The sequence below is a fragment of the Medicago truncatula genome, chromosome 7, assembly GCF_003473485.1.
Source record: "Medicago truncatula cultivar Jemalong A17 chromosome 7, MtrunA17r5.0-ANR, whole genome shotgun sequence".
Classification (NCBI taxonomy): Eukaryota; Viridiplantae; Streptophyta; class Magnoliopsida; order Fabales; family Fabaceae; genus Medicago; species Medicago truncatula.
In genome coordinates this window covers 3008512-3076538 of record NC_053048.1, presented here as the reverse complement: position 1 = coordinate 3076538, position 68027 = coordinate 3008512, and the positions used below count along the sequence as shown (strand labels likewise).

Genomic DNA, 68027 nt, shown 5'->3' with positions numbered 1-68027 from the left:
AATCATAAATTTAAGAGACATAACATTGTTGTACATGACACTTTAAACTCTACGTATAGAGTCAACGGCCTCTACATTTTGTTTAAATTTGTGTTTTTGACAAACCACCGTAATATGTGATACATGCACTAGCACTATATCAGATAACTCCAACACAATAACCTTCAATCACCATATGCAACAGGTTTCTGAATTGCAGGTATACACTCTGTAGTGACTGTTCGTAGCTCCATTAATTGTTACCGACATCAAAATACAACAATTTCAACATGAACAGAAACCATTTGACTCTTGACTGTATATCACACAGTCACAACCAACACAATTGCATCATCTTCATGTAAGCAATTTTATTTGTTTCATAGTAGTATTAAATGCAAACTATTGTCGGTAACGAGTTGGGTAGCATGCAAAATCTTTTCTAAATTTATGCAGCCTGTGATAATCTTTTCTAAATTAAATTTTGAATATTTTCTAATAATCACAATTGTTTTTTCTCATTTTCATGTATTAAACATGACTCTTGGAATCATGTATATCAATAACCAAAAACCGACTAACTACATGTATGACAATGACACAGCCAATAAATAGTGAATTTTAAACTTTTTTTTTTAATATTAAAGAATCATACATATTTGTTTTTTTTATCATTATCATTTATTAAATATGAATATTAAAGTCATGCATATCAATCACACCAACACCACCAACAAACTAAATTCATAACACGACCAATATATTTTTAAAAGAATCAATTATCTCTAATTCTTCTTGTAATTAAAACTCTTGGAGTCATGCATCTATGTGATAATAGATATTATATATACTAGACATAGAAAATAATTGTAGAGTTGAACCTCTATTACATTTATTTATTATATATCTATTATTTATCAAATAACTTTTTGTTTTAATAATCAAATAAAATTTTGTAACCTTCAATTATTTTTTGAAGAAATTAGAAATTCCAACATACTTTAAACTTATACAAGAAACATCCTAAACATTATTAATGTCTTGCATCTCTTATTTCTCTTAATATATTCCTTTGGATTTTTCTCTTTTCCTTTCTTTCATCTTTTGCACAAATGTATAAAAATAAAAGATACTTGGACAAATTCACAAGTATCTTGATAGAACAAAAATAAAAATCAGTATATATCTAATTATTTACATACACTATTAAAAAAATGTCATACTTTTATATTATTTTAATTTATCTTACAAAATTATTAGTGAGAGGTATTTTCAATGAGATAATAATAATAATAATAATAATAATAATAATAATATGAACAACAACAACAATAACAACAACAACACCTCAATATGAGTTGTATAACCACTTCAAAATGGCTTCATAATATCACATTATTGATTAATATCCTTAAACAATTCGTCAAAGTTTTTCTTCAATAATGAAAAACAAATGACCGTTATTAAGCAACTCACATTTATTCACTTTTTTGTTCATTTTAGATGAGATTAATTTTTTCTTTGTTTATATAATAAGAAAATTTTATTTTTGTTGTTAAAATAAGGTGCGTCGATTAATTCTAAGTAATCATAAGCAACATAATTGATCTCCAATGCAAAAAAAAAAATTGTTTATATTTAAAATCTACTAGACAACTATCTATATAGTCGTAATTTTGTCAAAAAGAAAAACTGTAAAGTCATAAAAATTAAATTGATCATAGTAACAAATTTATTGATAATTAACGTTATTTGGAAAATCAGAAATCATTCGACTCAATTGTCCTCATTACACATTTTCTAAGTTGTTCAAATCATTTTACATTTGTAGAAAGTTAACAATTACCCAAATAAATTATTCAATTTTGATCTCATCTACTTCGGTCATAACTTATTTTTGTTTGAGTATGTGTTTGGTTATGCGGTGACGAAAATTGATTATGATTGAATTGATTTTGATAGAATAGATTTTTATGAAAAGTGAGTTGAACTAAATTGATTTATGTTTGGATTCATTAAGTCAAAAGTGATTCTTGTTAATTTAAATTGTTTGGATACTTTGAGTCAAAATTATTTTTGAATGTATAATTACCAAAATGGTTTTAATATGTGTGTTTTTATTTTCAGTTTTGTAACACAAAAGGAAACTTGTTGCAAGCTTGACGCAAAAAAAAAATTATGGAAACAACTTATGAGTTAAAAGTAAACAGTGAAAATAAGAGGAAATGCACCAAGAGATGAGAGATTGAAACGAGTTGTATGAGTCAAAATCAAAATTAGGAACGATACAAAATTGAGGAAAAGATAAAAGGATGGAAATGAGGGCAAACACGAAATAAAATGAGTCAACAAATCAAAATTGATTTGAGTCTCATCGCATAAGCTAGGTTTTTGTAGCTTATTGTATTGTTGATTTTTGAAGGTTGAGTTGATTTTTTAAGGTTGAATTGATTTTTGAAAAGATATGCAAACAAAGTGAAAAAACCAAATTTAAGGAGAGAAGACGTAGATTTAGTAGTGGAAAAAGCAACCAAATAGACACTTTGAAGAAATGTCAACAACTTTCTTGTATGATGATTATTAAGAATAAATGTATATTTTATCTTAAATTGTGTTAGTTAGTTCTAGCGGTTTCGGCTCAATATCACCCTTTCATCTTTTATCTTTTTATATATTTGGATCATTTAATTTATAACCAACCATCATATTTTGAGACCTAAATTTAGAGTTACATATTCATAAAACTGACAAATCATAAATATGATTGTATGATTGTGGTATAAAAACTATTGAATTTTTAGCTCAAAAAAGAGCATTACTTTGAAATATGAGTCTAATCCTAAGAAACAATGGTTGACCGAATATGACTATTTGATGATAGTAAAAAGAAGAAGTAAGATAAATATGGAGGAAATAAATATGGATTTGAAAGCAAGTTATAAGTACTAAAAGTTATTTGAAATTGTGTTGCAAAGAAAAGACACAAAGGTTCCCCCGAGTGGTAGTTTAAATGATTGGAGGAGGTTCTAAAAAATTAAATTAGATTATAATAAAAGAATTATTATTATTATTATAATTATTATTATTTTTATGAACTTTCTTCGTAATCTTTTTTGTATTCCCCTTCTTCTGCTCATCACCCACTTATTTGTCATGAACAAAAAACATAAGTGTCATATGGAGTCTAAGTGAAAAACAATACTCCAAAGGTCTCTAGGATGGAGTACTTGTTAACTCTGTCTTACGAGCTTAAGGGCTTTCCAAAGATCTAGGATCATCACTATTACATTTTCCTTAAAAAAAACTAAGTGGATGATGGTGGAAAGAATGATGGGGGAGACAAAAAGATTAAAAAGAAAGTTCGTTTTTATTAATCATGATTTTGCTTTTATGTTATCTTTATATTTTACATTTTGTATTCTTACGATAATAGCACTTTAGCATATTATTAATGTATGGTTTTACATTTTACACCCCACCTGTCACCTCCATCTTTGCAATTTTAAGCTTGATAAATATTGTAGGATTTTCATATTTATAATTTAGGGAAGAAGGTACACAAATATTTAAATAGTCATCAGCAAGAAAGAGTCATTTCGTAGTAAAAATAAGGGGAATGAAACATTTCAAGTTATCATGGAGGTGGAGACAACATTGTATCTTATGGATATGCTAGTTGATGCATCACTTTTTTGATGTGGAGTTTCATTTTGTAAGGGACTCTTTAGAGACGTTTTTGAATGTCATTCCACTTCTCCAACACTTAGAAAAATAATCATCAACCTCTTCTCCAAATACATGTAACCTTTGCCAATGAGGATATATGTCATCCAAACGAATAGACAATTTTTGTTTGATCTTCATGGCAAGAATACATGCACAAGGCAACCCGTACAATGTCTTATGCACACAACCGCAATCTAGATTAGCAAAGTCGAATGTCCTTCTAGATACGGAACCTCAAAGATAAAACACCATGTGATTCTAGATACACAACCATCCAACTCAGTGTACAAAAAGTTGCATTTGTATATGTGTTCTAAGACGATACGGATCCTCCCAAAACTTGCTTGTAACTCACCAAGTTAGATAGCCAACATTTTGTCTATTTCATCCCAACATGATGCCAAATCTCTCACACTACTCCTCAAATATTTTTTTTCAACTTTCCATGAGTTGATTCAACAATGTTGGTGGTTCTGCACCCTAGATACAAGACTTTATATGTCCATGCCTTCAAATTTTTCCTTAACGGTGCTCAATTTTGTGGTTTCAACATATTCAAGGAACTTTGGAAACGTTTTGCACTTGCATATGAATCCTCTGTAAGGAGGGGCTGTTTGGTTGAGAGAGAGAGAGAGAGAGAGAGAGAGAGAGAGAGAGAGAGAGAGAGAGAGAGAGAGAGAGAGAGAGAGAGATTAAAAACTGAGCCCCACATCAAGATTCTTTCTCTTCATGGGTGTGAAGAAACGGGAGGAGCTGTTGTTATTTTGGGAATTTCTCAATTATACCCTTGCTTACATATTAGTAACATAGACCATCTTATTATTTTTTAAAGATTGAAATAACACTATTTTTTTTATGACCAAATAACAACGATAAAACGGGTGAAATTAAATAGTGTGATCATCTAGTCATTTTTTTTTTTAATAAAACTAGTTTAATGAATTGATTTAATTAACCGACTATGTTAAAATATTTTAAAGAATTAATTAAAAAGTAATTTAATTACTATGTAAAAATACTCAATTTAATTTTTTAATTAAATTAAATAAAAAAACTGCATTAACTTATATATGAGATCCTCTTAAAAAAAATTATATATGAAATTAAATTACTAAGATGATAAATTGTATTAGTTTTTTTAATATAGGGATATTTTAATCTTTTCTAAAATTAAACACACTTCTTTCTCCTCTATTTCTCTCTTTCTTCTCTTGCACCAAACAATATATCAAATCCACTCTATTTCTCTCTTTTCAAACTCTTTCTCACATTTATCTCTCTTCACTCTTTCTTTTCACAACCAAACACACCCTAAGAGAGTCATCCAAATCTTTCCGAGCACTCATGATTTTGTCAACAACTCACCTGTCTTCTCCTCCTTCACTTCTTTCCCATCAACTGTTATATCTTTCGGCTCCGCTTTGACTCTGCAATCCGTGATGCAATTAGCTCTTACATTCTTCCAAGTATGAAAATAATAAAGTAAAGCGGAAGAATTAGGGAGAACTTTGACAACAACATCCATCAGAGCATTGTCCCTTTCAATGACAACCACCTTATGCATGTTGAGTTTTGAGGACAAAAGATCAACCAACATCCCAAAGTCCCCAAGTAAAGTTATCCTCTTTTTGAAAGACAAGAAAGATAAAACCAACAGAATATGTCATGTTGGTAGATGTGACACCAACAATATCAAATAATGGCATTATGTACAAATTGATTTTGTAAGTGGAGCCCATGACCAAAACGGTTGGAAAAGTGTTAAACATATGAATTGACTGACTCTCTATGAGCAAAAAATATGTCTTCAAGAGTGGTTTCCTCATCATTTGTTCTTGTGAAATAGACGTGTTTATGCTCTTCCAACTTCTCAACCAAGTATTGCATCTTCGTCTTGTCATCTGATCTTATAGACTTTAGCCATTTGGTTCGTGCATTGTACACTTGTTTTATATTCGTCACACTTTCTTTGTTTTTTTTTCCTTCAAACCCGTGAGAATATTCCTTGGAAACTCCAAGTTCTTTGTCATGTCAACAACTCTCTTATACTCCTCTTTTATTCTACCCGCAAGAAGGTGACCGCCTAACTTTGACTCCAACTCATGGTTGTGAATTCCACTAAGCATGGACAACCACCAAAAAATTGTATTCTTCTCAAAGTAACCACGCAACCTAAACGAACAATCACATTTCCTTGAGCTTATGCCTTCAAGATTCAATTTCTTCCTCCTCTTCGGTGGTTTGAATACACCACTCCTTTCACATTGCGACGTCACCATTGGATTTTTTTTTATACTAGATTTAACTATATATATAGTAAATCCCACCCTTGTCGCTTGTCGACGAACATAACCAAGCAAATCATCTCGCTCTCGCCATCTATCATTTGTTCAAAAAAAGAAAGAGGTGGTGTTTACTTCATAATCGCGAAGCTTGGAAACACAAGTATGTTTAAGTTTTTCTTCAATGTGAGATTGAAAGGGAATTTTTACATTAACCTTAACTTCAACGGTAGATTTAACATCAATAGTAGCTTCAACTTCAATTATGACCGGTTTTGACTCAAAACCATCATCCACCACATTTTCAACCATCACTATGTCAATTGAATAAAAAAAATAACAAGGAAAAAATATAAATAACTTATACAACAAGCTAAGAAAGAAAAAAATGGTGGAAAAATTCATATCATCCTAGGCACCTACGTGACTTAAGTCACGTTGCCCTTACACCTACACGAGTTAACTCACGTTGAGCTCCAACGTGACTTAACTGATGCCCATACATGCTTCCCAAACTGACAAACTAAGCTAAAAAATCAGCAAAATCAAAAGAGGTTAGATGATACATTACCTGATTTTTGACGTTTGATGAGCGTAGAAACTTGCTTCATGACATTGTCCCAAAACAGTACTGCATCGCTACGTGACTTAACTCACGTTGATATAGATAAATGTGACTTAAGTCACGTTGAGGTCTTTTGGTCAGTTTGTATGAGAATGAGCATATTTGTTTGTGAGAAAAGCAATTTTCTTATGATTAATGCTCCTTATGATCTGAAATCATGTCTTCAATACGAAGGGTTCTTCATCCTTGATATTAGAAGCAAGCTTGGTAAGCTCTACCGACTCACCGAGTTTGGGTATGCTCCATTTAGGCTAAGTTCCATTTATTCCATTTAGGGTTTGGATACAAAACATGTGGCAAAATAATATGTAACAGTTGAGATTTTAAATTAAAAAAAATATTTGTTTAATAAAAATACATAATAATAACAAACAAATCATGTTTCCTTCTTCTCTCATATCACAACAACCTTTTATTGTTTTTTAATTTAAAATCTCAACTGTAACACCCCGTTTTTCCCGACTTAAAAATTTCATAAACATTTATCAGAGTATTCACATAAACGGAATGTCACATTCTTTTCTTAAAATCATAAATTGAATAAATAACTATTTATCCTTTAAAATTCAATAACAAAATCTTTAATACTTCGCTGCAGAATTTATTCAATAACTAAAACAGTCTTTGGCACTAAGGCCTCTTTATAAATGTCTCATAAAAATCCAATCTAAAAACATAGTCATAAATCTTCAAAAACAATACGTAAGGAATAGAAAAGTAATAACAAAGTTCTCATCCCGTTACGTATCAGAGCACGTAAGACACTTGAGCCACCACTCCTACTAATCATTAATACCTGCAAGTTACTCATACGAAGAGCAACATTTTCAAGCAGAAAGGGTGAGATTTCACAAAACAATAATATCAAGCATATAATTCAATAATTATATTTAACAACATATCTAACTTCATCTATTAGTAATAATAATTCTTCATGTAATAACTCTTAATAGTTCAACCAAGTTCTAATTATCATTTACTCCATATTCATCACATTATAAACATCATCATATAACACATATTAACCAAATCGTAACAAACGTAGATCATCACATCACAGTCATAGTTCATATACAACATAACAACATCTTAATCCTAATTCATATACAACATAACAACATCATTAATTCATAATAATAATTATTCATTGAACATCTCATTATCATTTCATGAATAAAAGACAACTTATCAACTTAACATAAACATCATCAAGTACACTTAACAACTCATAGATATCATCATGTAATCATCATCACTAATAACTTTAAAACAACACAATGTAATCAACATCTCACTATAATAATAATCATATACGATACAACATAATCATCATCTTATAATGATATGAACAACACATATTAATCATCTTATAATAATATAACAACAACATATACATCATCTCGCCATAATATAATAGTATAACAACAACATATACATCATCTCGTCATAATATAATAGTATAACAACAACATATTCATCTTCTTATAATAATATAACAACAACGTATTCATCATCTTATAAAATATAACAACAACATATTCATCATCTTATAAAAATATAACAACAACATAACATAATATTCACTTAATAATAATTAATCATATATAGTACAACATAATCATCACTTAATAATAACAATTATATACATCACAACATATAGCATCATAATAACATCATATAATCAACATCGTAAACAACATCATAACATTATAATCAGTATCATATACAACATCATAACAACATAACGATATCATAATCAATATTTTAAACAACATAGCAACATCTTAGTCAACATCATATAATTCACATCATAAACATCGTATAATCTTCATAGGTACTTCTTTAACAACACATAGGTAGAAGACAACTCGACAACTCATAGATGATAATTCATCAACAACTTAACAAATCATGGATGATAATTCATCAACAACGACTTTGACTTGACAAATGCGACAATGCAACTTAGACACTCTTTATGCATGTGGTACCAATCTTCATCATAGTATTAATATACTTTAATCGTGTGGAGGACAAGGCTCCTATCGTGTGGAGGACAAGGCTCCGATCGTGGTGAGGACAAAGCTCAATGTATGCTAATGTATAGACTCTATCAACAAAACATCTTAATCATCAAATCTCTTATAAATCCAATAATTTGGAGTTCATCATCATCTTAATCATCTTATATAGACTCATGCAACTTAGTTAAATAACAATAGCAGCATAATCAGATCCCATCAACAATATAACTTTATAATATCAATTCATTTCAACAACATCTTGATCATTCAATAATATTTCAAGTAATGCATTTAATCATTAATTCACATTATAATATTCTCTCATTAATCATCAAGTAAATCATATTCATCATAACAACAAAACAGCATCATTCAATAATAATAATCATCATATATAACAACTACAAATGCATGTCATCAACATTTCAATCATCAAACATAATTCATGCAATATATATCTAATTATATAACAACTTCACAAATCATCATTAATATCATATATATTCCTCATTACTATCCCAAGGTTCAACTCATAACAACTCGTGCGACAAGGATCACATTTAACCTAAACAAGACATTCTGTAATACTAGTGCTCGCGAGGCGAGAGCCTCTGCTCGCCATGGTGAGTTCAGTCAGATTCTCCAAAGTTCATTCTAAGTCTTTCTAGGTTCAATCTCATCCTACATTCTTTCCTAATCAATATTAGACATGTTCAGGCACTCAAAGGCATCTAAGGTTCAACTCAAAAGTCAAAATCACGAAATCTTGCATGCTCTCTGGTCAAGCTCGCGAGGCGAGGAAAGGTTGCTCGCGTGGCGAGCGATGAAGTTCATCACTCGCCGTGGCGAGGATCATAGCTCGGGAGGCGAGCGATGAATGTTGCTACGGGCAGAAGTGCAGTTTTGCCTAAAAATCATCAACTCTCATGGTTTTAATCCTAATTTCGATTCCAAAATTCATCCTAATCATAATCTAAGGTCAAAGGACAGTTTCTACATCAATTTAATCAATCTTCACCGTTTAATCATTAGTTCTTCAATTTTAACCTACTTTTCGATTTCTCTAAAACTCATTCTACTTCATGTTAAACCTAACCATTGATTCACATACTTAATAGAATTGCAAAGTTAGTCTCACCCTTACCTTAAAGAATGAAATCGCAGCTTTCCTAGGTCTTCTCCCTCTTCTCTTGACTTTTTCTCCCTTTTCTCCAAAAACAGTCGTACGTACAATGTTTTTCTAAAACTAGGTCTTCTCCTATTTATATCCCCTCCTATCTATTTTATCTTATTCCACTTACACCACTAAACTCTCTGAATTCACGAAACAGCCCTTAACTAAATATTTTATTTTATTTTCAAATCTTATTTTATTAAACAATATAATAAGCTACCTAATAAATCATATAAACAAACAACATATATATCTCTATAACATAAATATATTTCTACAACAAATAACATATATTTCTACAACAAATTATATATATTTCTATAACAGGTCATATATATTTCTATAACAAATCATATATATTTCTACAACAAATAACATTTATATTTCTAAACCAAATAACATTTATATTTCTAAATCAAATAACATATATATATATATATATATATATATATATATATTTCTAAATCAAATAGCATATATATTATATTAATAAATACCAACATATATCATAACAAAATATCACTCATCAAAATAAATCATATAAATCACACAAATCATATAAGTATATTCTAAATTCATTAAAATAATCAAATAATTAAAGAGGGCGTTACATCAACCGTTACATATTTTTTTTGCCACATATTTCACATCCAAACCCTAAATGGAGCTTAACCTAAATGAAGCATACCCGAACTTCGACTCACCATGGTCCATGTCTACATTCCATCATTTGTGTTCTTGACCTAAGTAAGGATTTTTCCTTTTGTCTCAATGATGTAATTATATTCCTATTAATGACTCTTATATAGTTTGTCAATCATTACTTTGAAGATACACATCATGTTGTGTCCAAAAGGAGATTTGAAAACATAACTATGTGCCTATGGTTGCTTGTGCACTTGCTCTATCTTCCTTAGTAAAAATTGAACTTGCATGTGTCCTCAGCATTCAATTTTAAAATAGTTCCTAGAATTAAATAAGTTGTATTATGTGTGTCTAGACAAATCGTTAGTTATGAAAAAGTGTGTCATGTGCTAAAATTGACTTATAAAGTAGTCCATAACTTCTCTTTGCTTTACAAAAATAACTGTATTGTTTAATTTGTGTGTCATGTGCTAAATTAACTTATATTTTTGGGTGGAGGGAGCATATGCTTGTATGCAAATGAAACTGCATAAGTTAGGCATATCATTTTATATATGGAAGAACTTGTATTGTTTTATGTAGTAAGTAAAGTTTTTTCAAAGGCATGTTAGACTCTATATCATATTTGGATACTATTAGCTAGTGTATTTGAAAGAACTGGAAACATGAAAAATAATACTCTACTAGCAGCGGCGAAGCTAGCAATAATTCTATGAGGTGGTCACATATAAAGTTTTTTTTTTAAATTAAACTAACCCAGTAGGCAACAAAAATTCACAATAAATATTACTTATATAAAACGTTCTTCATAAAATATACACTTGATTCTACAAGAACGGATTATACCAAAAAATACGGCAATAAACTATTTTGTACCAAAAAAGCCACAATAGAATAGCGGATTGTACCAAAAAAGCTACAACAAAAGAAATAAAAACTAATAGTAGCTATTTTTTAAAAATGAACTCGTCGGCCCTTCAAAGACTCAAATTCATCCATAATTGCATCTGAGCTAAATTGACTTGCAATGTCCTTTTCAATATAGATAACCAAGCTGTTTGAAAGAAAATCATCACTCATTTTGTTTCTTTGTTTTGTCTTGAGATTTTTCATTGATGAGAAAGCTCTCTCTATCGTTGTTGTCGAGACTGGGAGTGTCAAAACAAGACGAATCAATCTATCAATTAAATGTTAGCGCTTTGATTTCTAAGATTCTACTAATTTTTTGCACAACTCAGAGAGTGTTGTTATATTTTGAAAAGACTGAGGTATATCAACAATGTAATGACTTAATTGCAACTTAAGATGAAGTCTTTCTTGCTCAGTGAAATCATTAGAATAGTAAGTCTCTGCTAACCTACAAATATAATTAATGTAACATATTAGTAAATACAATGAACTCTTTGTAGACAATGAAGTTAAGACAATAAAAACTACATGCTAACCTGCAAATATTATCAATGTTGAATTCCTTGTAATTGTTGCTAGGATCCAAAGTTGTACTTAAACGTAGAAGTTCCACGTTTTGTTCATTAAATCTCAAATTTAATTCCTTCATCTGAGAATCTATCACAACCAAGAAAATATCAATCCTATAGTGATGCACCATAGTTACATTTGTTTGACGGGATTGACCTCTTCCCAAGACATATTGTGCACTCATGTCAGGAATCTCTATCTCATGTTTTAGACAAAACAATTTCACATTTTCTAACAAATCAGACCATCCATCATTTCTTAGTTGTTGAAGAAGTACTTTTGAAGTAGAAACAAGATGCATTGCATTTAAAATGTCTTGAGAGCGTGATTGCAATGCTTGACAAAGAATATTAGTGATTCCCATGATCTTAAACATCAAGTGTAGTATGAAAATAAATTCAAATGATGATAGCATTTTACTAGCAGCAGAAGCATCACCTCTTTGAGAATAAGTAGCCCCTTCATCAATAACAGTGCAGGCTGCATCATACATTTTCATTAAGCTACAAATGGATTGAAAATGAGAGCTCCAGCTCTCCGGATTGTACCCACTTGATTTGCACCTTTACCCGTTTGAAGTTCATCATTAGCAATCATATTTGTGATGTTAATTTCTTGAGCGGCTTGCAATTGATCATGCCTTTTAGAAGAAGCAGTAACAATATTTACAACAAGTGTGAGTTGCATAAAAAATTCATGAATATGAACTACTTCTCTTGATGCCGCAACCAATGCCAATTGCAATCTATGAGCATAACAATGCACATAATAAGCATAAGGACAATCTCTAAGAATCAAAGCTTGCAAGCCATTCCATTCACCGCGCATATTACTAGCACCATCATATCCTTGACCTAGGATATTTTCAACTTCAAGGTTGAAACGAGAAAGAACAGATACCAATTCATTTTTCAAGGTCATTGCACTAGTATCTCTAACATGGACAACATCAAAGAATCGTTCTTGAACTAAACCATCACCATCTACAAACCTCAAGATGACCGCCATTTGCTCCTTTTTTGACTCATCTCGAGCTTCATCAATAAGGATACAAAATTTTGCATTTCCTATCTCCTTCCTGATTGAGTTTCTCACCATGTTGGCCAATATTTTCAGAATCTCTTTTTGAACATCACTTGAAGTATATCTAGCATAAGATGGAGCATTCTGTAAGATAACTCTATCCACTTTAGGATTGGCATTTCCTAGAAATCTCAACAGCTCAATGAAATTTCCTCTATTATTAGAGGTTGTATCTTCATTATGACCTCTAAATGTACAAGCTTGAAAAGTCAACCATCTTACACAATCAATGCTAGTTTTGAGTCTAAGTCGATTCTTCTCAATCACTTCTGGACGTTGTCTTACAATATGTCGTTCAATATGTTGTGAATGTGACAACAAAGCCTCACAAGATTGGACACAAATATTATGTGGAGTTTGGTTTGTTTCCAACATGATTTAAAAGTGGACAATTTTCCCCGCTATTTACCTTCTTCCAAGTATTAAATCCTTTTTCAACGAAAGAGTTAGAACCTGGACGGTTAGATGCCTCTCTACCAAAAAGGTAGCACGGGAAACAAAAGATAGCATCTTTTTCATGAGAGTACTCTAACCAAGAAGGAAATAATTGAAACCAAGAAGCTTTAAAACGACGAGGATGATCATCATTTGATAAAGGATACATTATAAGAATAGGTTGGCATGGCCCACGTCTAAGATAGGCACGACGAATTTCATCTCTTTGATTTATAGGAAAGTCCCAAATCATCGGTCGCAATCCTGGATCTACTTCAATTTGAGAACAACTCATTTCTTCATGACGAAGCCTTTGGCGTTTTGGATGAGATTGTTCTTGTTCTTGTTCTTGAGGTGAAACATTGAGGTTGGATGCTTCAATTGGAGAGGAACCACTTGTAGCATTTGTATCCACTCTTTTATAGAATGTGTCAATAATTTTCATTTTACTCATACCTAAAATAATAAATCAAATAAACATAAGAATTTTTGTTGTTTAAGTCAAATGTTACACAAAAAAGAAAAAGAACTAGAACTATACGGTATTATGGTTAACCTAATTTGTTTTTCCTAACCCAATTCCAAAACTAATTTTTTATGAAATTGCTTAACTAAAACATAAAAAGGTATAAAAACCTAACTATAAAAATATAGTAACCATAAAAACTAACCAAAATTTTACCAGCTTGTGGTGTTATCTCATATATGCTAAATTCTAAAGCAAAACATTAAAAATTGGTTTCAAATTAAATGAGATTAGTGTGATTTGAGATCAAACCTGTGTGAATTGAGATCAATCGAATCTAATTATGTTGCTACTTGTTTGATGTTAGTTGTTGTTGTGTAGGTCACCATGTTGTTTGTGGCTCTTCTCTTCTATTCCATTGTACTCTGTAATTGTATTGTGATCGTGAAAAGTGAAAGGTTAAAGCCATCATTGTTTTATTAATTGTGTGGTGCTGGTGGGTTGAGAGTGTGTAGGCCTACAATTGTATTATTTTATTTGTTAAATAAATCAAATAATTTGAATTTTGACCGGAAGGTAATTAAAGATAGAAAAAATTATTTCACTTACAATTAAACTTGGAGTAGCTAAATATATATTATTAGAGATAGCTAAATATAAAAATATACCTAATCGCTCAAAAAAAAAAAAAATTTTGGGGTAGCAAGGGCTACCCCTCCCTTATACAACCATCCACCCCTGTCTACTAGTTTTTCCTCGTTGAAAGGGACTCACAAACGTTTGAAGTTAAAGTAAATTCATGCTTCTCATAAAGAAAAAAAATTAGGTGTATTTTTTTAGGTGGTTTTGGTATGATTCTTAATTAAACTATCAATGATTTTCTTAAATACACGATTTTCTCAAAGTCTATTATAACAAAAAAATATATGTATTTTTAGTTAAAAATTATATGAAAAGCATCTAAGACTTTGTTTGCGAGTTTGGAGGAGAATGGAGGGGAAGGCTTGGGGAAAAAGGAATGAACAAGTGGAAGAAATAGAGGAAAATGGGAGATGTAGGCTTTAGGAGCTAACTTTTCTTCATAATACTAAACCCTCCTCATTTGGGGGAACTAAAAAATTGTATTGGAGGAGGGTTTTGGGGGATTTTGGAAGCTTTATATGAATTCTTCAAATTTAATCAATGTTGTTATATTATTTTTAAAATGAAAAATATAGTAATCATATGCATTAACTTATCATTCACGAAAAACTACTCTTTTAAATTTTTTGAAAGATTTCTCCATTTTTTCTCATATTTTCCACCCTTCAAAGCTTTCCCTTCCCCTCCCCTCCAAATTTGCAATCAAGCCTAAGGTAATCCACATAAGTTTTGTCCTTCTCACGTAATGTCGTAAAATGTGAGTCTAATCATGTAAAGACTTGTCCAATCGCACTATAAATATTTTTTTTTAGGGGAACACATTATAAATTATTGACGAGTAATTCTTCTATAGTCACATTATTTAATAAAAAAAAAAACGCACATTATTTAATCATTTCAATAAATAACAATAAAATTGATCTTTTCTTATTCTACCTTTTTCCATTTATATGTGTGTGGCTAAATAGTTTTAATTTGTGTTGTTACCACATAAGTCTTGCTCATCCTTGACTCAGTTAGATGCTAATTTATATATGTATGATATATGATAAACATGAATTCCCAATAATTTTCTTAATTAAAATCACATTAGAAACCATTGAGAAACAATAAAATGAAATACAGCTCCATTTTACATTAAAAGTCCCATTTTCAACAAGGATAATACTAGATAGAATTAGACACTAATTCTTATTTCAATTGGAACTTGTTACTCTAGTTTAATATGTGGTTCATTGGAGTACAAAAGGGAACAAAAAAAATAATCAGCATGGTACGTAATGCTTATCTCTTTAATCAGTTTTCTTTCATGTTCTTATATCAGAAGGAAGAAAAAAAAAAAAAAAAAAAAAAAGAGAGTAGTAGGAAAAGAGAGGAGTATACTTTTAGGTTATGTTTGGATAAACAGATTATTTTGGCGTTTCTTATATAAGTGCTTATGTATAACCTCTTTCTTTAACAAAATAACTATAAACTATAAGTTGTTTTCACAAGCTATCCTAGAGAACTTATGGAAATAAGCTGAAAATAACTTATGAACATAAGATGGTTTCATAAGTTCTTCCAAAGAGTCTCACAAGTGCTTATATAAGTAGATAAGCTCAAATAAATCAATCAAAATAGTTTAAAAACAAAAAAGCAGCAAAGAAATTCCATAGAGAAAACTATGCATTTACATTTTCATCTCTGTACATATTTAAGATTAAGAAATTAAACACTGATGCTACAACCAGCCATTAAAGTTTCAACTAAATAAGTTGCATTATGAAAGAAAGAAGCCAGGAAAGTACAAATTGAACCCCTCATTGTTATTCTTATCCTTATTTATATACATCTAAGAGGTCTTGGAAAACAAACTCACTATGTCTCACTATGTCATATAAACTTATATATACATGAACTAACAGGCGCAAGAATGCTCCATTAATGTGGTTCTTGTTGAAAATGCAGTAAGAACCAATCTTTTTCTCCTATTCGGTTGGCATTCAACAAGAACTGCAACAAATTAACAAGACTGCGGAACAAAACTGACTTTATAGTTTGTGATTTTCTCGTGAAAAGGTTGAACACGGCCAAATCAGTTTGACACAACCAAAAACACAATTACCAAAATATATAAGTGGTTACGAAGTCTCGTGAAAGTGAAGCGACCTAGACAATGCCGCTGGATTGGCTTGCAAGACTGAAGACACTTGTACCAAGTGATTTTTCTCGTCACACTTTGAAGGGAATGCCTGAAAGAGTCTTCTCGGAGGAACTGAGTCGGCGTTGTTGTTCTTAATCCCAAGTGTTGTCCAGAAAGAGCTTTTTTCTGCTTCCTCAGAGTCATCAATCCTCAAAGTTTTAGGAAACCACAAGCTCTTTTCTTCGCTTATTTCTTTCTTACCATCTCCTTCACTTGATTTTAGCATGTTGTCCTCCCTTGAATGTTTACCTAAGGTTGGAGAGTTTGGAGTAGAGTCATGGTTTGCACCATTCGGTGATGATGGTTGTGCTTGCCGTGGAATGTTCCATGCACTTGGCATGGTACAACCCCAATAAGTTGTTGCAGGATAGAATGGCATGGAAAATCCTGGTGGACAGAAGGCCGGAGGTGGAATCGGTGAGCTCATTTGCACTGGATTCCATGGTAAATGCCAAGGAGTTCCATGAGGAAAGTAGCCACCTTGTGGTGGGAAGCTATGGTCATTCCACATAGCTTGTTCTTGAGATACATTGGTGGTTGCACCTTCCGTCGACTTTGTGGAGGTAACTGACGATTTATTTGACTGATCCTCGCCTTGTTCTTCACTGGTATGAGGAACACAAATTCTTAGTTCTTCATGTTTATGATATCCATTTCTTGTGTAATTTTGCATTGTTTTATCAGCATGTTTCAAAACAGATGCCATTGATTCACATACAGGTGAATTAGATCCAAATGTAAGGATTGTACCGTTGCATTTCACGGAAGGGTGTATCCGAGAATTCTGGAGTGTCGCTTCTGAGACAGTTATCTGGCGATAGTGAGAAGAAGAGCTCTTGTTTTTTCTACGACCGGCACCTACCGGTACGTTTCTCATGGTTCCACCGGCAGTCCAATATCTCTGGCAGTTCTTGCAGAAATGACGGGGTTGGTTGACATTGTAATTATTATAGTAGCAGAACTTCGTGTCCATGCTATTACAGCGAGGACAAGGAACTATTTTGTCCGGTTTTTTGAGGATCTTATCTTGTGAATTACTCGTCTCGTCCTGTTCTTCTTCGGTCTTTGAGGTTTTCAATGTAGCAGCCTTCCTTTCAGTGGATACAGTAATAGATTCTTCATCAGTTCTAGAGGCTGCATCTGGATTGGTGAATTCCTCTGTTGATTGTATAGGGATTCCATCTTCATTCTTTTCATCCGATGGTTTTTCTCCCAATGTGTTCTGGATTCATGAAAACCAAAGCTTAATATTTATTCACGCACTAAATTTTTAGTATACGCACCACATTTATATCATGAACAGACTATCCCAATTATAAATTGAACTAAATATTTGACATTTATGTATTCTGGATGCATAAATACCTTCCTAAGTCAAACAAAATAAACATTAAAAGACATTGATTTCATCAGAAGAAAAAATACTTGAAAGAATGCACCATGAAATACTTGAAAGAATACACCATGAAATACTCTATTGTTGCATATAACATAATCCTTCAAAAAAAAAAAAAACATAATCCTTGTTTTTGTATCAGTTGTGTAGAATCTGTTGGGAAACATCAAATGATAAAATCCAATTTTGATGTGTTAATCCTCTATGAAGCACCGACGCAAACACTAGACATTAGTCAGACATTGACACATCCGGTAATAATTTGATAAAACAAAGGCTATTGAATGTAACTACAGTCTACATCCGCCAGTATCAGACGCCGGAAATGCATTTAATCTAAAACATCAGTGCTACATAGGCTCATCCACAAATGTGTTGAGTCAATTTTCATAAAAAAGTTTGATCTGAGACTGGAAATATATTACCATCAAACACTAGCATACTTGTTGTGGCTCAAACCAAGGGAATTGAGTAAAACTGAAATTCATCAAAGTGGAAATTTGTACAGAACAGAGCATATGAATCAGGAATCTGCTCAAAGATGTTAGGGCAGTTTTTAAAATTCGACTGTTTCTGGATTTGGTAAAATCCATATAAAACTCAAAAGTCAAACAAGAAAAAAGCATAAGAAGAGAATTAAATCATTTTAGTTTATGTTCGGAATCACGTTGAGTTTCACGAAATCACAATAAAACCGTGATTGTGATTTTGTTGAAGCTCGAAAGCGTGGCTTTTACCGAAATTACACTACCAAAATCACTTTCAATAGCTTTCTAATTATAGCATCAGCAAGGTTTTGAAATCTGAACTGAGAGCTACAAGAGTTGGAAAACTATAAGCAAATTTCTCAAACTTCCCTCACAAAACTTTTGATTATAATCAATTTATTTCATACACCAAAATCCAAATAAGCTAATTTAAATACAAGCTAATTCTTTCAATCCATAAAAAAACATAAAACTTCACCAAAGTCAAATATAACTTCAAAAACTTAAACCACATGGTATAATTTGGAAACTTGCATTAGAATCATCAATTAACTCTCCCAGATTGAAAAAAAATCCAAAATCAAACATTGAAACTCCATGAAAAGTGAAAAAATTATTACAAAAAATACAATAATGATAATAATTCATGCCACCAAAGCAAGTCAAATGAATTTTCATAATTAAGCAAAACTAACAACAACCAATTAAATATTCTTCCATTTCAAATAAAGGGTCATAATCAAAATTAAAAATTTATGAACATGAAAAAAAAATCAAAATTCTCATTATATACATACCTTCTCAATCTCTTGGTCTTGTTCATCCTTATTATTCCGAGACTCATTTGAAGAGTTTGTAGAAAAATGATGATGATCATCATCAATACTCTCAACAACAACATCTCCAACACGAACCTCCAAAATTGGAATTGTTTTTCCAAACAGTTTGATCGCAGAGTCTTTTGTTTCCAACATTTTTGTTGCTAAAAACAGATGAAAACTTTTTCTGTTGTTGTAGTAGAAAGAGAAAAAAAGATGTTGTAAAAGGTTGTTGTAGAGAGAGAGAAAAGAAAAGTGACACGTTGTGAAAGAGTGAGAAAGTGTTGATCCGTTGAGAAAGGTTTGAAGTGCCACATCAGAAGTGAAGATGAATTTGAGCCACATAAACATTTTGTGGCCTTTAAAAGATCTTTTTCTTTCTTCCTTTTTCAGGTTGCTTTTTCTATCCACCTGTGTGTTGTGTACTTTGTCTTTGCGGTTTGTCATTTCGCACACATTTTCATACTATCTTCTTGCATATAAAACTCTCTAATTAACAACGTTTTTTCTCTAATTATTTAGCACTTTTAGATTTTTCATTTTTAATAAGTCAAAATGATATATTAAGAAAAGAATGTGGCTCCTAATCAACATAAGTTGTGTCAAAAAGATCACAAAAGTATACAAGGAAACAAATCATAATGGAACCAAAACAAAATGAATTTAGTCGATGCATGTTCAAGCAAATAAATGGGTCCGACCACCACATATGAAAGTTTAGTCTAACATTAATTTTTTTTTAATCCATCGAAAAGAATGTAGCTTTACTTTCTCTAACAATTGATAATCAGTACTTTCTTTGTTCTTGAATATTCTATTATTTCTTTCATTCCATAACCCCCACTCGCAGCAAAGGTAAACAAGCTGCATAAAGTTACGTCAAACTCGCAAACTTCCTGAAGAATATACAAACTGAACGAAGTGGTCCTGTAAATGAAATGGATCAGCCGCTGATGTACTAAGCCATGCCCTAACTAAGCCCCGCAAAGAACCGAAGCAAGGGCAAGAAATAATCAAGTGTTGCACGGTCTTGGTACCGCCACAACCAGTCACACAATGTTGAGTCTTGAGGGAATAATTCTGCGTGAAACCAAATTATCCTTTGATGGCAACCAATTTCGAAGAAGTCTTCAAACAAAAATAGAAACCTTCAATGGGATGTGTTTATGCCAATTAAGATCGGTAGTAACATCATTAATGTGCAACTCCTGAGAAGTAAGTAATTGATACACATCCTGAACCGAATAACCACCACTAGGAGCAGTCTTCCACTACCAATGGTCTGTAAAATTATGCTGCAAAGAAATGTCATGAAATAAAGATTTACACTCCCCTAACATCTCCTCCAACCAAAGTCACGCATCACCGCAACTGTAACCAACTTATTCTCTTCCAAATCTAACAAACACCTAAACCTCCTACACAAAGGCTTCCCACCTAACCACGAATCCGTCCAAAAAAAAGTATCCCTCCCATCACCTACCTTCCTCTAAATACTCTCCTCAAACCACCCGCCACCGTCCCCACCTTCCCCATCACGAATTTTCGCTACCTCCCTCCACCAAGAAGAAACACTTTGTCCCACAACCTCCAACCTCTCATTCACCTCACCATAACAAGATTCCAACACCCTATACCACAAACCCCTCTATCCAGTAACATCCGCCAACATCACTTCCCTAACAAAGTAAGATTAAACTCCCTCTTACGTCGAACTCTTAAACCACTGTTATCTTTTCTCAAACAAATATTATTTAAACCTATCCAAGAAATTTTCCTACTATCCTCACTTCCATCCCAAAAAAAAAACTTAATCATACAGATTCAATAGAAGAGATTATACCTGACGGGGCTTTGAAGAAGGAAAGAACATAGACAAACAAGGAAGACAAGACAGATTTTAGGAGAATCAGACGGCCATCAAAGATAGAATTTACTTTTCTACCCAGACAATCTAGATTTATTGCGAAACAAAACAGACTCCAAAAACACCAAGCGACGCAGATCACCACCAATAGGAAGGCCAAAATACATGAAAGGGACTTTGCCCACTTTGCAACTCAAAACAGTGATCACTTCAGTTAACCACGATTATGAGATATTGACCCCCACCAACATACTCTTATGAAAGTTAACATTTAAAAGACTTTAGATTAAAACCTAAGTTTGAACTTTAACCCTGTATATATTATTTAATGTCTTTATCAGTTGAATTATAAGTTCATGATCACTCTTATTTTAGGTTTTTGGCATGATATTAAAAACAACAATGATAAATAGATATCGTTTATTTTGTTATATATATATTCAACACTTTATTGTATCTTTATCTCTTTCTTTTATCACATCATCAAATTATCACATATATCACCTTTTTTAAGGTTTATCACTTTCAAGGGTGTACACAAGACATTTTTTTTACTAAAAATTGTGGATTACGTTTATATAAGTATGAGGAATGATATTTTGACAACCAATTTTCAACAATTTTTAGTGACAACCTTTTTCCTCTCTTTTTATTGGACAATAACAATAGAGACAGAAAAACGAAGATAGAGAATAAAAGTACAATGAGAATATGAGAGAGATGGTTGTCATAAAAGTTGTTAAAAAATGGATGTTCAAATATCATTATTCGATAAGTATACTATTACATTTAATTATAAATAAGAGAATTATTTGATGATATAATAAGAGGGAGGATCAAATTGGCGTTTCTAAAATATATATTTAATAGATGTATGTTTGTAAACATTTCAATGATAAATGTGAAAGTTTGAATTAGTGTCTTGTAATAAATGATTATAAATATGAACTCTAAAAGTTCTCTAAAAAAAATCTAAATGATTGATTTAGTGATAAAAAGATATTAGATGCGAAAATATCTTGTCAGAACTTCGGTAATATATTTGATGAGCATATATTTTAATTTATTTGTAAGTATTTTTTTTTTTGGACTTAAGATCTTTACTCTTCTCGGCCTTAGATTAGAGACATCATCGTCCCCGTGAGCTTACCTCTGTTTGGTAGGGACAATGTATATTTTATGTAGAGGTCGGGTTCGAACTCCAGATATCCCATTTCTTCACATGTAATTGTGTGAGCTTTAACCATTAAACTATTTGATAAAAAAAAAAGATTAGAGCATCATCGTTTCACTCTTGATTTTTTATTAACAAACAAAAAGATCATAAATATGAAAAGCAAGTTTTATAATTAGAGACGAAGGGATATTAAGACAACATTTATTAAAAAACATATGATCTAACAGTTCCTCACTTTTTTTTATAAGCTCAATATTTATTGAAGAGAAAAAGGAAACAAACAAACAAGAGGAACATAAAACCAACCCAAAAAAGAAAAATACATAAAAATAAAACGCTCTCATATCACATAGATCTCTACCTTTGAGTGGATATTATTAAGCTTTTTTTTTTTTTTTTTTTTTTTTTTTTGCTTTAGAAAACACTTCAATAAAAGGCTCTCCAATAGAGGTATAATATTTTTTTTGTCAAGTAGTCCAGTAGTTAGAGTCACACATTTTAAATGTGAAGAATTGTGATGTTCGGGGTTCGAACTCCGACTCTTGCATATAATATAAAATATTCTTATCAACTGAGTTGAACTCACGCGTATATAACGATATAACATTCTACAAATATTTAATAAGTGTACTCTCTATTCCTCATATGTATATATCTTATGTTTGTTTCTCTATGATCTTTAATTTTTAAATTATGCAATATCTCCAAGTCATGAGCAATATTAGGATGCATTTTTTTTTTTTACGAAGCTAAAATAAATTATATTACCACGAAAAAGGCTTTCCTAACACAAGATATCCAATCGAATTTTACTCACATCCCGATCAAATCCTAAATTACTAACCCCCTTCCCTAAAAATGAAGAGCCACACATAAAAAGCCAATAAATTTTAAATAAAAAGTTATACATTGTTTTGTTGGTCAAAAGCATAACAAACAAAATGCATTACAAACGTGTTTGTGTGTGCAACGACTACCAAACAACATAAAAAAAATTGTTATAACTCAATTACTTATCACATACTTCCATGTCAATCTTATTCTTGAATGTCAAGCACACCCTTAATTTGATTCCTAAATTTACAACATCCTTTTACTTTTAATTCAATTATTATAAGTATATTCTTAAAAATTGTAATGTTGTTTGGATGAATATTTTTATAATTTAATTTCTTACAAAGTTTTCTACCATTATATTACTTGACCACAATTTAATTCAAAATTTGGATGAACATGTATTTTTCTATTAATTTCTCTATAAAATTGGACTCCCTCTCCAATCATATTTTACATAATTATCATATGACCAGTTTGATTTTATAAAAAGGACATATATTAGAAAGAGAAGAAAGTATCACAAACAAAGGAGTTTTTTTCATTTTCATAAAACAAGAACATGCATTCTGGCTTAATTGGCTTGTTTGCCACAAACCACACGTAATTAGACATGTCTAAGGTCCATTCCAAATTTACTAAAACACTGAGTATGCTTTTACTTTTTCCATCAATTCGGATAATAAAATCCGAATAATTAGGTAGTTCAAAGTTTATAATCCAAACACAGCAAATAGCTGAGCCAGGTCCTTTTTTTTTTTTTTTTGTTTTTTCTTTCTTTCTTAAATTATAAAATCTGAACTGCCTTTGTAAACTACTCTTGTGTCAAGAATTTAGAAAAAAAAAAAAGGTTCGGAATATATAATTTGAATTGTATCAGCACAAATACTAAAGTTGTTTGTGACATAAATAGTTAGTATAAAAACCATTCTAACCCCAATCGTTTTGTTTTAGATCATTGTTAGTTGTTCCTGTAATGTCTAAGTCGAAAATTCGATTTTCAGTCTATTTGATTGGATTGTTCCAAAACTTGTCTAGGAAATCAAGAAAGAAAATTAATGAACAAGACTCTCCTAAAAGGGACTTCTTACGGGACTCGACCCCTTAAAATCTAAAATTCTACCGATTAGATCAATTTTTCATTTTCTAAAGTTTTTCATAAACTCAAAAAAATTCCTAAAAAAATTGCATTAGCATGATTTTATTTTTAAAAAAATTGTGGTTTTTTTATATTTTTCTTATTTCATTTGATAGGTTTTATTTTACTTTGTTTGTTTTTAAAACAAAATTCAAAACCTTATTAAAAAAAATAAAATTCAAAACTACTGAAATTGAAGAGATTCTAAATGTTGTTTATATATAAGCATATTTCAGATTATAAAATTTGAAATCCCTAAAAAGCGCTTGGATTATACAATCTGAACAAAACATATTTAAAAAAAATAGGGCGCGTGAAAAACACATAAGGTGGGAAAAGTTATACTCACATGAGTGTAATAGAAGAAGTGAAATTTTTTCACATAATGTTTCCAAATTATCTTACACGTGCTAAAAACATGTTTGCTTCTTTCTTTTCAAATAACTCATACACAACTCAGCCAAATAATTTTCAAAGTCAAACGAACCATCTTAGAATAGCCACCTAAACAACAAAAATGATATGTAATAGCACTCGAATGCATTGTAACAAAGCCTAGCCAATTTGTAGTCAATGACCAAACTCTGTAAAAAAAAAAGTCACATATGACAAACAAGTGTTACATGTCTTCATTCATGTCATAACCTCCCATACAACTTTGGTCGTTGTTCTGAAGCACCCTCATGATAACCAAATTATCTTTAGTTGGAATCCAGTTGAGAAGCAGACGCTAATCAAAGAGATTTACTTTGAGAGGAGCCACTGGAATCCAAAGAGTGTGAGAATTAACTGGAAAGTTATTATTGTTCGCTAATATAAAAAATTGATTGATAAGAATCGTTTACGGTGTAGGATTTTGACGGATTTAATTTCCACAACCACATCCAAACCATCATGCAAAACTATAGAAGTTAAGATTTTAGAACACTCACCCACTTGTTCTTCCTCCCAAGCAAGCAACATCCTCCTCCAATTCCACACCTCACCTCCCATCCCCCAACATAACAAGAACATCCCCGCCACAATCACTAATTTATTGGTAGTTAACTCATACAACCTTCCAAACCTAACATTAAGCGAGCCTTCTTCCATCCAACGATACCTCCAAAAATATAGTAGAAGACCATTTTTCACCACAAATCCTATGTTATCAACCAACCAGCTTTCCACCCCCAATCAGACGCCCTCTCGAATCGAATCATATTGGGTGGACCCAAGAATGGGGAATTTAGAAACAAAAAATAAACATTTGAAAGTCAATTACAAGTCTATGATTCGAGTTTACAAGTCTATTTCGCATAGATAAAATGTGTTTACTTAAAATCTTGATTTTGACAACATTGCTTCCTCGCTTCCACAATTGTCATTTGTGCGTATTTCACATAGATTTAAATAAAAATTAGATGAAATAAAAAAATGTAAAGTTTACTATATCAATTATGAATGTATTCATTATCTAAACTGGTATGATCTCAAAACACTTTGTGTTTTCACGAGTCTTACTTAATGCAAGTATATACATTGTCTTATGTAACAATATAAAAAGATCGAATTCACAAGGACTTGGGCGTTATAGCTTGATGTTGCTTGTTTGCATAAAATTAAAATAAATCATTTGTGTCAATCTAATAAAAATAAATTTTAAGAGCAATAACAATTTAGGGAAACAACTAAAAAAACTTAGAAGATCTCAAGAATAAAAGTTTGGTTTAAGACAAGAATCAGTTATGGCATGGTTTTGCAAAGATATAGAGAAGTATAATTGTATACAACTTTATGGCGACCAGGTGGCCTTAGGGGTTTTTCCCCCTCAACCATCTTGTTAAACACGGGACAACACATCTTCCGGCATTCACTCACAATATTTAACAAGCAACATTACTGGGTTAGGTCTCAGTAGCAATTCTCATGGAGAGGTCGAGCGTTTTTTCTATGACAAGAAATCTAAACAGATTTTGAAACTTCTATGTTCCAAAATCTATGTTTATATCAAGCAATCTTTCAAGTTCCCATCTCATTTTGGTCTCATGGTCGTAACTTATATTAAAGAAACGGTTACATTCCTATCTCCTTCTAATCTCTCAGAATTTAACAAAAAAAATGAAAAAATGATGAAGTTTTTATTTTATTTTAAGATTATCATTAAAATAGTTTGTTTAAAAGAAGCTTGAAGTTGTAACTCTCTAATCTTATGCAAATATAATCATAACGTCATCATGTCTAAATCATTAAAGGGGTTTCGCTTATGATGAGCTTAACCACAAAAACAAAAAGTAAAAAAGAAATAGATGAAAACATAATAAGCTATATTAATAGAGAAATATAGAGTTAGCAAGATATTACATTCCTTAATGGAAAATGCGAGGTCTTTGCGTCACATAAGTAATTCGAACTCTAACTCACTAAGAACTAGCGCTCATGCTCATCTATAGCAGAGATGAAATAAAGTGATAATGCTAGTGGCTGCTAACCATAGCTAGACCTTGGCTGCTCAATTCAAAACAACAAATTTTGGACTCTTGACATCAACATGCGGTTGTCCTTTTATAGTACAAGTCCAACCACTACAAGTTGTGTCCTTTGGTAATTTCTCCTATCATACGTTATTGTCTTGTTCTCTTGGGACTAAACACATTATTCTATTCCTCGCACTACAATCATTAGAGACAACTTATCGAACTTCTTCCGCAAGCAACGATAGTCTAGGGACCCAAGAGTTCATACAACGCATATTGGACGCCCTAGAACGATACAACTTTAGACTCCTCCGTAGCACTGCATCTTTCTACATCGTCAACATCCTTCTTAGTGCTATATCTTGTATCACCACACCATACATTCCACCTGTTCCAGAAAATTAACCATAGCAAGAATTACTAGTTCAAACTAATTAAATTCGCAAATAGTTTCTGATTAGATGTAATATGTCATACAATCACTCAACATCTCATAAAACATGAGGGAAAATTAAGGTAATAACCAACATTTTGTTGGTTATGGAAACCATTATATCAATAAATCTAATGTTAAGTACAATTAATGATTTATTTACATTGGTCCGACCTTTCTAATTTGATTCAACACCATAATTTAAGGAACTAAAAAACTAATTACAATTTGAGTCAAGTTTTTTCGAAACAAATATTTTCTAAATTCAAATTTGAGTTAAAAACATAAAACACGAATATCTAAACCAGAATTTAGATAAGTTTAGATCATATTTTATAAGATATTAACTTAAGAGTGATACACATAATATTAGTTATATATACAACTGGGAAGAAAAAATAAAACCCCTTTTTCTTCACAAATTATAAGCGAAGTTTGGAAAGAAAGTTGTGCCTAAATATAACAATATTTTTTTTAAGGAAAACAATATTCTTTTTAAAGTCTAAAAATCTTTTAGGTTGTCAAAAAAAATAATCTTTTAATTTATTTTTATAAGAAAAATGTTTGGTGAGTTAGATCCTGGAGTTAACCTAGGTCAGAGTACACACAACCAACGTTGATAAATGTATTTATAGATCATCAATCAAAGATATCCTCACGCTCACGTCAAGTCAAAACAATTTAATAATCTCTTTTTATGTAAACTATTTAATGAGCGTTAGAATATATAAAGTCTCAATACTTGTAAAAAAAGAAAAATATAAAGTCTCAATATTATACAACAAACTTTGACCACTTTTTGTTAATTTTATAAATTTTAAAATTAAATATAAGCTCTAATATTTTTTTTAAGGAAGCTCTAAAACTATTTTATCACTTTTTTTTTGGTAAAATATCAAAATTTATTTTATCGCTTTATATTTATTGTTTGACCACTTTTTGACCACTTATTGTTTTTAAAGAATCTTTTTTTTTTATTATAATTAAGTGTATTTTAAAAAAAAAAAGTGTAATTTTTTTACAATAGAAAAAAAAAAGTGTAATTTTAAAAGTTAATGTTGTAAATGAATTTCTGTAATAATAATATATCATTTATAAGATGAAGATGCGATGATAACAAAACAATGAAGCAGTGATGCTTCTTCTGCTTATGCTTTCTTCCACACCCTTCAACCTGTTCTAACCTAAACCCACTTCCAATTTCACTATTTCTTTTCTTCAATTCTCTCTCAATTTCAATCCAAAATCCCTAAAAAAAATCACCCCTTTTCAATTTAATCCATTGATTTTGAACAATTCCTCAATCCAATTTCATTGATCACTCAAAATTTCCAATCTTCTCAGGTTTAATTGAACTGGGTCAATCCAATTTTAGGGTTTCCGTGTTTTGATCCAATTTTAGTGTTTCTTTGATTGATGATTGATTAAGAACACCCCACAACAATTCCTCTATTGAATCTTATTGATCACTTCAAATTTTCAATCTTTTCAGGTTTAATCGAACTGGGTCAATCCAATTCGATTGTTTTGATCCAATTTTAGGGTTCTGTGATTGAAATGGTAAATTTCCATAGTTTGATCTCATCCGTTGACCAATCATCATCATCCATGGCGAATTCCATCGATTTAGCTAAATCGAGGAACCGTAAGACACTTAATTCTCTTCAGATTCCGCAGTGCGAGCGATCTAGATCCGCTGTTGTTGATGTGGTTATATTTATAGCTGTTGTTATTGCTTTAGGGTTCTTGGTTTTTCCATATATTCAATTTGTGATGAGTGAAAGTTTCAAACTTTGTGGTTTGTTTATGGATTTGGTGAAAGAAGAAGTTGCTGTTGCTCCTGTGATTTATGTATCCCTTGGAGTTAGTGTTTCTTGTGCTGTTGTTGCTACATGGTTTTTTATAGCTTATACATCAAGGAAATGTAGTAATCCTAATTGTAAGGGATTGAAGAATGCTGCTGAGTTTGATATTCAGTTAGAGACGGAAGATTGTGTGAAGAATTCGCCGTCGTTGGGTAAAGATGGTGGTGGAATTAAAAAGGGTCTATTTAAGATTCCTTGTGATCATCATCGCGAACTTGAAGCCGAGCTTAAGAAGATGGCACCTGTTAATGGAAGAGCTGTTCTAGTTCTTAGAGGAAAGTGTGGTTGTTCTGTTGGTAGGTTAGAAGTTCCGGGTCCAAAGAAGAATAGAAAGATCAAGAAATAGGATACAGAAATATAAGACTCTTAACTCATAGAAACGAGAAAATAATAATTGAATATTGTGGGAAGAGGAGTTGGTTATAGTTATATAATCATGTTCATCTATGTAGCACCAATACGAACACGACACCAAAACATAATTGGTTGTGTTTGATGTTCATGTTTGTCTGAGTGTTTCATAGATGGTCAGATTTAGGTTGTCTTTAAATAAGCCTGTCTTGGCAATAAGTTGTAAGGAACTTTGGATCATACACAGTTTGGTTATTTATACCTTGGAATATCAGAATACTTTAATCTTATTTACTTTACTAATTTGCAATTTTGTCTTTGTTCGTTTGAATTTGGTGTTTCTGAGTTTCTATTATTTACCATGGTCATAGAATATGTAGCATTGCCACTTCAAACTGATGGCGTGTTCAATGTCTGACTTGTGTCACAATCCGACATGATACGTCACTGATATATGTGGTTGGTTACATTCAATTACTTTTATTTTCTTAAATTATTACAGGTGTTTGTGTCTGTTGCTATATCAATGCCTTGTTCTGCATGCGGCAGTGCTTTGTAGGTTACAAATTCAAAGTAATTTCAGTTTTTGTTATAAATATCCAAGGATTGAAATTGCCGATCATTTTGTAGGGTGCAGTGCAGGGTTACAAATGGAGTAAGTTGTTATGATTTTATGAACATACAGATGAACCTTGTTATGTTTTGATCTTAGATGTGTTGTTTAACACTGAAACTGATTTGCTGGATTTTGATATTTTTTTGTCATACTTGATTCTTCAACTTATGTTTGACAGTAATGTGCATTTACTTCATGGACTATGTAAATTGTTTATCACATTGATTGCCATTGTAGGCTGATTTTTCTAAGAGAGGTTGCCTGGTATGAACCATGGAGTGCACTACTCAAGTGTAAGACATATTTTCTACAAGTATTTGTGAACTCTGTTTTTCATTTGAATTCACTTATCAGAAAATTGAATTTAGGCAAAATTGATCCAGGGTCCTTTTTATAATTTGTTGTCTCAATAGTCTTTATCTTTTTCTGGTGTCAAGTTAGTCATTTACGTTTAAAAACATTTGCACCATTGGACCGATCTTCATTCGCCATCCACTTTTGTTATAGATTTGTGTATGTGACCAATAAGTAAATGGTTTGCTACAAAAATTGTTTCACCAATCAACTTCACTATTAGTCTCAACTCTCGAGTTGACAACAAAGAGACCACACTTTTAGGTAAAGTATGAAATAGACCATGTTAATTTTGATGTATGAAGGATTGTAACTGTTATCTTGATGAATTGAGGATACAGTTTACAAAATGGTCTTGTAAGATTTTTGGTAACATATATGGATGAAAAACGATGTTGAGTCCAACATTGTTGACATTATTAAACACAAAATACCAACTTGATATGAAAAAAAGATTAAAGACTGTATTGATACACAAAATTAAGATAAATGATTCCTAGTGCAATTTTTTCTTCAAATTTCCATATGAAGTAAATCATTTTAAAGTAGTAACTTGAAGCTTATTTTCTTGTCCATGTCTCATTTTGTTGTAATTGGTTGGATCTGATATTTGTCCATGTTTACTGAACTTTTATGTATCCTGCTGCATCTGTTGTCATGAAGTTAAAATGTATCTCTTACCCTTTGCCCTCCTTTCATCTGAAATATGCTTATTTATACACTTAACTAAGTGCTTTTCATACAAGTGTTTATGTATAAGCTATTCCTGTAAATGAAGATAAAAAAACCAAACTGTTCTCATATAAACTATCATAAAGAAACTACGCAAATAAGATGAAAACAAGACATGTCATAAGCTGTCATAAGCTGTTTTCATAAACTCTCCAAAATAGTTTGACAAGTCTTACGTCACGATATAATAAACTCAAATAAGTCAATCAAAAGTAGGCTCCCATTGATTTCATAGTTATTGCTATGCTTGCTTGAATTGATTTGGCTTCCAATATTTCCACATATTGATGGTAAATTTATTTGAAATATACACAAGGTAAATGTTATGTTTGACCTTAAACTCAGGTTATTGGTTTTTCCAATATCCCTTGGTTTTCAAATGCTACGTGTATGAATGTATTCTTTGTGGGTGGATTAGACGGTTCTGACTCAACCGACGAGTTTATAGAAGAAGGGTACCAATTTATTATCGAGTGAAGACAATTTGGCCAAATTAGCTCTTTGACTTTTGCAAATTTATACGAGAAAATAGGTAAATAGGTACAAGATTTTAAAAGTGAAACTGGTTTGCTGGATTTTGATATTTTTCTGTCATACTTGAAGTCTAAGAGGAAACGTCAGATAAATATGACTCTTGATAAGAGTTTATAATCGAGTGAAGACAAGTTTTTATGTCATTCCAATACAAGATTTTAATATAAAGTCCAACGTCAGATAGATATGATTTTTAATAAGAGTTTATAAAGAGGAAACCTCCTCACTTAAAAATCAGTTTTTTAGACATAAATTTTCACTATGTTGTATCAATGGATAATGTTGAATGTTCGGTTAACATATATCATGTTGTATCCTCTTGGTCAAAATTAACGGAAGGACTATTTTAATAGCTTATTTCTCGATGGCCTCTTTATCGGCCTTTGCCACATGAAGGATTCTAGTGGCCAACCAAACTTTGAAATGGGAAATTGCTCATATGGCCACACAAATTTTAATTCAGAGAGGAAGATTATTTTTCTTAACCTTTCTATTTCTAGTACAACATAAACTTAGTTCAAGGGTGTTTACATAAACTTAGTTTAAGTAGATTTACACAATCTGATTTCAAGTACAATATGTACACTATAGGTTTCTAAAACTTACTCAAATTAAGATCAATAAGTACATTACCTAAACTCAATTCAAGTACACTTACACAATCTCATTTCAAGCAGGTTTACACACAAACTGAGTTCAAATACAACTTCGAGATTTTAGATCTTACTCAAAATTAATTTAAATAAGTACATAACATAAAAACTAAATTCAAGTACGTTTACACAAACCCAATTAAGTATGTTTACGGAAACTGAGTTCAAATACAACATGTATATTATGAATTTTGCCAAAACCTTTTTTCTTACGATAATATTTTTTGAGTTTAACGGATATGTTATGTCACCATAAATTAATTTTACAAGGACATCCAATATAAATCAACTACTTCTCTATGTCATACCATTAAATTGAACTGTAATATGATGATTTGACGGAATACACAACTTGTATTAGATATAAGTTAAAATAATATTTTTCAATATAATTTTCCAAAGTCATATTTATATTTATGATTTAATTTGTTTATATTGATAATGTAAACTTTTTAATTTACACATATCATCAATCAAATCACGTCAGATATATATTTTTGTTTAGATAGGCGAAACAACAAATAACCATCAAAACTCACACAAACAAACGTAAGAGTCGGAGTTCCAACTCTGATCGTGATGTTCGACATAGTAATTTCAGTGTTTTTGTCGATTGAACTGCATATAATTTTTTTTTATATGCAGTTCAAGTACATTTACGCAAACTTAGTTCAAGTTCGTTTATTTAAACTCGGTTCAAGTATTCATGTATGTAGATCTCACACAAACTCAAGTTTACATAATCTTAGTTCAAGTGTGTTCACATAAACTTAATTTAAGTACATTTACATAATATGAGTTCAAGTACATCATGTGCATTATAGATTTCTAGATCTTACTCAAGTATAATAGTTCAAGTACATTACCCAAGTACAACATATTAGTTAGTTCAGTATGCTTACACAAACTCATTTCAAGTATGTTTACACACAAACTTAATTCAAGTACAACTTGTACATTATGAGTTTTTAGATCTTACTCAAATTTAGTTCAAATAAGTACATAACATAAACTAAATTCAAGTACGCTTACACAAACCCAATTAAGTTTGTTTACTTAAACTCAGTTCAAGTACAACATGTACATTATAGATTTTGTCATAAACATTTTTTTATTTCAAAAATAGATTTTTAAGTTTAATGGATAAACTATGTCATCATAAATTAATTTTACAACGACATCCAATATAAATCAACTACTTCATTATGTCATACTATTAAAGTGGAATGCTTGACAGAATACACAACTAGTATTGCATATTAATCAAAATAATTTTTTTTCATAATAATTTGCCAAAGTCATCTATATTTATTTATTTTTGAATAAAAAGTCATCTATATTTATATTTATGATTTTTTGTAGATAGAGGAAACAACAAATCCCTTTTAAAAACTCACACAAACAAATAGGTAAATGGAAGTTCGAATCTCGATGATAATGTTCAACCAAGTAATTTCAGCATATGTGTTTATTGAAAAACATATAAATTTAAATATTTTCTCTCAATTTTTTTTTTAAAATATTTTATTTAGGGAGGGATACTTGAACAACCAACTAACTATAAAAGTGTATTTAAAAAAAAAAAAAAAAAACTAACTATAAAAGTGACATAATAATTGATTTGATTAACAAAAACTTTACTTATGGCACCGAATTATAAATGTAAAATTTGAAATTAAAAATAATCAATTTTGTTACATTTTGCGTTTCTTTTCAATCTCATCATCATCTGCATCCTCCTCTCTCTACTTGCTCTAACAACTTCGAGGGCAAGCTTCTCCATGGATGCATCTCTCTGCGATATTTTCAACATTTACCGAAGATTTTGTGGTAACAATTTTTCTTTCTTCCAATTCTTTAATTTATCATGCACCAATTCTTGTTTTTCTTTTGGATCGTTTAATTCAACTTTGTTTTTCTTAGTTTTATGATATTATATTGTTTAATTTTAATATCATGTTATTATGAATATGATTAATTTGTTTAACTTGAAGGTTGAAGCAATAATTTATGTTTTTTAGTAATGTTTATAAATTATTTTGTTATTTGTGTTGTTATTTAGGATTAATTATGTTTAACTTAATGCATGTAGTTTATAGTTTTCAGTGATTGAAATCTGGATACAGGAAACCAAGTGATTGGACTCGGTGGTTAATGAGCTCGATTTCTGGTTGGAACAATTTAACTTATCTTCTGACCGAACTCTGAATTATCTGGGTCGGTCCCTTTCGTAAGGACCAATTGTTCGGTAGAACACGAGTTCATTTCCTGGTTACCTCCCGATCGAACTTTAGGTTATCAGGGTTCCTTTCCCCCGGAACCTGGAGGGTTAACACAAAAATTAAAATCTGGATACAAGACCTAGAAAAAATTTAAATTTTATTGGATTAAAATTATATTTAACCCTGATATCAATGTATTTATTGTTTATTATTTTGAGTTTGTTTGTGCAGATATAAAATCAGGACATGCATTTGTTGTTGGTGAAGAAGGGTATAGACAAGACAGTGATTTTCAGAAGGCTAAGTTCTCAAGGGAGGCATTGACACAGTTGTCGAAATTGGTGGAGTCTAGAGTTTGTACAGGGTATGTTTCTCTCTTTGAGATGTTTTTTGGATAGTTTTGAAGCCAAGTTGTTCAGCTTAGAGTTTTAAACAGCGGTCACAGTAATGGTTGCTGTCGTCTTGTGACCATTGATATTGCCGAGATTCGTTGTTAAATGCAGCTGATACACCACAATTGCGGTCTCGCTGTGGTTTTAGAAACGACAAAAAGTGTTATGTTTCGGAAACAACGTAAACTTTATGTTGCGTTAACGGTTGTTGTCGTCTTGTGAGTCACGGTTTTGTTGTTTCAGAAACAACGTAAACCTTATGTTGCGTTCTAGATCACGGTTTTGGACCTTTTATTTAAAGTCCCATAATATGATTTATTTTGCTGTTTGTGATTCTTTGATAATCTAGGAAGGTTATTGATCTAAGGTTTTGATACTAATTTATTGTTTTCTGTTAGTGAGTTTTATGAATTATGAGTACTATGCTGCTAGGTGCTGCTTTAATTGTCTATTGTTGTGTACCATGCTGCATTCTTTGTACATTGTATATTCTAGAAGCTAAAAGATACATTGTCATATATCTTTGGTGCTACCATCATATGTGATCAATCCGTACTCAAGCATTTAATTTTTTAGCAAGTAATGAAGTGCTTTTAAATGAGGCTTCGGATGTGGGGTCGAATCCCACCAGCATACGTTTTAATTTTTTAGCAAATTATATCAGTTTTTTTTTTTCTAGATTAATTACTACAAAATTATTGCAGCGTATAAGTGGGCTCACCAATGTCACTTGCTGAAAAATCGGTAAAGTAGCGCATTGAATTTTAATTACTATCTGTCAACAATAGAAGTTAATTAATAATTACCAATATCATTGAAAAGCTTCGCCTTGAATTGCTAGTAAGTTGTGTCAGATATTGAAAGGCGAGAGTACCAGTTTTCATTTGAATCAAAATTAGCTGATTTTGACTAGTTCAACCTGTCATGACCGGTTTAGTGGCAGAAAAAATCCAAATGCATGACTGGACCTGATATGGGTCCAGTCCCCAGTTAATCTAACACTGTCTTCTTCTATCAGATTTTTAGTTTCTTTAATCATTTCAAGCAATGCTTTTTCCCTTATGTGATGATTATCAACTGTGTTTGTTACTATTTCTGTGTGATTTTTTACAATTTGAGGTTTCGGTATATCGGAAAAATGAAGGCATGCTTGAGCTGAATCCTGGCAGTTTTTTTGGTAGTCATGATTGGATCTTTTGTGCTGTACATTTTCTATCTGCGTTAAAGTTATGCTTCTAAAGAAACACATTTGTTTTTCTACTTCCACCTTATTGTTGTTGTCTTTGTCATGTATATCTCAATGTTACGTTTGTATCATGTATAGATTCATGAAGTTTAAATGTTCACAAAATCGCATGATTGTACTAAGTGGGCATCTTTCTTCTCTAACTTAAAATTTCACTTGTCAAATTTTCAGGGCAACAATTTTTGATGAACTGTCAATACTCATGTCACGGCTTGGTTTGATGGTCAGTTCCGTTTTTTTTTACCACCTTCAGTCATGCATTGCATATGTTTATCCAAAATAACATTTTCTGTCTACAAGCACACATGCAGGTTTAAGCCTTTTCTTTTCCCAAACAAAAAAGAAATTCTTTATTTGCTATCATTTGCAGTAGTTAGATACACAGAACCGAGTCACCAAAAGTGAAATTTTGAGAGGTTGTGCATTCTCTATATTATGAGAGAGACGAAAAAATATCTAGCATGATACAGAGAGTTATTGCATTCATTTTTTTTGTTTCCTCTCACTTATGTACTTCCTGTGTTTCTCTTTCCTAGGCAACCTTTTCAGAGTTTTCTCGGTTCTATGAATTTGTTTTCTTCATGTGTCGTGAAAATGGTCAAAAGAACATCAGTAAGTATCTCAGATAAATTATTTATGTACTTTGTTCTATTCAATCCTTTTAATGGCGAAGTAGAATGTATAACCACTGCTTATCCTTTGTTTTTCAAAATTCGATAATTTACAGCTGTAAGCAAGGCACTAACTGCTTGGAAATTAGTTCTTAATGGTCGGTTTCCACTGCTTCAGCCATGGTGTGACTTTGTTGAGGTACAATAATGCTTGCAATAATACAACTCGTCATCCTTGTTGAATTCGAAGTACTTAAATCTCATGAGTCAAAGATGGTGCTATTACCGGAATGTTATAAGAGATGTGTGGTAAATTTCAAATGATAATGTGCCCACTTCAATTTTTGCCTTTTTTAATGAAACATTATATTGTTGTGAAGTTATGAAATAAATAAACCCGTAGGTCTCTCAAGTCTCAGCTAGGTAAAAAGACCTGAGCCCATGTGCGATTCTTTTTAACCCTGATACAGGGTCAGGATTACTTATTTTCTCATGTCTCAGCTGATTTAAATTTGTCTAAAAGGCCCATTTTATATAACCCGTGGACCAATCCATCTATACAATCTAGTAGGGTCTTGTTATTTTCATTTAATTTCTATTGGAAACTAACCGATTACTATTTGTTTAGAAAAATCAACGATACAACATATCTGAGGATACGTGGCAACAGGTTCTATCTTTCAGCATATGTACTCGTGATAGTCTAGATGCCTATGATCCTGAAGGTATTGTTCCCATCATTTACTTTTTACAATTAGCTACATAGATGCAGAAATTTGTACTTAAATACCTCTCTTGTCATTTCTGCTCCTCACCCTGCATCTGCATCTCTGTTTGGATTAGAAGTTTCTTGAATATGATTACTTGAGGAGTCTGCATTGGAAGCAACACCAGGGTAGTCATGATGTTTTTACTAATTGATGCAATGATTTTATTTTTTTGTGCTTGTAGGTGCTTGGCCTGTTTTGATAGATGATTTTGTCGAGCATATGTACAGGTTAGGTTTCTTTATGGCCAAACAAGGCATCTTGAGTTCTTATAGTGATTTTGAATTTTGATGATAAAATTATTTATTGTTGGATTTGCTCAAAACTTAGTTTTTGATAGAGCCTGATGGCATCGGTTGATAGATATAGTCCTATAAGATGCCAAATGGTGGATTAATTAATATTTTCTTGGTCTCGGTTGATGCATGTATACTACGTAGGGAGAGTATAATATTCAGTTAATTAATTTCATGAAAAAGTGTAAACCAGTTCTCATATGTTGTCTTTATACATTTAAGATTGTTTTTCGGTGTTGATTAGTATGATTTAGGATTGTTGTTGCCTTTTTATGGACAAGTAAGCAAATTTCAAGGGGTTCTGTAGAATGTATTTCATCATATTTTGGACAAGGTCATGCAGAAAATGTTGTCCCATAAGATTAATAAATAGGTCGGTCAGTGTAATGGTGGCCTGTATTTGTTTGACTTTTTGGAACTTCTAGATGGGTTGAAGATTTGTTTGAAAGATATCTTGAATTTTGCATGCTAGTGGACTGATTAATGAATACCAGATCCTGAAATCTATAATTGCTACAGATTTAGGCATGTCCCAGTTCTAGATGTTAATGACTTGAGATTTAGCTTAGAATGTTCATTAAAATAGAGTGAGTTATGGCATGGTTGTTTGATTGCATGATTGAGGAGTGGTGCAACAATATTGACATTAAATTTGTAGACTGATTCTGATGACAAAATTTTGCAATTACTTGACCTTTCATTCCACTGTTCAGTACACTTTGTGCTAAGTTTCCTTCCTGAATTCCGTCAATCGTGTGGATTTTAGATATCCTAGATGAAATAAGAATTATAGAAATTGTTTCAATTCAGACAGAAAGAACAGGGAGCTCCCAGATCACTCACATAGGTTAGTGATGAGAGCCTTGCTGATGAAGAAGATAAGTGACCTACAATTTGGAGATGTTAGATACCTAGAGATATAAAGCATTTAGGATAGTTGGTCTTCAATATGATATTAGAACATCTTTGATCTAGTTTTTTGGAATTCAATCCGTGCCATTCCTATCTTTTAATAATCTTTTGGAGTTCAGCATAAAGAGCTGATTTGTGCAATGTTCACTCATGACTGAAGGGCCACTCATGACTGAAGGGCCATGCTAGTGATGTAAGATAATTATGAGCCTAGGCACTTGTTCTCTGATGAATTTGTATATGGTTTCCATTCCAGCTGGGGTCTTGCAAGTTTTAAAGTTTCGCAACCTAATTTTAGGCACTCGTTATTTGATAAATGTTGAACTCACTGGATTTTATTATATCAGCATACCTCCTGACCTTTGTTTAGTTTATTGTTCTGCAGGCAACCAGGATCGTACTATGAAAATTCCAACATCCACTGTAACTGTGGTGATCCTGAATCTCTGTCAATTCCTGGTCAGTTAATTGAAGTTCTACTTGCAACCACTCACTGATATAAGGAAATAGATTCTTTCCGATTTACTAGAATTCGTTTGGATTGGCTTATTTGAACCTGTCTACTAGCATAAACACTTGTATTGGGTTAGTTTATAGAAACAGTTTATGACATGTCCATTAACTGCTTTTAACTTATTTTCACAAGTTTTCCAAATAACTTATATTAAAACAATAATAGCTTATACATAAGCATGTATATGATAAACACTTAATTAAGCTGTTAATCCAAACTGCGCCTAAATGTGTAGCTGGTTTTGGTTTTCATACAGGACTGAAAAGTTTTGCTGGTCTAAAGAGGAAGTTAGCCGAGGAAGCAAGAAAAGACGATATGGAGTACTCTTATTCATCTGAAGAGATGAATACCGCAAACTGTAAAAAGAGTAGAGCTTATGGTGTAGTAGATTGTGAGGACAATCCACAAGGAAATGCAGCAGAGGAATGTATGGAAACTAGTAGACAAAGTAGCCCTTTGTGTTCATCCAAGTCCCAATGTTCAGTTGAAGGTTCTTTATCAAAGGGATTTGCAGGACTACTCTCAACTAGTTCCTATCTGCGGTTTGGTAGAGAGAGGAGAGGCTTCATTTAGATGAAGCCCCTTTTATAGTTTAAGTATATACAAATTCCTTTTGCTAGTCGAATGTATTTTTATTTTATATGAGCAATAATTATGCAACTGCACTTTTTCATTATTTCTATGGTAGTTGACTATTTACTTAATTTTTTTCTTATGTAATTAGAGTATATACAAATTGGTTTTGCTAGCTGGTGTATTTTATGTTGTATAAGAAATAATTATGTAATTGCACTTTCTCATTATTTATGGTAGTTGACTATTTATTTCATTTCGTATGTAGGAATAATTTGAAGTTTAGTTTGTGTATATTTTGAAAATTACAAGCACAATTAAGTTGCTGAACATTTTGTCTGATCCTTTAAACATGGCAAAATGTCCAATTGTATTGTCGCATAATCTCTTTAGCACAAAAATTTGGTCTTCACATATGTTGGTGTTAAATAGACTTGTGTCGGACACATCAAAGCCTTCAATATGACATATCGATGCTATAGTAGATGGAGCAAATTCCACGAATTTGCCATTGGTATTTGGAAGCAAGAAGCACCTCCTCGTACTGTTGAGCAGCATTGTCGCAACTACGATCTCGAGTCACCCCTCTATGTTGAAACCCTCAGTTCTTCTTATGCTCCTTATAGATTAATAAGCTTTTCTATAATGCATGCATTAGCTTACCAGAATCTGCACTATCAAGAGTCCAAGCAAGACCTGATTCATCAAGAGGCTGCACAGTATCTCTCAAGTTCACAACCAAGATGTATAACATGAACTGTCCCATAATTCATTGCACAGAGCTGGTTCAATCCACTTGGCTCAAATCGTGATGGCATAAACAATATGTCTACATCTGCAGTTATCCTACTCTGCAAGGAAAGTGTGTCAACGTTCCTTCTAAGTTTAAGGGAAAAAAAGGCAAATTAGGATCCAAATATTAAGGAAATGGAAAACATCTTCATTGATCTGGTTCCACTTGAAGTTGTTTCTCATTCAAGGTAAGAGGTTTTGTTGGATAAATAAAGTTTTTTTTTTTTTCTCATTCATAGTTATATTGCCAAATCTTTCTTTTGTCAAAATCCTTCTTGTTCTGATTGTTATCAGAGCCACCTCCTCTTTTAGAGAATTTAGCCTTTTTATCTGCCTTTGACCAGTTTCTTTTCTTAAACTTTCCTTTACCTTTCTTCTTTGAATACTTCTCATATCCATCTTTCTTGGTAAATTAAGCTTGCAATGATTGTTGTGAATTGTGATGTTCTTTCTGAACCTCTTTCAATCACTAGCATCTCATGTGCTTAGATGATTGAAGTTCTTCAATTTTCATTGTCTTGACATCTTTGGCTTCTCGTCTAGCTAAAACAATGAAATCAAACTTTGAAGTTAAAGATCTCATGATCTTACCCGCTACTTGTTAATCAATAACATCTTCACCGCATGCCTTCACACATAACAGTTTCGAGAAATAATCATTGATTCTTTGTTCTTCTTCCATCAACATCAATTCATATTTCCTTCTTAGTGATTGAAGCTTCACTTGCTTCACATTGTCACTGTCTTCATAGTATTTGACTAAGATATCCCATGCTTCTTTTGATCTTGTTATCTTTGAGATCTTCTCAAAAATGATTTTAATCAACATTTTGTTGAACATAGAACATATCGTTGCAATCTTTCTTCTTCAATTCCTTGAAAGTTGTTCTCTGCGCTTCAGTAGGATTGGCACCAAGATCATCGTAACCATTCTGCACCAATTCAAGAACTTCTTGTGCACCAAATAGTGACTTCATCAATGCACTCCATCTTTTCCAACTGTTTCTATATATCTAGGGTTAACAAATTTGAAGGAACAAAACCTCCATTCATATCCATGATTGTTCAGCAAGAAATTATGAAATCACACAGATTTCACTCGTGTTTCCCAGAGATTTAAACCCTCACAAATCTCTCATGTTTCCCAGAATCAGAACAAGGCTCATGATGCCAATTGGTAGCGCAGCTACATCGTTTCTTGCAATTCGAGCAATCGAGATAATGGATGAAATTTAGAAGAAGAAGAAGAAGAGAATGTGTAGAAGGTGGTTAGAGAGAGAGAAGAGAATTTGTTGCAAGGTTGTTATTTCATTGATTAATGAAAATAGAACAATACAATCAATTTATATACACTTAACTTGTAATGCAAGTTATTAGGTAACTAACTAACTTTTCAAAAGTAAAATCAAACTAATGCAACTAATTTCACTTATGATTATGATTATGGATTAATCATCTAATACTTTGAAAGTATCTTTGGCACTTGTAGCCAACAACTTTGAGTATTGAGAGTTAAAGTAGGAGACGATTATTTTAGTTTTAGGTACTAACTCCCTCCGTTTTTTTCTTAAATGTCGTTTTGAAATATTAACACCAAATTAGTGAAGTGTATTTTTGCATCTTTACTTCCTATTATACCCTTATTCTAATCCACCAATATATTTCTATTTTTTTGCACACACTTTCTCTTTCTAATAAATTTAATATGTTATCTTTCGCTCGTAACAAACAATTTTTAATTACTATATTTTTCTCCAACAAATTCCTATTTTTTTGCACACTCTTTCTCTCTCATAACAAACAATTGTCAATTTTAAGATTACAAGAAACAAACTTTGATTTTAAAAAAAAAACTTTGTTTAAAAATACAAACTTTAGTTTTTCAAATATATAGCATTAATTAGTTTTATTGAAAAAGATAAGAGTAATTGACAGAGGTATAATCGACAAATCATACCCTTAAAATACTAAAATGACATTTAAATAGGAACATTTTCGCACTCAAACGACACTTAAAAATGAAAGGAGTAAATAAAATAGATTGTTCAAACGTAATGTGAAGAATCATGGGATGCGTCGGCCACACATGATTCATACTCATAAGAGAGGTAGATATATTAACTACTATATTCATGATGTAAAAACTCATTAGGAAGCATATTGACTAAGAAAAGATTGAAAATTATGTACACAATGGTCTCTATTTATAGAACCCAATTACACTAACTAATTGAGTAATTGATAAGTGTTCAAAAATAACATATTTTATGTGTTAATCTAGGCAATTTAGTGACTTGTTCTGCAAGTTATCTAAGGAAAAACAATCATTTGAGTGTATTTATACCATTTATGCTTTACATACCTGATTCTATCCAATTTATGCAGGAAATGACAAGCAAGGACCAAAAGAAGGAAGCTCCTGAGTCAAGGTCAGTTCGCTTAAGCGAACAAGTTCCAGAGAGCACCAGAATGCTTCGCTTACTGGGCGCTTTCAGTTCGCTCATGAAGAAAAGATTTGTTCGCTTAAGCGACCTCATGTTCACTTAAGTGAACCAGTTCCAGAGAGCTCCAGAAAGGTTTGCTTCCTATACGCTTACAGTTCGCTTGAGCGAAGTTCATAAATCTTTAGAAGATAAGGACCACGTGGCAGCTCCTCAATGGCCAATGGAAGATCCTCTGGATGTTCGCTTAAGCGAACGCTGCTTCGCTTAAACGAAGGAGTACGAATTTGACCCATATAAATAGTTTTCTCTTCTCTTTTCAACCATTCCATTACTGTTTTATTTACATTTTTCTGGTTTTTAGAGAGAGATTAGGGCTTTTTTAGAGAGAAACACAAAACAAGGTAGTTAGGAGTAGATTCAACCCAAGATTCATTGAGACATCATGAATCTTGTCATGGAATCTTCATCTTTTCTTCATCCTTTGCAAAGCTATCATAGACATATGTAGCTACATCTACCCTTGTGGGTTTTGAGGTATTCAAACAAGCTATTATGTAATTTTTTGATCATTTAATATATGGTTCTAGCTATTTATTCAATATTGTTGTTATTCTTGCTTTTATTGTTTTATTGAGATTTAAAATGATATGGACACATACTTTTGAATCTAGAAATAGAATAACAATCTATCTTAAGTTATCACTCTAGACATGGATGTTAATATTTGATAATCACTTTTAATCTAGAACTTAATGCTTTTGGGTAATTTAATCGGTTGGGAAATCGTCGATTAAACTATCCAATCGACTTTGTGGTCGTTTAAATGTTTGGGAAATCGATGTTTAAACGATCCCTTAGAAATAACGATATCATTTGGACACGAATGATATTGTCGAGTGATTGTGATAATATCGTTTAAAAAGCTAGAATTCGTTAATCGATCGAGAGATTGCAGCTGTTACGCTTGGTTGATGTCTCTGACCGCAAGCGAAATAACCCTATCTCTTCTCGTTTTACTTTTATGTCAAATAGGAAAATAGTTTTACACAAACAAACAATTTATACCCAAACACTTAATGTGACAAATATTGTGAAAATGCTTTTGAAATACGCAACTCCATGCGGAAACGATCCTATTATACTTACGTGTAAATAGTTTTATGACATGTATCGGTAACTAACTTCTAACTAATTCTTAATTGTCTAACTAATACTAACAAACTCACACTAAAAAGATAATAAAAATATTGCAGCAGGAAGCAGCATTAGTTCAAAAAGCTTCTACTCACTATGCAATATAACAAAAATAAATTTAGCACTTCCAAAAAGGAAAGTATTAATATATACACAAGATTAAATTTCTTAAATGTCGTACACTCCATGCCTTCTTTTTTAGCATGAGTGGCTGATACCAAAAGCAGCCCTTATATATTATAGGCATTTAGCACAAACTTCTTTGTTATCTTGTAGAATTCAATCCATTTTCCTCTCCGGATAACTTCGGAGTTCACCATGGTTAACTTTGTCCTTCCTGGATGGTTGAAAACAAGACAAAAAATACAATAACAATTAACACCGAGGAGAATCAAACCTGAGACCTTGAATTTTCTGGACTTGGAAACTTAGAAACTTCAGTTGAGATATAGAGAAACTAACTTTAAACTACTAAATTACTACAAAGGGTTTGAGAGGTGGAATCTTCTTCACCTAAATGCTAATCATTGTCACAAGGGATACAAAATAGGATACACATACCCTCTAGAGGAGCCATAAGTTCTCTGAACTGTGAAATTGATTAGCTGTTCTAGCCATCCAAAGGTTTAGATAGGATCCGACTCCTCTAAAACGAGCAAACCACTTTAATTAGAGTGTAAGTGAGTAATATTAATAGACAAACTAATGAAATTGTAAATGTACATGTATTATGTATAACATATCATTATTGAAATATTAACACTCTTGATTTCTTGCTTTACACTTTACTCACTTTAGAGGAATCAAATATGTCTAAACATTTGTTCAGTTTTTGTGTCGACATACTCTTTCCTATTATCAGAAAAGAAAATATATTGAATGACTCCTTGCGGAATTGTTTATAAAATTGTTATAAGTGAAAATGGACATAATGTAGAAAGACTTGATGGCAAAAAAGAGATTGATTTCACTTAGAAACTATAGCAGAGAAACAAATATTAAATCATAAAATTCGTGCAACGGTAAATCACTTACTGCTCTCTTTTCGCTATTCAACCTTCGGATTGATGGAGCTCGTGCCATTGGGGAAGCGGTTGTTACAGGTATTCTGCAGAATAAAATTTATAACATCAAAATTCCGATTTGCAGAAGTTTTATCCATATTAGAACCATATTTTTTTAAATTTTGTATTCTGATATTCTCCGTTACCTCTTATGAACGTCAACAAATTCATCTGTCTCGTCCACAATTTCTACCTGCATCGAGAAGCAATTACATTCAGTTTTATACGTGAAAAAATATAAACAATTGGGGGATGCACATATCTAAGACAAAAATTTACTTGTAGAAGTTCTTCCAATACATCTTCCAAAGTGATAATACCAATCACTTCAGCATGTTCAACATTTTCGGAAGGAGCGTTTAACTGCGAACCAGTTTGCTCATCAATGCTAGGAAGATTTGAAGGATTGTCAATGTCAATAACAACATTTTTTGATTTTGCATACATCTTTTCTAGCAATGGAGTAGTTATCTGTGAATCGCCTCCAACACTTTTCTTTGCATCAAATTTCTCTTCATCAATTATTTCTAGAGTTTCTTTGCCTTTTCCCTTTGTCTTGATTACAGCAGCCATATGACTACTTCCCTTTTGAAACTGATTCAGTATTTCGTATAGAGGCATATCAGATGGAACCCTGTAAATATATACCATTACAAAAATTAGGGCTATCTCTCAGTTTGTTCGAAAGACCGCAAACAAGAGAATAAATTTATTCAAACACACCGTGGAATGCTCGGGGAACATACATCACTGACAGGGGTCTCCATTTCAGATCGTACCCTGAGAAGGTCTTTGACCTAGTTATAAAAAGATAAAACAAACATGTGAGAATGAAAGAACCTAAAAGAAATGAGATAATGTAAATAAAATTCAAAATATGAAAAAAAATACACACCAGTAGAAGCCCTATAAGATTCTTGGGATTTTCATTATAGACAGGAATTCGGCTGTGCCCTCGATCAATAATTTGTCCCATTGCCTCCCTGATTAAGATTTACAGGATAAAATAAGTTTTATGCAAATTTAAACTGTAAAAGTGTGGAGAGAAATCATGATTATACTCTATACATATGCTTTGCATATATATTACAAGCAAAGGTAGATTCTATACTAGTTTGTGGGAAACAAGAACGAATTTTTCACATGCACTAGTAATTTATACAGTTGAAAAGAAATCTTCATCAACAATAATAGATAAGAAAGAGGAAATAGATGAAATCTTTGTGAAAGAGAAAATTTATTTCCAAAACTAATTCAGTTTTGCAAACCTAATCTACTGAAAATAATGACAAAGATATTAAGAAAGATTACCAGTCCAATTTTGAATTTACATCTAATGAAAATGTTGATTCAATAGGTGTCATAGCCTTCTCAACAGTCTGTTCAAAAACACAAGTTAAAAAGCAGAAGTCATAAGAAATTTTAATAACAAGATGGAAACATAAAGCATATATGCTCGTATAGAAGCCAAGAGCTGACAACATAAGAATGTATACTATGGAACGGTGAGTTTTTGAATATCGTGGCGTGGTTAACTGACAAATCTTTTAGTAAACCCTATTACTATTACATTTCCTCCATCACCAATGTATATCAAAACTGAACATAGGCAAGAAACTTCATATCTGTGTTGAGTATCATACGTTGAAAAATAGTGTTTTTTGGACATGAAATGGAATACTAACAAATAAGTTGATATTGAATGTGGAAGGTGAATTGCAGAACTTACCTTTTGGGTCAAGTCAAGTGCTCCATTGATAATTGTCGTCTCATCAAGTGTAAGCTCGCCCCCTATCCCAGCCTAAAAATCAAGCAGGTTCAACGCTTATGATTCAAACACGGAAAAAAAAAATAGTTGAGTAGTTTCACCAAATTTGAAATTAAAAGACTTGTTCTGATTTATACCTCCTTGCCATGAATGGAAACAAAAGTTTTTATCTGAGCACGCCCAAATAAAGCTTTATCATGCCCTAATAGGTAATCCAGAGCCTAGAAAAAAATATTCATTAGGAAAAGAAATGCTTGGAAGCATCATGACTTTAAAAAAAATACATCTTCTATAGATGAAAATAACCATGCAAAATACCTTTCCAACCGGACAAGAAATCGGATAACATATGATCATTAATATCCGCACAAGCCATGCAAAATAAGCACCGACGGCAAGACCATTTCTACTACAAATTGCTTGTGGAATAATCTGAAATCAAAGACACAAATTGTTAGGTAAAAAAGTCATAAAATTTAATGGGATAAAAATGTTGAAGAGTAAACCAGTGAGTTACAAAGAGAGAAAAAATCACGTACCTCACCGATAAAGAGAACACAAGTAACAGAGACAATGATGGCAAGAAATGGATTGGTGATTTTATATAGGAATATAGGAAGAGCCTGCAGATTGGAAGTTTGAAAGCAACGGGTGTTAAACAGTTTTTTCGGTTTAGGAATCGATATAATGTGCAAACAAAAAATAAGTATGAAACAAAATAAAACTCTCTTTTATTAAAAAACTTAAGTAAACAGCAAAAATACTAATCGTAAAAGCACTTATGTATAACTAGTTATTTCATATAATCTATATGTTGTTTTCATTATAACAACAACAACAACATAAATCGAACGACACCATAGTGTTCTATAAAAAACTGCTTGAGCTATACAATGAGTGTCGTCCAAGAAACAACCTAATCTTCACACTATTGCGTATTCTATTCATGTCATAGATATTGGACAAAGTTTTATGTTTGCTGCCCAAGCTTAACATAACCGTCTCCTTTTACCCTAGCTTGGGGCCGACAATGGAAAACAAACCTAAACATAGGCGGAATTTGTTTTCATTATAAGCTATTCTAAAAAAGGATATGAACATAAACTTTCTCACTAAGAAGTGTGTATGCCAATAGATAAACTCAAATAAATCAAACTAAACAAGCATAAATATATTCATGATTGAAATTAAATTACCTCCATGGTAAGAGCATTGAAGAGAAGCAGTGTAACAAGAAGCTGATGTGATTTTTCAACCAAAGGAATTATGATTTCTGCATGCATAATAAGGTGAATTGTTGAGTTTTCAATGGTAACAACAATAACAAACAATATTACTTAAACTATGTGTTAAAAAGAATAGTTACCAGCTTGTTTTTTCTCAGAAGAAGAACCACTTAGTTTGAGAATTTCTAAGTTAATGATTTTTTGAGACAAGAAACCAATGGTGAGACCGGACATGAGTCCGGAAAATAGAACAATAAAACAGCAGAAGACAGCGTAAGCGATCCATGTTGCCGACCCAAAAGGTATGCTTTCGTGGGCGAGAACGGATGGATCACGAGTCAATATCCGACTCACCGCCAACGCATTTATCAAGTTCATCATCGTCATATGGTAGTTCTTCTTCTTCTTCTTCTTCTTCTTCTTCAATCATTCAGTATGCTGTTCTCACTCTTCTCTATGTCTTTTTTTGGTTGTTATTAATAGTTATCGATTACAACACAACAAGTAACAAACTACATGCAACAATCTTTTTTTGTTTGTTTTTTTTTAATCCTATATTTTCTCACTTTTTTGTTATTTTTTATTTGATCTTTTGTTTTTGTTACAAAATTTGATATCGGTTTTTTAAATGCTTCTTCCCGCGTGTGTTTTCGTTTTAATCTAACTTTTACTTTATTTTATTTAAAAGAAATATAATATATATATTTTTTTAACAAACTAAAATGGAATATATAGATTATATGTGGCGCGATTCATTCCGCACAAGATGTGCAAAAGATAATCACCACCAAAAAGTACAATGTCAGATCATAGGGGCATCAACAACAAACACCAAAATAAAAAGTACCGAACAAAAAGATTACAACCTGACACCCATACATAACAAAGGGTGCAGCCACCAATCATGATAACCAAAAACAAAAATTTGCATATTTGCTTTTAGCCATTGGAAAGATAGCAGTTTAACCTTGTCAACCATAATAATAAAATTTTATTGCATTGTCAAAATTATCCTTAGATTAATTTAATATCTCAACATTATTCTTGTAACAACTTTTATTATTCCATTATATTTTTCTTGTAACAACTTTTATTTCTATTAGGATATCCTTGTAACAACTTTTATTATTATGATATATTATTATTATTTTTTTAATTAAGGTTGTATTATACTTCTAACAACTCATATTATTATTACATTATATTGTCCTTGTAACAACTTTTCGTCGGTCTATGAAATCGTAAAAACAAACATTTTCTTATATTTAATTAAGTTTAAGGGTAAAAAAGTAAATTAATTAATTTTAAAATCTCCCCCTTCCCCTTTTGGACCAAACACATTTTAATTAGAATTCCTCCCATCCCCTCCCTTATTTTGAACCAAACATATGTTTAATTAAAATATCTCCCCTCCCCTCTCTCTTCCTCCCTCCATTACAATTCATCCCATCCTCTCTGTTGAACCAAATGGACCCTAACATACTTCTTTATGCCTAATCTAAATACTTTAAATGCCATCAAGAAGGATGCACAATACGTGCGTCAGACCGAGCCTCAACCCACATCATTGATTCAATGCATGACGATCCATTAATCTATTATCCTCGCCGTTCAAGTAAAGGAATTTCTTGTGCGCTTCACGAGCACACCTCATCCAATTTGAACGGTTCATATAATCTCTAAGGGACTCCCCAAATATCTTGTCGGGTTTCACACATTTAGTTATATATATGCTCCATTGTATAAGTGTAACTCCATGAAACACAACGTACAATCAAATTTTAACCACATTTCGCACCCTTTCCCTTCCTCATTACAGACTTGAGTCTCGAAATGCTAACGAGTTTTTAAAATTCATTTTCCCTCAAATATGTTTGAATTACACTCCTTTTTCTTATTATGTTAAAATATACACTTCCCTCCCCTCTTATTCAAAATATATGAGAAAACTTTTCACTCCCTTCCCCTAAGAGAAGTTTGAATTGCATTCCCCTCCCCTCTTATGTTAAAATCCACACTTTACTCCCACAATATTTTATTTATTTATAATAATCTTGCAAAAAAATTATAATCTAACACACTTCCAAAAAAATAGTATTGCAGGTCTATTTGAATATAATAAAAAATTAAATACATATTTTTTCCTATTGAATACAATTTCATTAACATGTAGTTTTAAACTCTATTATAAAATATGAAACAACCCAAAATAAAATTAAAATATGTGAAAAATTACTACAGACAATAAAGCATGGTTATTTAAAAGTTAATTTTATACTCTAAATTATAAAATCAATAGCAAAATATTTAAATTTAATTATCATTGACATTTAAATTATAAAAATGAATTAATTTTTCTTAAATGGTGGTTCAAAATTAATATATATCATAAAAATATTTATTTTTATTAAAATAGATTAAAGTGTAGTGCATATTTAATTATTAAGGAAGGGGGTTGTAATTCAAGCATCATATAAGGGAGAAGAGTATAAATTTGAGTAGTGATATTTGAACAACTCATTTTAGACAACTTATGTGACAACTTCTTTTCTCTCTCTTTTCATTGGTCAAAAACAATGAAGTGAGAAAAAGGAAGAGAGAGAATAAGAGTATAATGTGAGTATGAGAGAGAAAGTTGTCAAAAAATTGTTACAAAGTGGTTGTACAAATATCATTTCTGTATAAATTTTATTTTTCAAGGGAGGGGAATGTATATTTTAACTTAAGAGGGGAGGGGAGTGTAATTCAAACATCTTTGAGGAGAGGAGAGTGTAATTTACTCAATAGTTATTCAATTCATAATTTGAAAAAGATTGATTGTACGAAGCTCATTTTGTGCTCTTTTACTAGCAAAAAATAATGCCTTACTTTGATACTAATTACATGGGACCATCCAAATCCATCAAAAGTGTAACCTACACTTTTCTTAAGCAGCAGCTGTTAGGGCTATAGCCTCTGCATACACCAAATCTTCATTTTTCTGGTTTTTTGCTATGAGACAAGGCTATACCTAAAGCTGGTTCTTTTAACTTCTCTAGCATTTTCTTGGTCTTAGGTATCATAATTCTATCCATCAACTCCAAGGCTTTAGTAATGGCAAAAAGTAGTAATTTCAATTATAAAAGAATAAAAATACTAAATTATTAAATAAAATATTACTAGGAAAATATGTAATTTATGGACTTATGAACCATTGCTTGTCCTCGAGCAATTAGTTTAAGTAGAAAGAATTTTCAAGACAAGAATTACATTAAGGTAAGTTCAATTACATGCATAAGGATTAGTTCTAAGTTAGTCTTAGGCTCTTAACGTTACATCTCTTAAAAATTATGAGCATTTTACTCAAAGACAAAATCCTTCAAAAAATCTTGGTTATAAACTTGTTAAATTATTATTTTACTTATGAAATATAATTAACATGAATCCAAGATACTTTTCAAAGTTTAGACAAGAAGACATAATAAAGAAATGTTATTTATTTTTCAAATGAAGATATGAGACTATGCAATCCAAATTTATAGATTAATGAACATTTTTAATTATAGGTATACGAGGATCAACCACCTTTAATAAAGTTAATCGGGAGAGGATCATTAATCTTAGCGGGTTCAATTGTCTTTTATTACATTTTTGGTTTCCTTTTACCGCCATTTGACGTTGGGAAACAACCTTAATTTTTTCTTTTTGGGTGTTTTAGGATTAAACCGTTTTTGATTGCCTATCACTTTTTTAAGATTATGTTCAAGGTTATTATTCATTATGTTGCAAAGAATCATACTTCAAAGATATCAAAACTAAAATTTCAAAGCACAATGCAAAATAGACAAGAAATGTATCTATTCATATCATACATAGTTTACAAGAAGATAATAATTTTATAAGACAACATGATATGGGGAATCATGAATCTGATATGTGTTTGCCGCTCCGGAAGAAGACAAGAAATCAAAGGATCTTGAAACTGAATTTGTGCTTTCTCAAGCAACCAAGAAATCGAAAGATTAGAGGATATCATGACATGTATTGTTTTAGTTCCGATATGTTATGGATATGTTTACGGTGTTACCTCCATATGGCCTTCCGCCTCTTGATTCTCTGTCGGAATATAGGAATAACATATTCTATTTGCACTCAACAACAAGCTTTGGCCTCTCGAACAACCAGACTTGTTTGTCGTCGCTTTCGATCCTAGAGAAGCACCTTCGATTTCATCGTGCGCTATTTGCACAATCTTTGGTAAGACTTGTTATATTTGGATTTCAAAAAGTTTTCATCCATTGAAGATATTTACTATGTTGAGGGTTGAATTACGAGTTAGGTTGCTCTCTTTAAGACATTTCGTAACATTGATCAAAATTATGCGAACAAACTATCAACTACGATATCTTAGAATAAAATAACTCAACACTGTTGTATTAGAGTCTTACTACATTGTAAAATCTGTTCTAGAAATATATTTAATTTGTGAAAATAGACTTAGCTTGTATGTCTTATTATATAGTTATAGTTAGTAGATAATGACAATCAAAATATGTTGCATGTTACAATGCAGAAAGAGAAGAAACCAAATACCTTAATTTGAAATTTCTTTGCAATGTAACCACAACTTCTCTGATCTTAACCCGATTTAAAATCTCTCAAATAACGTTTTCTTTTTCTCACGTTAATTAGATAACCGCATCTTAGTGATTGTATCACCCAATAAATATGAAAAATAAAAATAAAAATCTTGTTGCAATAAATCATAAATTAACCGTATATATATAACCGTCGAAATCTTTTTTAAGCCCAAATTAAATTTAAATGCACTATATATATAAATAGATGTAACCAACCTTCATAACCAATTCATCATTCCTTCTCTATCTCACTCACTATTTCATTCATTCATAGTCAACACTATTGTATCAATTGCATGTTCTTCATAAATAATCAAATCAAATATGGAACAAACACAACAAGAAATTGGAATCAAAATCTACAATACAACACCGCCACCACAAGAAGTCATGGGGGCCGTAACGCAGCAGCCTTCTGATCCACCGGAACATGGCAAGAAGCGTCGTGCCATAATGGCGAAAGGCGTGCAAAAAACCCTTTCAAAAACTTCCTTACTTGGTAACTTCCTTCCATCAGGAACACTCCTCACATTCGAAATGGTCCTTCCTTCGATCTATAGGAACGGCCAATGTACTCACGTACACACCATCATGATCCATTTCCTTTTAATTATATGTGCACTCTCTTGTTTCTTTTTTCACTTTACAGATAGTTTTCACGGCGCTGATGGTAATGTTTACTATGGTTTTGTTACCCCGAAAGGGTTATCCGTTTTTAAACCAGGACTTGCTGTTTTGGTTCCTAACGACGACAAATACAAGGTAGGGTTTCAAGATTTTGTTCATGCAGTTATGTCAGTTATGGTGTTTGTGGCGATCGCTTTTTCGGATTATAGGGTGAGTAATTGTTTGTTTCCTGGACATGAAAGGGAAATGGATCAAGTTATGGAGAGTTTTCCATTGATGGTTGGAATTGTTTGTAGCGGTTTGTTTCTTATTTTTCCAACTTCAAGGCGTGGAATTGGATGCATGTCTGCCTAATTTTTTAGTATATGTTTGATTTAATTTGTATATTTGTTTGTACTTTTCTTGGTCAATTATATTATCCATTGACGTTTGTATCAAAATAATCAATGTGAAGTTTATGTAATTTAATATTTTGTGATATTTTTCGTATGCGTGTTTGGAACAAATTTATGAATCATACATGAAAACTTATTTATTTGCATAAAATGTTTTGTATATCTAAAAAATAAGTCAATTCAAACGGACGGTTACTTATTTACAAAATGGATTTGATTGGAACTTGAGTGTTTGGAACAAATTTGCAATATTTTTTACGTGACAGTTTCTTAGTATCAATTTCAAAATCCTATATATTCAATGGCATTTTTTAATTTTCTAGATATTATTTTCTCGTTGGATGATATATGGAGAAATTAAGTTCAAAAGTTATGTAGGATGAATGAAGATATAGTACATGTTGAGGGTTTCCACATGAAAGTGAAACAAATAATAATTGACAACCAAACTAAACTTTCCAATAAACAACAAAATTTAACCAAAAACAAGTCAAGAACCTCATAATAGGAATCAATAAAAAGTATAGACAAACGTGACTTCTAATTGTTTCCAATGATTCTGACTGGAACACATTTAGCCAAGGAAGAGTGTCTATATAGATGATGATGGCTAGATTTTGACAAAATCATATTTTGAATGAACTATTGTATGGTTTTGTCCATGATGGTCAAAACTATTGTACGGGAGCGAGGGGCGGCAGCCTAGGGGCCATTTTTTTAAGGGCATTAAAATTATAATTTTTACTTAGAAACATTTTTATATAACATTGATTATAAATGAATTAGACAAGGAAGCATTCAGTGTCATTTTTGAGATTTTGGTGGCCCAAGACAAATATAAAATTTGGACTCTAACTAATAAGTACACACAAATTTGAATTTGTAAAGTGTGAAAATAATTTTCTTGAAATTGATTGTTTTTATTATATTAAGAACTAATAAATATAAAAACATCAGGACTTCAAACCAAAAACATTGAATTTTCTATTTAACATCTAAATGCTCATGTAAAACAATTCTTACAAAGATTTTTAGATGTAAAGTTACTAATAATTATCTCTACATCAATAAGTTATATCATGTCTTTCTCGATACATAAAATAGGCAAACCATCTAATATTTCTTATTTTTGTCTTTCCGCAAGTTTTTTTTATAATGTCTAAACATGTGTGAAAAAATAATTCAAAAATTTTAAATTTTAAAGATAATAAAATTTATTTGGATTTAGACTTAAACCCTACATTGAACATTTTTATAAGGACTCAATCATGTCATTTTTTTTATAAGGACTAAGTTATATATTTTTATATTTTTATAAGGATTCAATCATAATAATTCATATGTAATAAAAAATTTAATTAGTAGTTGAATCGAAAGAAATAATAACTACTAAAGAAGAACAAATAACTCTCATGCACTTAAACCTTCCTTCACTCCCTTTCACTCTGTCTTCCCTCTCATCCTGATTTTGGAGATGTGTTGTTGCCTCTTGGTTGGAAGCTTCTTCTAAGTTTGAAGGGCAATGGCGTGGTTATTGTATTGTAGTGGTAATTTTCTACCACTAGATGAAAAAATGCATGCTCTTTATTAGATACAGTAGTTTAATTACAACTATAGATTTCTTAGCTTAGAATCAAAATATCAAATGAATATTACAGAGTTACACAATGCAAGAAGTTTAAATTTGATCCAAGACAAATTATCCCTTTAAAATGTAAATTAATTAATCCAATGCTTCGCATAACAGTGACAAGAGCTATTAATATTTTTGTCCCATCTATAATTCATAGAAATTAGAGAATCTGCGAACCGGGACAAGTGAATGAAGATTGAAGAAAGAGGAAGAAGAGGTTGAGTAGGAGATGAAAAAGAAAGGAAAAATATTCCGTGGAGCAAATAAATTTTTCAAGGAAATATCTTGGATGCTTAGTGAAAGAGAACGTCTCTTGCAAAATAACACTAATAAAAAAGAAAAAAAATGAAAGAAAAATGAATATAAAAAATACACAATGAATATATTTAATACAAATATGCACTATCTTAATTCTTGTTATTCTTGCTTTCTATGCTTTTGATCTTATAGATTTGAATTGTTATTGAAAAATACCTTTTGAGTCTAGGTTAGAATAACATCTATTGGATCCTAAACACTAGAAATGGTTTTAGGTTTTGATAACCACATCATGTATCAAGTCTTAATGCTATTGTATTGTTTAATAGGCCAAGAAATTGTCGATTAAATATGATTGAACTCACGACATTATATAGATATAAATGATGTTGTCAAGTGATACTTGGTAATATGGATTGATAACTAGAGTCTATATGCTTGATCATAAGAATATATGCGACATTTACTTAATAAAGTCTAATTGTTATCATGGTTTTTGGGTGCTAAGCCATTAATTGGACTTGAACCTTTTGACCGTTGATATCTCTCTTTTTTCTTGGGAAGGGTAAAAGGAGAAAAACCCTTAAAAAAGTTCTAGATTCGGGGGTCGTTTTCGCTACGGGAAGGTGTTAGGCACCCGGAGCGATTATGGTATTCCATAAGAACCGCTCTCCTAAGTTTATTTCTACGCTTTAATTTTATTGCTTATTTGTAAAAAAGAAGGTGTGATTAGTTAAGAATGGGGGGTGAGAAGAAGTAGAATTTGATTTTTATTTCGGCTTGGATGAGTTTTGACTCATTGCCTACGTACCCTTTTAAGGGATCAAAACCGTTCGTAGTTCATTCTCAAAAAAGGTTCTTTGTTTTTGTTGCTTGATTTTAAATTTGAAAAGAGATTTTGAAGAATAGAGATGAGAGGCCTCAAGGGCGTAAGATTTGGAAAATGTGAGGTGGAATTAATCGTTTTGCTAAATGAAGTCTAAGCATGGTTAAAGTTCATTAAAAGTTTTACTTAAGAAAATAAAAGGGAAAAGTCATTGGAGTTTTGACTCCATTTTTTATAAAAATATTTGAAGTGAATTTATTTGCATATTTTTTGGAAAAAATTGGATTTTCTCTAAGTGTTCGAAACTAAGCGTTCATCTAATCATGCAATCCTAGCCATACATCTACACATGCAATCCTAGGCATACATCTAGGGTGAGTGTGTGCGTGCCGGTGCGTCATAGTGTCCATAGTCCATATTACAAAAATTCCCTAAATACATTCTATGGCCTCTTTGCCAAGCTACAAACCAATGATAACAAATTACATCACCAAATGAATTAAAACTTGCAAAAAATAAATGCTAGGCTTAAAGAAAGTGGAGAGTGGAGAGGGTGGTGGAATGCTATGAAATGTATGACACATGAGATGAAATGGTTAGTAATCATAAAGCACAAAATAGTAGGAAATAATCAAAAGGAAATGCATAAAAATGGCAAAGAAAAGGTAATAAAGTGGCAATAAACCTAAAAATTTTGATGTGATACCTAAAGGTGCTTGTAACCCATAATCATCACATCATGGCAATTTTGAAAGAAATTTTGTTTCAAGCCATGACATGAAATTAATGGAAACACATGCAAGCAAGGTATCACACCAAATTCATAGAGAAATTTGACACTTTATTCTCTAAAACAAACACTTGTTGCTTGTAAAACAAGAAATCTATAAAATCATATTCAAAAACAGCAAACAAAAGCACATTTCCAGAGGCATATTCATCACCATATTAGGCATCATTCATCCATGTCATAATATCAAAGTGTCAAGAACAAAACATAGCAAAATGCATACCAAAAGTGTAAAAACACATAGAATTAGTTCATGCCATTTTAACCTTTTTTTTATGCAAGAAACACCATGGAAAAACCAAAAATGTATCAAGAAACCACTAGGATTTTTTTAGGAATTTTCATAAAAAAAGGTGAGCAAGCAACAGGTGCAGATAGCAAGGAAATACGGTGCAAATAGCAAGAAAAACAAAAAAACGTGAAAGAAAACTAAGCCCAAACCCAAAGCCCACACTCAAAACTCAGATTGCACAGGAGCCACACGATTGATCCAGGATTCTGAAACCCTAGATCAAACGGCCAGGAATCAAAGAGGGATGGACCGGTCCGGTTCGCTGGCTTATAAAAGTGAAAGAGCACCGGTTTATTTCATTTTCCACTCCCCTTTCTCTCTCTAACTCTTCTCTCTTCTCTCATCTCTCACCTCTCTCTAACCTCGCCGCCGGCGAGGATGAAGCTACGGCGGAGACCTTGAAGGTCCGTCGGAAACTTCATCTTCTCCGGTGAGAACATGAACTCCGGTGACCTAATCAACCCAGAACTTGAAAAATAATACATCATTCTCTTCATTTCTTCTTTCTAAACACCATTCTGGTGTTGGTTTTGTCATACCACACCTGAATCAACGTAGATCTTGAGTTTTTATTTCGGTTTCAAAAGCTAGGGTTTCAATATTTTTTTGGTAAAACTCTTTGAATCTGGCACAGATCTTCGTTGATTCACTTTGATAGATGTTTTTTTTGAAAGAAACGAAGGAACACAATGGCTTAAACGGTGTAGATCCTGTGATTTTGCTTCGATTTTGAAACTGTTTTACTGTTTTTCTCAATCTTTTGAACCAAAACGTTTTTTACCTGTGAATCTACATCGTTTCACCTTCGTTCTTATGCTTGAGGAAAAAAAAAGAGAGATTCAAGTTCTTTACCTGAATTTCAATGGACGTTGTTACGTATTTCTTCGGAAAACTTAAATCTCTGATGCTATGTGATTTGGCTTTGAATCCGGAAATAAACCGGTGTTCTTGCTGGTTTCTTGCTTTATCGTCTTCTTCGCCGGTTTAAACCTTCATTGTCTTTCTTTCTTCTTCGTCTTCCTCACTGTATCTTCGTGATCGGTGCTGGAGTTTGCCTTTGGCGAATTCGCACCTTGAATTGCGAAGATGTTGATTCAATGATGATGATTCTTCAAAGAATCACTGAGAATCCATGAAAAATAGCTTGAATTTGTGTAGTTTCTGTTTCTGGAAAAGGTTAGGTTTACGCCATTGATGAATGTTGAAGCTTTTTCTGTTTTGATTTGTAACTGACAAGAGAGAGAGTGTGACTCTTTCTTTATGAGTTGGCACTTGGTGAATGGAAAACGTGTGAAATTCATTGCCACTGTGTTGCTTTTATAGCTGACAAGTGTACTGTCTGGCCAATGGAAAACTGACACATGTCCTGGACTTGTGATTTGGGCGCTGCCTTGTAATTTTGGACTTTGAGGACCTCCCTGCAATTTTGTAAAATATGGAACTGGACTGCAATTTTAAAAACAGAACTAAAAAATATAAAAATTGGACAATTTGGACTTAAATGCAATTTTAACAAAATTAAGGGACTAAAATGCAAAGTAAAAATAAAATGAATTAAAATTTGTAATTTTGACCGAACGTAAAGTGAACCTAAAATAAAATCAACAAACGGACTAAAACGAACCAATGGCCTAAATGAGGTACTTCAAAGTAACCTCTCTATGCCAAAATTTTGGGTGAAATGACCAAAATGCCCCTAGGGCTAAAAATGACCTAAACTGACTCAAACAGACTCTGACACTGACTCAGATGCAAACTTGAGATGAAATGTTAAAAATGAATTTGAAAAGACTCAGAGACAGTCACAAGGATGAAAATGGGTCCCACTGCAGGAAATGACCAAAATACCCTTCTGTATGACTTTCTTGCAAATTTTGAAATAAACTGTGGTAAAAGCAATGTAACGATTCAGAGACACTTTTGAATGACTTACAAGACAAGTAAAGACATTTCGAAAGATTTTATGCAAAAAAAACATAGGTAAAATTGTGATTGAAAACACTGCGTAGCAGAGACAATTTGAACTGTGCAGTTGAAAATTTGATAATTGACAAAGTTTGAAATGAAATTGGGCCCAGTATTTTTAGGTCCAAAAACAGGGTATAACAGCTGCCCCTATTTAAGTTTCTTTGTCTGGAGAGTCAAGAGACGGAGTCTTTGGCTTGACAGGACGAAGATACTTAAATATTAGCATTTGCACTGTGTTTGGACGTAAAAATACGCCTACCCATTTTCAAATAATATGCATGCCATGCATCATTTGGATTATGAATGCAAGACCTCATGGGGATTGGAATTAACAAAATATGTCGTATCCATTGCGGGATTGGTAGACATTGACAAAGATAGTGAATAGCAGAGTAACGGGAAACTGGAAACAAGTTGGACAGGTACAAGCTGTTCTTGGATTCAAACTAGCCACTTGACCGGGGATGAAATAAACAGACAACTGCGAGTTGTTCTTATGGATTCGAACTGGTCACTTCACAGGGGATAGAGGTTACCGGACAAACATGAGTTGTTCTTATGGATTCGAACTGATAACTCACTTGGGGATATTGGAAAGTGCGAGTTGTTCTTATGGATTCGAACTGGTGACCCGACTGGGAAAAAGAGAAAATTGGCAAGTACGAGTTGTTCTTATGGATTCGAACTGGTGACTCGGCTGAAAACATGTAAAATTGGCAGGTACGAGTTGTTCTTATGGATTCGAACTGGTTACTCGACTGAAAGCAAGGCAAATAGACAGGTGCGGGCTTGTTCTTGGATGCGAACTGGTTACTCCACCGGAGACAAATACAAAATAGACAGGCGCAAGCTGCTCTTGGATCGAGCTAGCCACTTGAGCGAACAGAAACAGATAGACGGGTACAAGCTGTTCTTGGACTTGAACTAGCCACTTGACCCAAAATCATAGGCACATAGACAGGTACGAGCTGTTCTTGGATTCGAACTGGTCACTCGACCGATAATATAAGCAAATTGATAGGTACAAGCTGTTCTTGGACTTGAACTAGCCACTTGACCAAACAGAAACATATTCACTGGGGATTGGTTTGTTTTGACAAAATATAGATTGAGATTGACTTGACGTCGATTTGAATTGAAAGGCAGAAATTGACCGATATTATTGGCTCACAAGGTTTTGACAGAGAACCTGACATGAGTATTGAATTGAGACTGATGTTGACATTGGAAATGCAATATGCATGGATGATATAACAGTTTCATTAAATGCATGGGCACGTAATATGCATGATTATGCATGTATGAATGCTTGTAATGCATGACTGTTGGCAGTTTGTAGGCACGACTTCACGGGGAAGACAAGACATCAGAGTATTGGGCACGTAGTGGCTCGTGCTATATTACACATTCCTGGAAATCCTCTTTGAAGATGACGCCGTTGGGAGACGTATCGGAACCATGGCTGAGGGCAGGTAGGCATGCAACTTGCTGGGGATAGAATCTCGGAAGACTCTACTGGGAATAATGCCGGATGTACCGTGGACGTCGCATCTGTGGTCAATGCTTTTTTGCATGTTATTTTTCAATTTTCATTCATTCATTTTTGCATCCCATTTTTGCCTGGATCGCCCTTTCGGGTTTTCGATCCACCGGGGAAATAAATTCTTTTCAATGCCCCATTTTTGCCTGAACTTCCCTTTCGGGTTTTCAATCCAGCGGGGTGCTCATTCTTGCCTAAGCCGCCCTTCCGGGTTTTCAACTTAGCGAGCCCTTTCATTTTCATGCATTTTCATTCTGTTTTTTCATTCTTGCCATTGACCAAAGACTATCCTGGAGGAGAACCTGCTTGTAACACATATTGAAATAGACATCAACATACTCTCGCTCATGCATGTCTCATTTGAATGTACCCTGTTGCTCAGGTTTGCTTTTCAAAAAAAACTTTTTCAATTTTCAAAATGTTTGTTTCGAGCATTATCATTATCAAAATAGAAAGAAAATGTTTTGTATATAGCTTTGAAAGTAAAAAGAAAGCAGAGTTTCAAACAAAAGCACAAGCTCAAATAGATGTATAAGAGTGGTGGTCAGCCGAAGGCGTGACTCCACGGATTTACAAAGCTTGGAAAATGGTAATTTTATTGGTTGGTGGTACATTGAACACAGTAATCATGACATCTCCTAGAAACTTTGAATTCGCAAGCATAAGAGCTTTTGATGAAAATGGTCATTAACAGCTGCAGATGCCCCAAGGGGGACGGTGGTTGGCCAGATATAGTTACTTGCCTTTTGTTTCAATCTCATTTTTGCATGAACCGCCCTTCCGGGTTTTCGGCTCATCGAGACGCTCATTCTTGCCTGAGTTGTGTACAATCTCAGCGAGCTTTTCATATTTGTTTTTTGTCCCTTATTTTTGCCTGGACCGCCCTTTCGGGTTTTCGATCCACCGGGAAGCGCATTTTTGCCTAGGCCGCCCTTTCGGGTTTTCGACCTACCACGCTGTTCTTTTCATATTTTTAGGCAAAGTATTTCTTGACTATATCAGCATTCACTGGATTTGGAAGTTCCACACCATCCATGTGTGTAAGGATTAAAGCACCACCGGAGAAGGCCTTCTTGACAACATAAGGACCTTCATAGTTAGGCGTCCACTTGCCCCTTGGGTCGGGTTGCTGGCTTACCCTCCTTTTCAATACAAGTTCCCCTACCTTGAATTCTCGAGGATGGACTTTCTTGTCAAAGGCAGTCTTCATTCTTGCTTGATATGACTGTCCACGAGCCATGGCATCCATACGTTTTTCCTCAATCAAATTCAACTGATCATACCGGCTTTGGCACCATTCAGCCTCAGATAACTTTGCTTCCATTATCACACGGAGAGATGGGATCTCCACTTCCAAAGGAAGAACTGCTTCCATACCATATACAAGAGAGAAAGGGGTTGCCCCGGTTGAACTGCGCACGGTAGTGCGGTAGCCATGCAGAGCATAGGGTAACATCTCATGCCAGTCCTTGTAAGTGGTTACCATCTTCTGGACAATTCTCTTGATATTCTTGTTGGCGGCCTCAACTGCACCATTCATCTGAGGTCTATAGGGAGAAGAGTTATGATGCTCAATTTTGAATTCTTCACAAAGAGCTTGCACCACATTGTTGTTCAGGTTTGTACCATTGTCGGTAATGATCTTGCTGGGAACTCCATATCGACATATGATGTTGTTCTTGATAAACTTAGCTACCACTTGCTTGGTCACATTGGTATAAGATGCTGCTTCAACCCACTTGGTGAAGTAGTCAATTGCTACTAAGATGAAACGATGACCGTTTGAAGCCTTCGGCTCAATTCTTCCAATCATGTCGATGCCCCACATTGAGAACGGCCATGGGGATGAAATAACATTGAGAGCATGCGGAGGCACATGAATCTTATCAGCATAGATTTGACATTTGTGGCACTTTCTGGCGTGCTGGTAGCAATCATGCTCCATGGCCATCCAGTAGTAACCTGCTCGTAACAACTTCCTTGACATAGTATGCCCTGTAGCATGGGTCCCAAAGGTACCGTCATGTACATCATGCATTAACTGCTCTGCTTCGTGTTCATCAACACATCTTAACAATACCATGTCATAGTTTCTCTTGTAGAGAATATCTCCATCTAACAGGAATCTACTGGCCAATCTTCTCAGGGTCTTCTTATCTTGTTTGGAAGCACCCGACGGATACTCACGGCTCAGCAAGAACTGTTTGATGTCGTAGTACCAGGGTTTATAGTCAACCACATTTTCACCAGCCTGATCGATCACATCCCCAATAGCAAACACGTGTGAAGGTCTTTCAAGGCGTTGCACTTTGATTATTGGCACATCATTCCAATGGTTCACTCGAAACATGGAAGATAGAGTAGCAAGAGCATCAGCCATTTGATTCTCATCACGAGGAATATGGTGCAACTCAACCTTTGTAAAATATGTCAGCAAACGTCTCGCATAATCACGATAAGGAATCAACTTAGCATGGTGGGTCTCCCATTCACCCTTTATCTGATTGATGACGAGCGCAGAATCTCCATAGATGTCGAGGTGTTTGATTCTCATGTCAATTGCTTCCTCGATCCCAAAGATACATGCTTCATACTCAGCCATATTGTTTGTACATTCGAACAGAATTCGGGCGGTAAAAGGAATGTGATGCCCCTGTAGGGATACAATGACTGCCCCAATTCCTTTACCATAAGCATTGACAGCACCATCAAAGACTAAACCCCACTTGCTATTGGGATCTGGACCTTCATCAATCAACGGTTCTTCGCAGTCTTTTGATTTCAAATACATGATCTCTTCATCGGGGAAATCAAACTCAATTGGTTGGTAATCATCAAGAGGTTGGTAGGCAAGATGATCGGCAAGAATGCTACCTTTGATTGCCTTTTGAGCTTTGAACACAATATCATATTCAGACAAAAGCATCTGCCAGCGTGCAATCTTCCCAGTAACAACAGCTTTCTCAAAGATATACTTTATCGGATCCATTCTGGATATCAACCAAGTTGTATGATTCACCAAATAATGACGCAGGCGTTTGGCAGCCCAAGCTAGAGCACAACAAGTCTTCGCAAGCATTGTATACCGAGTTTCACAGTCGGTGAACTTCTTGCTCAGATAGTAGATAGCATGTTCTTTCTTTCCAGTCTCATCTTGTTGACCAAGCACGCATCCCACAGATTCATCAAACACTGACAAATACAAAATCAAAGGCCTTCCTTCCACGGGAGGGACAAGGATAGGTGGTTCCAGCAGGTAATTCTTGATGCTATCAAAAGCTTCCTGGCATTCATCGTTCCATACAATAGGCTGATTCTTGCTCAAGCAGTCGAGTGATCTCATATGGTATATCATCATCCTCCTCATCTTCGGCTTCATACACAGGGAATTCAAAATTTGGAGGAACCGGAGGATTACTGTGTTCAACGGGTTTATTATGGTTCAAACTGCATAGAATGGTTGAATGATTTTAGAAAATGGTTTTTTTTTCTTTTATGCAGTTCTTTGAAATTGATAAGAAAAATAAAGATGTTTTGGTTTTTTCTGGTATTACCATTATTTCCAAGAAAAAAGAGAAAGAAAAAAAAAAAAAATCACTAAAAAATAAAAGTCGTGAAAGAAACGACGATTTTTGTTAATAACGGCGATGCCGAAACAAACACGCCCTTCCAGAAATATCACTTTCGCTTCGGGCAGAGCGAGAGGATGGTTATTTTGAAAAACAAAACACTTAAGCAACAAGACACATTATTCGGAAACATGCATGATTGAATGAATGTTGATGGCATCACAATTTCTCGCAATGCCTCCTGGTATAACAAACATAGGCCTAGGACTACATCCAGTCGCCTCTTCAGTAATTGCATTGATAAACTCAGCACTGTAGAAGATTCATGTGGCATTGTACTTGTAAGGAATAGCCTTTGTAGAAGTATAAGGTACTGGTCCGGGCAGCCTTATCACTTAGAGGCTCAACATTCTCTTTTGAAGGCACGCTCTTGACGGGCGGATCATGAAAGACTGGCACAATCACACAGACGTCGCTGATAGTCAAATGATTGTTGTTCATCAAGCTCTGGATGTCATTTTGAACAACGCAGCAACCCAAAGGATTATAGAATCATTCTTGGCAATTGGCATGATCATGGTCAAACAGAGAGGCTTGGCATAACTTGATGTGTAGTGGCACCAGAGGAGTTGTAACATTACGGACGTCAAGTCCGGGAGCTTCCTCATATACCTCAATCATGTTCACAGCAGCGTGATTTGGAAGAGGGTTGTCGAGGACATGAGGGACGTTGTTCTCAAAAGTCAACTTTCCTTGGTTAATGAGCTTCTTCACAATGTGTTTCAAAGCATAGCATCCTTCGACATCATGACCCAGAGCACCTTGATGGAAATCACATTTGAGGTCAGACCGGAACCTGGGAGGTAACGGATCAGGTGGAGGCTTCCCCTGTCTGATTGTGCAGTGCCCTCTGAGAAGTAGAGTCGGGAGCTACTCAGCATATAGCATTGGTATCAGAGGAAAGGTAGGTCTAGCCTGTTGCTACTGTCGTTGTTGGTGAACCGGTGGATGATTGTTCCTGGGCGGCTAGCAGAGCAGTCATGGTATCATTGGCCTTAGCTAATTCTTCCCTCATAGAAGCTAATTCGGTACGGAGCTGAGCATTTTCCTCTTCCATGGCTGCCGAATTCTTCTTTCTGTAGAGTCTAGTCCGGCGTATTCTGTCTGATTCGTAAACTTTCCGAGCACGAGCCACCTTTCAATCTGTGGCAGAAGAACCAGGAGGCAGTGAGCACTTGGAAACCTCTTGTGGCTTGATGAATGATGCACATGATGCATGATATGTACAAATGCAAATGCAAAAGACTTCTTTTTTTCATCGAAGGATTAGAAATCTTGCAAATAATTGAAACTTCATAGTATTTTCAAAAGGAAGACTTTGAAATTTTAACAAGATAAACAAATGAAGCCCTCAAGCATAGGAAGTAGTCGGAGAATCATCGGACTCGGAATCTGAATCACAGTGTCTGGCAAAGAAGTCTCGTCGTCCTCTGGCTCTCTTGGAATCCCTCATAAGCAGCTCGTCTTTCTCTTCCAATTCCCTCCGGACCTTAGCTAGTTCCTTCTTCAACATCAGGTTCTCATGAGTCTTCTGCTCATCTCTACCATCCAAAGTCATGATTAGATTCTCAGCTTGATTGTACCGAGCTTTCCACACTTGCTTCTCACGACTCTCCATAGCTAGATGCTCCTGATACATATCCTGAGTCGTGGGGAGTAGAGGTAGAGGCATAGATGGAGTGGATGAAGACACGTATCTCATAGCTGGATAAGGCATACCAATCTCCTCAGCTCGATCTATCACCCACTGAGTATAAGCCTCATGAGCAACACCGGATCTCACACCTAGATGCTTCACACTCTTCCTTCGAACCTTGGACCAAGCATCCATGAAAGCTTTCCTTTGTCCGGTAGGGGCATTCGTGTAGAAGAAGAACTCTGGAGATGTAGCAAGATTGATGGGCTTCGACTTCATAGGGAAACCAAACTATCTCATAGCAAGCTCGGGATTGTAGTTGATTCCTCCACGGGTACCAAGAAGAGGTACATTGAGAAAGTCTCCACAACCCATAATGATTTCCTTCACCTGAGCGGCCGGAGTGAGCCAGACGACCTCATTAGGAGTGAGGGCCATAATCCGCTGCGAGTAGGACCAGTTTTCCGAGTTGTCATGGAAGGAACTCGGAAGGTGCGAAATAAACCACCTATACAAAAGAGATATGCAGCAAAGAATATACCCACGGCCCTTGAGAGTCCTGTCATGAATGGCGTGGTAGGTATCCGCTAGCAAAGTAGGAACCGGGTTCTTGGAATGGAAGACCTCGATAGCATTCATGTCCACGAAGTTGTCGAGGTTCGGAAAGAGAATGAGCCCGTAGATAAGCAAAGCAAGAATAGCCTCGAGTGTATCCTGACAAGTAGTACTGAGATTAGCCTGCTCAAGAAGATACTTCGAAGTGAAACCCCGGATGTGAGACTTGGTAATAAGATGGTTGGAGACGTCGGAAGTCTTGAGATAGAGATCCTTAGCAATAACCAGAGGAGTAAGAGAAGTCCCGGGACCGGTGAAAGGCGTCTTCTCGGCTATAGGCAAACCCACTAGATTGGAGTAAGCCTCGAGAGTAGGAACCAACTGGAAGTCCGGGAAAGTGAAGCAACGGAAGCTCGGATCATAAAATTGCACTAGAGTGTGCACTAGCTTCTCGTCCACATCGGTTCGGAGCAAAGTAAGCAATCCCCCATACCGGAGTCGGAACCCTGTTTGACTCTTGACCTTGAGTGCCAACTCTCTTAAACTGACCAAATCCACTTCCTTGAACTTGTAGCACTTAGTCTTCTTCATACCTGTGATTATTTACAAAAATTCCCATTTGTTTAAGCCCTTCGATGAATGCATGAAAAATGTTTATGCATGAATGCATGTATGCATGATTTGTGTTGTTTAGTTACAAGGTGGGTTGAGTTTCAAAGTAACAGGGCCATGGATGGACACGGCGTCCGGTGAACTAAGGCTTTGGATAGTAGTAACCAAG

The 68027-nt window shown here is 33.2% G+C and overlaps 7 protein-coding genes across 8 annotated transcripts; 3 read left to right on the top strand and 4 right to left on the bottom strand.

Annotated features, from left to right (window-relative positions):
* Positions 1–11358: 11358 nt before the first annotated feature.
* On the bottom strand, positions 11359–13889 carry LOC112416396 (zinc finger MYM-type protein 1-like). Of its 2 annotated transcripts, XM_024770107.2 has the most exons (3): positions 12373–13889; positions 11901–12021; positions 11359–11812 (listed from the first exon to the last, which is right to left on the bottom strand). In XM_024770107.2, the coding sequence occupies exon 1, from the start codon at positions 13390–13392 to the stop codon at positions 12433–12435; it is 960 nt and encodes a 319-aa protein (XP_024625875.1). In that variant the 5' UTR covers positions 13393–13889; the 3' UTR covers positions 11359–11812; positions 11901–12021; positions 12373–12432. The 2 variants fall into 2 exon arrangements, with proteins under 2 accessions (XP_024625875.1, XP_039683178.1); XM_039827244.1 differs by having other exon boundaries at positions 11367–11812; positions 11901–13889.
* LOC112416464 (uncharacterized) lies at positions 11662–12427 on the bottom strand. Its single transcript, XM_024770308.1, has 2 exons — positions 11901–12427; positions 11662–11812 (listed from the first exon to the last, which is right to left on the bottom strand). The coding sequence occupies exons 1-2, from the start codon at positions 12425–12427 to the stop codon at positions 11662–11664; spliced, it is 678 nt and encodes a 225-aa protein (XP_024626076.1).
* Positions 13890–16210: 2321 nt separating the features above from the next.
* On the bottom strand, positions 16211–19860 carry LOC11410541 (cyclic dof factor 2). Its single transcript, XM_003621199.4, has 2 exons — positions 19427–19860; positions 16211–17967 (listed from the first exon to the last, which is right to left on the bottom strand). Exons 1-2 carry the CDS (start codon positions 19796–19798, stop codon positions 16684–16686), a joined length of 1656 nt encoding a protein of 551 aa, XP_003621247.3. The 5' UTR covers positions 19799–19860; the 3' UTR covers positions 16211–16683.
* An 8582-nt stretch (positions 19861–28442) lies between these two features.
* Positions 28443–29867, top strand: LOC11422414 (uncharacterized protein At5g19025). Its single transcript, XM_003621197.4, has one exon. The coding sequence runs from the start codon at positions 28910–28912 to the stop codon at positions 29561–29563; it is 654 nt and encodes a 217-aa protein (XP_003621245.2). The 5' UTR covers positions 28443–28909; the 3' UTR covers positions 29564–29867.
* Positions 29868–34096: 4229 nt separating this feature from the next.
* On the top strand, positions 34097–40243 carry LOC11415238 (DCN1-like protein 3). The gene is made up of 9 exons (XM_003621196.4): positions 34097–34287; positions 34911–35043; positions 36489–36540; positions 36854–36929; positions 37045–37127; positions 37557–37653; positions 37880–37925; positions 39289–39362; positions 39674–40243. Exons 1-9 carry the CDS (start codon positions 34239–34241, stop codon positions 39988–39990), a joined length of 927 nt encoding a protein of 308 aa, XP_003621244.1. The 5' UTR covers positions 34097–34238; the 3' UTR covers positions 39991–40243.
* A 5155-nt stretch (positions 40244–45398) lies between these two features.
* On the bottom strand, positions 45399–48856 carry LOC11416315 (DUF21 domain-containing protein At4g14240). The gene is made up of 12 exons (XM_024770304.1): positions 48619–48856; positions 48449–48525; positions 47792–47875; positions 47571–47684; positions 47390–47473; positions 47214–47285; positions 46796–46863; positions 46380–46467; positions 46208–46281; positions 45764–46118; positions 45631–45677; positions 45399–45528 (listed from the first exon to the last, which is right to left on the bottom strand). Exons 1-12 carry the CDS (start codon positions 48854–48856, stop codon positions 45399–45401), a joined length of 1431 nt encoding a protein of 476 aa, XP_024626072.1.
* Positions 48857–53366: 4510 nt separating this feature from the next.
* Positions 53367–54078, top strand: LOC11409144 (protein DMP9). The gene has a single exon (XM_003621193.2). The coding sequence runs from the start codon at positions 53422–53424 to the stop codon at positions 54076–54078; it is 657 nt and encodes a 218-aa protein (XP_003621241.1). The 5' UTR covers positions 53367–53421.
* The last annotated feature ends 13949 nt before the right edge of the window (positions 54079–68027 follow it).

Coding starts and splice junctions, on each gene's coding strand:
- LOC112416464 (XM_024770308.1), bottom strand. CDS start 12,427: ATGTATGATGCAGCCTGCACTGTTATTGATGAAGGGGCTACTTATTCT. Junction 11,813..11,900: donor AACATTGATAATATTTGCAG/GTTAGCATGTAG, acceptor TTATATTTGTAG/GTTAGCAGAGACTTACTATT.
- LOC112416396 (XM_024770107.2), bottom strand. CDS start 13,392: ATGTTGGAAACAAACCAAACTCCACATAATATTTGTGTCCAATCTTGT.
- LOC11410541 (XM_003621199.4), bottom strand. CDS start 19,798: ATGTTTATGTGGCTCAAATTCATCTTCACTTCTGATGTGGCACTTCAA. Junction 17,968..19,426: donor AAGACCAAGAGATTGAGAAG/GTATGTATATAA, acceptor TCATGAATCCAG/AACACATTGGGAGAAAAACC.
- LOC11422414 (XM_003621197.4), top strand. CDS start 28,910: ATGGTAAATTTCCATAGTTTGATCTCATCCGTTGACCAATCATCATCA.
- LOC11415238 (XM_003621196.4), top strand. CDS start 34,239: ATGGATGCATCTCTCTGCGATATTTTCAACATTTACCGAAGATTTTGT. Junction 36,930..37,044: donor AAATGGTCAAAAGAACATCA/GTAAGTATCTCA, acceptor GATAATTTACAG/CTGTAAGCAAGGCACTAACT. Junction 37,926..39,288: donor TTTGTCGAGCATATGTACAG/GTTAGGTTTCTT, acceptor ATTGTTCTGCAG/GCAACCAGGATCGTACTATG.
- LOC11416315 (XM_024770304.1), bottom strand. CDS start 48,856: ATGAACTTGATAAATGCGTTGGCGGTGAGTCGGATATTGACTCGTGAT. Junction 47,685..47,791: donor GTGTTCTCTTTATCGGTGAG/GTACGTGATTTT, acceptor CTTTGATTTCAG/ATTATTCCACAAGCAATTTG. Junction 45,529..45,630: donor TTTGTTGACGTTCATAAGAG/GTAACGGAGAAT, acceptor TTTATTCTGCAG/AATACCTGTAACAACCGCTT.
- LOC11409144 (XM_003621193.2), top strand. CDS start 53,422: ATGGAACAAACACAACAAGAAATTGGAATCAAAATCTACAATACAACA.